The following is a 71,512-nucleotide window of genomic DNA, read 5'->3' as shown; positions in this document are numbered from 1 at the left end:
ACAACAATCAGGGCAATGGTAACAACGGTGGAAACAATAATGGCAATGAAGCTAGGGGTCGAGCTTTTGTGCTAGGTCGGGGTGACGCAAGGAATGATCCTAACGTGGTCATGGGTAAGTTTCTTCTCGATGAATTTTACGTTACTGTTTTGTTTGATTCGGGTGCGGATACAAGTTATATGTCTTTGAAAGTTAGCCAACTGTTAAAACGTGCACCAACACCCCTAAACACCAAACACGTCGTAGAGTTAGCTAATGGTAAGAGTCTAGAGGCCACGCACATAGTTCAGGGTTGTAATCTTATCCTCGCGGGTCAGACTTTCTCGATCGACCTCATTCCCATAGCTTTGGGTAGTTTCGACATCGTCATCGGGATGGATTGGTTGTCCCAACATCATGCAGAGATCCTATGCAAAGAGAAGATCGTTCGCATTCCTCGTTCTGGTAAGGAACCTCTCGAAGTTCATGGCGACAAGAGTGGTGCTGGGTTGGCATTATCTCCTTCCTAAAGGCTCAGAAGTGTTTGCGTAAAGGCCACACTGCCATTCTAGCACTTGTTACCGATGCATCAGCAAAGGAAAAGAAATTGGAAGACATTCCAGTTGTACGCGACTTTCCTCAGGTGTTTCCTGAAGATTTACCTGGTCTACCGCCTCATCGCCAGGTCGAATTTCAAATCGAGCTCGCTCCAGGAGCAGCACCTGTAACGACTCTCACTAAAATTAATACTTATTATGTTAATTTTATAAAAAGGAAACCCTAATTGAGACACCCAAGTGATTCTGCATAAACCCTAAAATTTCCAGAACAATCGGAATCAGGATCAGGGCCCCTAAAACTCAAAGGGGGTAAAACCTAGCTAACGATTATCAACATAAAACGTTGTTTAATTCTTATTTGTCAAAATCATCAAGTCAGCAAGGCTAGTCCCGAACCTAGGCAGCCTATTGCTTCCCTTACGGACCGTAAGGGATATGGCTTACGGTCCGTAAGCCTGCCAAATTTTGTGTATAAATAGCAGACATTGGCACTTGCTTTCTGTCTTTGAAACGACGAAGAAATTTGTTGAAATCGCTGAGTTATAATAGAATCAGTCCACAACACACACTAATTCACGAAGTGCTGCTACGATGCCGGGTATTAACTCGATCGCTGTTCAATTCTTTTCTTTCGGTCAGCTTTTATTTTTGTAAATAATAGCTCGGGATTTTACCCTCTAAATCCCTAAACTCTGCTCGTTATCAGGGTAATAACTCTAATCGCTGCTACGATTCAATCTCCGATCGACTGAAACTATCCGACGGGATGTTTACGTGCTATCCTTTGTCATTAGTCGTGATTCCGACAGGATGTTTAAGTACCACCCGAACTCGGGGAATACTCTGTCATTCGTTGTGAGGGTTTTATCTCGTGATTATCGTTAAAGTTGAATTGAGTTTTGAGTTAATACACTAATACGAGTTCTTGTGTCTAGAAATTAGAACTCATAATCAGGAAGCTGTTAAACTAGTATATCAAACTTAGCTATTAAGATAATTTAGTGAGTTAGAAAACTTAATAGCCACGACAACTTAACAGGAAAGGAAACTTAGTAAGCTACGTAAGTTAATTAATCAGCTAGTCACGTTATTTAATCGGCTAAATAAATTACTTGATTAAACCATTAGAATTAATTAATCGGTTAAGTAAGATTAACCAGTTAATCAAGATTAATTAAGCTAATCAAGATTACTTAAGCTAATTTAATTTAAGCAAGATTTATTAAGCTAAGTAAGTTATTTAGTTAAATGGTTAAGTAAACTTAATGGTTAAGTAAAACTTAATAATTAAGGAAACTTAATAGTTAAGAAAAACTAAATAAATAAAAGGAAACTTAATAATTAAGAAATCTTCCTAGCTAAGAAAGGCATACTCCTTACCTATAAATAGGAACCTAGGATTTCATTTTTCTTTGCTCATTTCTTTTCTTCTTCTCTCTATACGTTGGTGTTCTAACCAATAATCACCGATGCGATGTTCTGTCCGATCGATTCAGGAACCAACTAACGGATCCCAAAGTTCTATACTTTGAGAGTTCGTTAAACGGATGCCAAAGTACTATACTTTGTGATTTCGGTAAACGGAATCCAAAGTGTTACACTATGTGAAATTCGTTAAGGTTCGAATCTCGTGACTACCGTTAAGGTTTGATTTGTGTTTTACACAAATACGTATTCCATTCTGTTAAACTATATGTTTAACTACAAAAAATACTCCCAACTACACACTCACAATCAAACAAACTATTAAATCATCAGAAGATCCAGAATAATAAAGTGCATGCTTAATTATCGGAAGAAGTAGAATCAAGAAGCTTGTTAACTCAATCTTGCATGCTTATAAAGTGAGTCATTCTCTTTTTATCTACTGTTTTACAAAACTCCAAGTTATTTTTAAAGTTATAATTACAGGGATTAAGTATTTGTAATCACCAAGTTACAGCCGGTATGTGGGGTTTTGTATACATTACTTGATAATCTTCACCATTGGGGCAGCCAATGGGTGATATGACCATAATCACAGACACCATTGGACAGGTGGGCCAATGGGTCGAGTGGTAAAGTACCGTGGGTAGTTGGTTTGATATTAGAAACATTGTAATCGCTCTTAATACTGTGAATTATAACAAATCTGTTTTGTATAAAACCTGAATGAACTCACTCAGTATTTCCCGCTGACAAAACCTTTTAAAAACGCGTTTCAGGTAATTACAGTAGATTGGAGTAAGGATTGGATCCAGCACTGAAGGACTTCAAGAAGTGGCTTATTTTATTAATTAAATCAACTTAAGAAATATTGTTTTTGGGTTTATCCCGTATTAAAAGCTACCTTTGTAAAACATGGAATTTATTCCATCTATTTAAATAAAATCCGGTGTTTTTAAACTCTGATATTTTTCCTAACTCACGGTCCTGATGAAATTTCCGCTGCAATGTTTTTCAAAATAATCACCGGTACCACTTGACTGCTCGCGGCTTCCGATTCCGGCTAGGATGGGGTCGGGGGACGTGACAGAAGGTGGTATCAGAGCCACTGCTTTAAGCCTATAAGTGTTGTGATAATAATACTTAAGCTTAAATAAAAAGAGTTAGGATATTACTGTTAAATGGTAGCACAGCCGATAGCAGTTAGACTTGAACATAAGAAAAGATGCCTTAGTATAAGCTAAGCCACTTGTTTACGCAATTAGGTGTTATAATAATACCTAAGTTTAAACGGAGAATTATAAACTTAATATTATCTGATAGCACTCTGAATGATATTTAGACTTGAACTTAAGAATTTTGCCTTAATATAAGCTTCAAGATAAAATTACTTATATAAGTATAATGTAATGGATAGTGGTATGCTATAAGAATGACGGTTAGCAGGTAATAGCACTTAATTGCTATTAATTCTTGCTTATTGATATTACTTGGTTTAGAATAAAGATATGTTATGGAAATATAAATTTCCTTGATTCTGGATAAAAGCCCTAATAAAAGAGGCACTTTTAAAATCTTGAAAAGATACTATTTATGGGAAATAGAAAATTTTCTCCGGCAAAACTGGGTATAGAGTAGCAGACTCTCCAGCTTGTCCGGATATACTGAGATTACCTCTCCGGCGCGAACCGGATAAGACGGGGTACATAGTATGTCAAACAAGTGACAAGATTTCCCTAAATAATATCATGAGCTGATATCTGACTTATTTTGGAAATATGAATCTATTATATACAGTTAACCTTATGAAAGGTATGTATATTACATCATGTGAAATATATAAATATATAGATATGTATATCTATAAGGAATTCCAAAAGTCAGTTAAGAATAAAGCACAAGCATATGTGTCAATAATAAATATAGATTTCTTTATCAGGAATCTCTCGCATATATCTTTAATTTCGATGTCAAACATTCTTTCATTTGATCATCTATCTCGTAACTCGTGCAACAAAATAATACTGGAAACCCATTAAGTTGGGACACCATCCAAAAATATAAGAATTACCAATGCGTTATCATAAACTATTAACGCAAGTAAGAAACATCTAAAGTTGTGCTAATGCACCAGAAAACACATGAAACCTAAAATTTCACATCCACAAGACATCAAAGTGTATCACATACAATTTCCAAGGCAAGACCTTTGAAAAATATAAATTTGGGCACGATGATACCAATACTAATTCCGTCAGTAAAAGAACTCCTAAATCAAAAGGCGGCACTTTGCCACATGATCTTACAAACGATCAAAATCTCGCTAAGGTACGTTGGAACAATATTTCACAAACATCGGTGCATAGTCTAACCTGACTCATAATTATTAGCACTACAAAAGAAGTCATATATTTTTTTTGCAAATCCCCTATTTCATTTCACTTCATTCGACATTCTCTGATAATGTCATTTAACAAATAGTTATCACACGAAATTCCAAATAAGAAGTTCTTATATTTCTTTCGTTGCAATTCTGACTTCTGCCTATAAAGAGTTGACTTTCGTGTTTCTACTTCCTCTAATAGTCATCATACCATGAGGATTTCTTTCATAGTAGCAAATATTGATCTATTTCATTTCTTGGTAAATCCACACTTTACACATGCACTGTTTGTTGCGCATGTGGTTCGTTTGATTTATGAAGACCACTGGAGGGCTTCATTCCAATTTGTTATTTTTATCAAAAGTTCAAATATCGTGTCACTATACTTGATCTTTGCATTTATAAACCACGTTTATTGCAAAACGTTGACTCTTTGATATCGAGTCAATAAGTTTCTTGAAAAACTCAATTTCCTTTAGCATACATGGTTTTTGTTGTAACCATATCCAAAATTTCTTATTGATACATGAACTCGTTTTGTTTACACCAAGTTCAATTGTTTGAACTTGCTCGCATTACGTATTCAATTCAAAGTCCCATATGATGGATTGAAGCCATCATATTCAAAATAGTCCCAACAAGCACTTCAATTCTCTTGAACCATAACATGCTTGTTTAGTCTTCGAATTCATCAAATCATTTCTTTGATTACGATCACCTTGTGGTGACATTTTTCACAAAATTTGAAAATTTCGCTAATCTCGTTTAAATTTATGACTAGTTATTATTATTTATTTTTGGTAATAAAATATTAATAATAGTAGGTATTTTTAGGTATTAAGGTTATTATCAAGACAGGTATTGGATAGCGTAGCCTTAGTTAGGCATGGACTGATCACCTATGCTTAAACAAGGCAGCACTAACCAATATCCAACCATGATAATAACTATTTAATATATATAAATTAAGTCATCATACTTATTTAGTAAATTTCAATTATATATATAAAAATATTTTTATATTATATATATAGAAATATATATACTTTGTACTATAAAGAGAAGACATATTTTCATAAAACAATCAAAGGAACGAATAAAAGTATCTAAATAATTGTCTAAGTATTCATGAACAAGACATATTATAAATAAATGTTCATCTTGATTAATATTTCACAACTATTAAATACTTATAGAAATATTCTTTTATAATATATATATATATATATATATATTAGAATATCAAATATTATTTACGCAAACCAATATTTAAGTATGCTTGATATTAAAATAAACATTTATGATTTAAAATACCTTATTATAAAATCTTATAGTTAAACACACTTGATTTTAAAAATGATAATCGTAAGTTCTAGAATATTGGGTAAACCTATTTATAAAACATATATCATTATTTTGTCAAAATTTACCACGGGTTTGATATTTTAAACCTATCTATATTTATTTATTATTCTACTTTATGATAACATAAAAGGAAAAGGTATTTAGTAAATCAAAATATCACCTATCTTTAAATCAAACATTTTGATTAAAATCATCTGAATACAATTATGTATTAAGACAAAAATACTCTAACTTTATTGTCTTTTCATGTATTCTTACAAATCACCCATCACAGCACATTGAATTTCTCATATTTGACAAAACCTTTTCATGTTTTCATTTCATTTTGAACCGGTCAATCTTAAGTCTTCCTTAGGTACCAATCAAGGTAAGTTTTCTTCTGACAAAGAATTTTACTAAATCCAAAAGTTCTTCACATTCATTTTAAAAAATCTATAGATCATATATCTTTTGGCTTAAACATTATCACTTTGGAAACTATATCAATTCATCGGAATGTCTCATCATTTGAAATACCTAGATTCGCTTCCTTGAAACTCTTAGTTAATTTCGAAAATGGTAAATTTATTATTATTAAGTTCTTCCAATCATAACAATACCATACAGTATCCTTATACATTTGTAGCCTGTGCTAATAATAAACCCTTTTCATACGCCATTCGTTTGATTTGTTATATTCTTGGTACAATTATGTACTCAGATACACTAAATTCTATTGTCCAGTATCATTTTAATAAATGATATTAATTTTCGGATAATCATTAAACAAATCATTTTCCATACTTCCATTCACAAATAGATATTTATCAATTCAGAATCTCCCTCAAATTGATCAAAGTAAGTTCATTTCGGATATTGAATCCAATTGTTTCTATAAATCATTTTTTTTACTTTCCAAATTCATACCCCTCAAAATATCTTTTGATTCCATTCCACGATACATAGTTTCTCTTAATTAGAAGAAGAAACATAACCCAAGAAAATATCATAGTCCAAATCTCGAGGACGAGATTTTATTAAGGTGGGGAGGATGTAACGACTATCACTAAAATTAATACTTATTATGTTAATTTTATAAAAAGGAAACCCTAATTGAGACACCCAAGTGATTCTGCATAAACCCTAAAATTTCCAGAACAATCGGAATCAGGATCAGGGCCCCTAAAACTCAAAGGGGGTAAAACCTAGCTAACGATTATCAACATAAAACGTTGTTTAATTCTTATTTGTCAAAATCATCAAGTCAGCAAGGCTAGTCCCGAACCTAGGCAGCCTATTGCTTCCCTTACGGACCGTAAGGGATATGGCTTACGGTCCGTAAGCCTGCCAAATTTTGTGTATAAATAGCAGACATTGGCACTTGCTTTCTGTCTTTGAAACGACGAAGAAATTCGTTGAAATCGCTGAGTTATAATAGAATCAGTCCACAACACACACTAATTCACGAAGTGCTGCTACGATGCCGGGTATTAACTCGATCGCTGTTCAATTCTTTTCTTTCCGTCAGCTTTTATTTTTGTAAATAATAGCTCGGGATTTTACCCTCTAAATCCCTAAACTCTGCTCGTTATCAGGGTAATAACTCTAATCGCTGCTACGATTCAATCTCCGATCGACTGAAACTATCCGACGGGATGTTTAAGTGCTATCCTTTGTCATTAGTCGTGATTCCGACAGGATGTTTAAGTACCACCCGAACTCGGGGAATACTCTGTCATTCGTTGTGAATCCGATGGATGTTTAAGTGATTACACTTTGTCATTCGTTGTGAGGGTTTTATCTCGTGATTATCGTTAAAGTTGAATTGAGTTTTGAGTTAATACACTAATACGAGTTCTTGTGTCTAGAAATTAGAACTCATAATCAGGAAGCTGTTAAACTAGTATATCAAACTTAGCTATTAAGATAATTTAGTGAGTTAGAAAACTTAATAGCCACGACAACTTAACAGGAAAGGAAACTTAGTAAGCTACGTAAGTTAATTAATCAGCTAGTCACGTTATTTAATCGGCTAAATAAATTACTTGATTAAACCATTAGGATTAATTAATCGGTTAAGTAAGATTAACCAGTTAATCAAGATTAATTAAGCTAATCAGGATTACTTAAGCTAATTTAATTTAAGCAAGATTTATTAAGCTAAGTAAGTTATTTAGTTAAATGGTTAAGTAAACTTAATGGTTAAGTAAAACTTAATAATTAAGGAAACTTAATAGTTAAGAAAAACTAAATAAATAAAAGGAAACTTAATAATTAAGAAATCTTCCTAGCTAAGAAAGGCATACTCCTTACCTATAAATAGGAACCTAGGATTTCATTTTTCTTTGCTCATTTCTTTTCTTCTTCTCTCTATACGTTGGTGTTCTAACCAATAATCACCGATGCGATGTTCTGTCCGATCGATTCAGGAACCAACTAACGGATGCCAAAATTCTATACTTTGAGAGTTCGTTAAACGGATGCCAAAGTACTATACTTTGTGATTTCGGTAAACGGAATCCAAAGTGTTACACTATGTGAAATTCGTTAAGGTTCGAATCTCGTGACTACCGTTAAGGTTTGATTTGGGTTTTACACAAATATGTATTCCATTCTGTTAAACTATATGTTTAACTACAAAAAATACTCCCAACTACACACTCACAATCAAACAAACTATTAAATCATCAGAAGATCCAGAATAATAAAGTGCATGCTTAATTATCGGAAGAAGTAGAATCAAGAAGCTTGTTAACTCAATCTTGCATGCTTATAAAGTGAGTCATTCTCTTTTTATCTACTGTTTTACAAAACTCCAAGTTATTTTTAAAGTTATAATTACAGGGATTAAGTATTTGTAATCACCAAGTTACAGCCGGTATGTGGGGTTTTGTATACATTACTTGATAATCTTCACCATTGGGGCAGCCAATGGGTGATATGACCATAATCACAGACACCATTGGACAGGTGGGCCAATGGGTCGAGTGGTAAAGTATCGTGGGTAGTTGGTTTGATATTAGAAACGTTGTAATCGCTCTTAATACTGTGAATTATAACAAATCTGTTTTGTATAAAACCTGAATGAACTCACTCAGTATTTCCCGCTGACAAAACCTTTTAAAAACGCGTTTCAGGTAATTACAGTAGATTGGAGTAAGGATTGGATCCAGCACTGAAGGACTTCAAAAAGTGGCTTATTTTATTAATTAAATCAACTTAAGAAATATTGTTTTTGGGTTTATCCCGTATTAAAAGCTACCTTTGTAAAACATGGAATTTATTCCATCTATTTAAATAAAATCCGGTGTTTTTAAACTCTGATATTTTTCCTAACTCACGGTCCTGATGAAATTTCCGCTGCAATGTTTTTCAAAATAATCACCGGTACCACTTGACTGCTCGCGGCTTCCGATTCCGGCTAGGATGGGGTCGGGGAACGTGACAGCACCCATAGCTCGAGCACCGTATCGTTTAGCTCCAACTGAACTGGAAGAACTGTCAAAGCAGCTACAAGAGCTCTTGGAAAAGGGCTTTATTCGTCCTAGCTCTTCGCCTTGGGGAGCTCTAGTGTTATTCGTGAAGAAGAAAGACGGTACATTCAGGATGTGCATAGACTACCGGGAACTCAACAAGGTGACGGTGAAGAACCGTTATTGTCACACCCCGATTTCCACGTGTATCACCGGTGGGCCCGGTGGGGGATTACCGTGATGATGTTGGCAACAATATAGTCAAACCACACAATTATATAAATGCACAGCGGAAGCTTTAAAGATAAATATATACTTCAACCTCTGGTGATAATATCAAATGTATTACAGAAGTCGAAGGTATCCACAGCGGATCAAAATAATAATAAAATATTGTTCATTCAGATACGGCATCGAGTTTGCGAGACTATTCGTGATGCCTAGGAAGCTATTACCAGCCCATTTCGTATAGTACCTGCACTTAATCTTTTGGGGAAAATACGTCAGTTTACACTGGTAAATACGTTCAACTGACACATTTGAAAATGTTAATTAAAAATTGATTTGAATGCACAAGGCACAAACTCTTTTATAACTTGGGAAAATCATAATAATCTTGTGAACGTTTTACATGTTCTTTTATGCGTTCAGTAGCCCGGGTCGTGCCGGGTTAAAGATTTATAGACACATCACATTGCGTAAAACCATAGTATAAAAACCAACGGCTACGTCTTTTAATTTAATGTCGACAATGTATACCGGGTGTACGCCTACACCGGGATGTCGATGGTCGTGGCCATTTCGTAAAATGATGCCAAGGATATCCGGGACAACGGTCATTAAACCCCCCAAAGGCTTTTAAGAAACAAAACTGTTTAAATGAGCCGATCATATTATTTAATTAACCACCTAAGCGATGGAAAAATATAATGCTCAATCAAGCGGTATTAACATACCGTAACCCAAGCCCGTATAGGGGAAATAAGTTAAAGTATTTACCTTTGCAAGTATATTTCCTTAATTTGATTAAATCACCGATAGCTTTTACTGAGCTCCTAATCTGGAACGAAGGTTTTAATTAACCTCTTAGAATCCTAACGAGTCTTTATAATGGTCGTAGCCTAGACCGGTTGGTTCCGATACGTGAATACGGTTTACTCGCGCGAAAAGGCGAAAACCGAGAATGGAGTGTGATTCTGACCCAACAAGTTCAGAGACTTGTTTTATATGGGTTTATGGTTCACACTCTGGATTTTGGGGTTCAAATAATATAATTTGACCCGTATCGGCTAAATTATGAAAACTAGTTTCATAAGCCGAACCGTGCGCGCAATAGGCGAAACGGTTAACCATGAGAGTCTTACGCCTATTTCCTAAGTCAATATGCCTTAAAGAGGTTGTGGTATCAGTAGGATACCTTCCGTGATGCCCGTAACGCGTTTAAGTTAATATTATGCCCCGTAGGGGGTTTCCGGTCATTTTAAAGACTTTTAAAGAGCGTTTCGAGTTCTACAGGAAATCTGAGTTTCCCGAACAGTTTATAAAGTCTAAAATACTTTATTTATTATTTAAAATCGGTAGCAACTGGAATCGGGTCAAAAGACCTTGTAGAACTCAAGTTTTGGCCGAAAAGGGCATATTCAGTATTTACCGAACCGTAGCCATAACCGCAGGTTATGAGCGAGGTAAAAATTATTAAAAATCTTTAAAATTCCCAAAATATTATCTTAATACAGTGGGTAAAAGTTTTGGTGACGAAATCTTGGTTTAGATAGGCGTTATGCTAATCGCGCCGTTTATTACAAAAGTTTACTTTAATTGCGCTATTTAGCATAACTCTCATTCTAGACCTCGGATTGACGTGAAACTTTAAGGACATGCTTATAATTTAATAAGCAAGGTTCTGGTCCGTTCACGTGTCCGAAATACTCGTTTTATTTTCAAAATGGCGTTACGGTCAACTTTTAGGCGATTAACGGAAATGTGCAAAAGACTCGGATAACTCATGAACCGATCACAGAGATTTATACCATCATGTAACCTGGTCCTAAGAGAGTCCTAAGGCATATCTATACCTCACTAAAACGGGTCAGAACTGAAGTCAAAGCAAAAGTCAAACTTTGCGACATTCGGCCCCGAACCGGGTCCATATAGCAAACGGTCGATTCAAACGAGCGCAAACAAGTTTATATGCTTAATATCATGTTTTATGAACATCAAATCAGGTTTCATAACATGTACATTACAGATTATGTATAAAACGGCAAAATGACTTCCTGTTGACTTTTTAAGTGCACGTTTGACTCGACATTTGACATAGTTAGAGTGGTGATCAGAGGGAACCCTTTTTGGGGTTTATTACCCACATAAATACCAACTCAAAACTACTTTTGATCCGACAATTCACTGGACCATTTGTGAATTATCGTTATGACAACCGTTAGTTACGACGGTTGAGTTTATAAGCTAAATCTATGGAAATATAAGACCAAAATGGATTTGAACGACTTACAGAAGTTGTAACTTGCTTAGAGAGCAGAGAAGAAAGCTTGAGAGCTTCTTAGAATGATCAGTTGAGTGTTTTTGAGTTGTGTGAATGTTATGAACCAAATGTGCTTATTTATAGTGTTCAAATTGCCATGAGATCATTACAACTCACACTACAGAGGAGTATGGATGATGGGCAGGTGTCCCATAGAGCTATGGGTTGAGTAGGGGGTGCCCATGCTTCATTAATTGGTGTTTTGATCGTTCACAAGCTCAAAAGGCATAAGAATACAAGGTTTCTGCATCTGGGAGTCCCACGCGACCCGCATGGAGAATCCATGCTGCTTTTACGCGGGCCGCCTGATATGTAAAGATCAGACGCGGTTAAGAGGTGGCTCGCGGCCCGCCTCAACTTAACCCAATCCTTTACGCGGGTCGCGAGAGGTTAAAATTCCAGGATTTTTAAATCTTTTGTAATGATTATCAGAATCTGGTAATTAATAACGAAATCTTTCGTAATGATTTACCTGACCTTTCGGGTTTGAAGGGGTAACTTTGCGGTTTGGCCCTCGGTTAACTACAACTAAGGACCTCGTGTTATTTACCCGCATTATTAAGTCCCCGGTTAAGTTATTAATTATTCGGAAAGCCTTAACTTTCACTGTTGACGCTTTTAACCCTTCTCACATGAATTCGATCATAATTTTCTCGTTTTAAAACGGAACTTCGCGGAATTTATACAAATGTTCTAGTGAGCGTATAATACTGTTACAAATCTTGGGAATGTTAAAGGGTCACTCAGAGGTATAATTAAACATGTTGACACAGTTAACCCCTGTGGTTTGTAATCCCTCACTTTCTTCCGCGTTTCACTTCCGTACGATCTATGATTTATTCGTTTGAAGGCATGAGCATCATTTAGGGTGACTATACAGTATTTTACCCTTTGTTGACATTTATGACCCTCGAATTTACATACTTTCAAGTTCGTCAAATTTAGTCCTTTATTTATTATAGATGCCACGTGTAATCAAACGACACGTGTTAACACATCATTGGACACAGAAATTCGAGGTGTTACATCCTCACCCCCTTAAAATAAATCTCGACCCGAGATTTACTCAAATAAATAGGGGTATTTTTCTTTCATTGTGTCTTCGACTTCCCACGTATATTCGGGACCTCTACGAGCATCCCATTTGACTTTTACAATCGATACGTGCTTTCTTCGAAGCTTCTTCACCTGTCGATCTTCAATCGACAAAGGTTTTTCTACAAACTTTAAGCTCTCATCTATAAGCACATCTGTGTGTGGAATCACCAATGATTCATCGGCGAAGCACTTTTTGAGATTGCAGATGTGGAACACGTTGTGAATTCCATTGAGCTCTTCAGGCAAGTTCAACTTATAGGCAACTGACCCGACCCGTTCAATGACCTCAAAAGGTCCTATGTACCTCGGACTCAGCTTGCCCTTCTTGCCGAAACGCATCACCCCCTTCCAGGGCGATACTTTAAGAAACACCTTCTCACCTACTTCGAAGTGAAGATCCTTACGTTTTGGATCGGCGTAGCTTTTCTGCCTGTCACGGGCAGCCTTGAGACGTTCCCGAATCTGGACAATCTTGTCCGTCGTCTGGAAAACTATCTCTGGTCCCGATAATTGGACCTCTCCAACTTCCGCCCAACAAACAGGCGATCTACATTTCCTACCGTATAATGCCTCGAAAGGCGCAGCCTTTATGCTGGTATGGTAGCTATTATTGTAGGAGAATTCGATTAGGGGTAGATTCTTATCCCAGTTACCACCTAAATCGATCGCACATGCACGAAGCATGTCTTCTAACGTCTGTATAGTACGCTCACTTTGACCGTCTGTCTGTGGATGGTAAGCCGTACTGAAGTTCAAACGCGTGCCCAAAGATTGCTGGAAACTCTTCCAGAAGTGAGACGTGTATCTAGTATCCCGGTCGGAGATAATAGACACAGGTATGCCGTGTAAGGCTACAATCTTATCAACATAAAGTTGGGCTAACATATCGGAGTTATACGTCTCCTTGATGGGTAGAAAATGAGCTGATTTAGTCAGCCTATCGACTATGACCCATATTGTATCGTTTCCTTTCCTGGTTTTGGGTAACTTGGTTATGAAGTCCATAGTTACGCATTCCCACTTCCACTCGGGAAGTTCAGGCTGTTGTAGCAAGCCAGACGGCTTTTGGTGCTCGGCTTTGACTTGAGCACAAGTCAAGCACTTTGCTACGTGGGCGGCCACAGACTTTTTCAAGCCTATCCACCAATAGTTTGCCTTTAAATCTTGATACATCTTGTCTGCACCAGGATGGACAGAATATTTGGAACTATGGGCCTCCTGGAGGATAATATCTCGTAGTCCTCCATAAGTCGGAACCCATATTCGTCCGTTTAATCTAAGGATTCCATCCTTGCTAAGAGTCAACTGCTCCTCAGTTACTCCTAACTTTTCATTAGGATAATTAGCTTCCAACACAGCCTCTCGCTGTGCAGCTAAAATCCTTTCAATTAAATTGTTCTTGACCTCAATGCTCTTGGCATTGATTCGAATAGGTTTTACCCTTTCTTTCCTGCTTAAGGCATCAGCGACCACATTCGCTTTGCCGGGATGGTACCTGATCTCGCAATCATAGTCATTCAAGGTTTCCATCCAACGGCGCTGCCTCATGTTCAACTCCTTCTGGTTGAACAGGTGCTGGAGGCTTTTGTGATCAGAATAAATCACAAATTTAATACCATAAAGGTAATGCCTCCACAATTTTAGTGCAAATACAACGGCACCCAACTCCAAGTCGTGGGTGGTGTAATTCTTTTCGTGCACCTTTAATTGCCTTGAAGCATAGGCAATCACCTTGCCCTTCTGCATAAGCACACACCCCATGCCCGTGTGTGATGCATCGCAGTAAACTACGAATTCATCTGTACCTTCCGGTAACGTCAGCACAGGTGCGTTGCTTAGCTTTTGCTTCAGTATTTCGAATGACTCTTGCTGCTTTGGTCCCCAAATAAACTTTTCCTTCTTCTTGGTCAGGGAGGTCAAGGGTGCAGCAATCCTTGAAAAATTCTCAATAAACCTCCTGTAGTATCCTGCTAACCCCAGGAAACTACGAATTTCGGTAGGCGTCTTTGGCTCTTGCCAGTTCATGACCGCCTCTACCTTAGCGGAATCCACTTGGATACCACGCTCACTCACAACGTGACCTAAAAACTGAACCTCTCGTAGCCAGAATTCACATTTCGAGAATTTGGCGTAAAGTTTCTCACGCTGTAGTAATTCGAGAATGCAACGGAGGTGCTTCTCGTGGTCAGCTTGGTTCTTGGAATATATAAGGATATCGTCGATGAAGACTATGACAAATTTGTCCAAATACGGCTTGCAGACGCGATTCATGAGATCCATGAACGCAGCCGGTGCATTTGTGAGCCCAAAAGGCATCACTAGGAACTCGTAGTGACCATAGCGAGTCCTAAATGCTGTCTTATGTACATCCTCATCTCTGACCCTTAGCTGATGATAGCCCGACCTCAAGTCGATCTTCGAGAAATAGCTTGCTCCTTGCAGCTGATCGAATAGATCATCGATCCTCGGCAAAGGATATCTATTCTTTATGGTAACTTTATTTAGCTCTCGATAGTCGATGCACAACCGCATCGATCCGTCCTTCTTCTTTACAAATAGGACTGGTGCTCCCCAGGGAGATGAACTAGGTCTGATAAAACCTTTCGCCAGCAGTTCATCTAACTGGGTCCTCGGTTCTTTCATTTCCGTTGGAGCTAGCCTGTAAGGTGCTCTTGCTATCGGAGCCGCTCCAGGAATGATGTCTATTCTGAACTCCACTTGTCTATCTGGTGGCAAACCAGGTAGTTCTTCAGGAAAAACCTCGGGGTATTCAGAAATGACAGGAAGATCCTCGATCTTCGGCTTAGGTTCTTCTATTATCACCTGAGCCATGTAAATTACGCAGCCTCTGTTTAAACACCTTGAAGCCTTGAGCATAGATACGTCCTCGGGTAACCCGTACTGCGTATCTCCTCGAATGGTAAGCGATTCACCACTCGGAGTCTTTAGCACTATATGCCTCTTGCCGCAAATGATTTGGGCCTGATTACGGGATAACCAGTCCATGCCTAGGACTATGTCGAAACCCGCTAGTTTGAAGGGAAGTAGAGGTAGAGGAAAAGAATGGTTCTTAATGGACATTTCACATCCCTCTAGAACAGTGTAGACGGTTTCTATCGTGCCGTCTGCTAACTCTACCTCGTATTTCATATCTAGGGTTTTGATTGGCATGTTCAATAGTTTACAAAACTTTTGGTCTACAAAGGACTTATCAGCGCCAGAATCGAAAAGTACTCTTGCAAATATATTATTTACGAGAAAAGTACCTGTAAGCACATTGTCGTTCTGTACTGCCTCCTTTGCATCCATGCGGAAGACTCTAGCATTAGTCTTCTTTGTCTCCTCCGCCTTCTTGGCGTTCTTAGGGCAGTTACTCTTGATATGCCCCTTTTCGTTGCAACCATAGCAGGTTGCATCCTTGATCTTCTTGCATTCCACAGTCTTATGATCCTTGGACTTGCACAGTCCACAGGAAGGAGTCTTTGGTTGTGACTGTGAATTCGATGCAAACCTGCACTTCCCAGAGTGGGGTTTCTTGCAGATTTTGCAGTTGGGCCTTTCACCAGCTTGCCCATCTTTCTTCGCCTCCGACCCTCTTTTGCCTTCACCATTTCCACGATGCTTCTTCCCTGACCTTCGTGAGGTATCATCCTCACGTTTCCTCTTCTCAGCCTCCTTGCTCTTTAGTGTCCTCAAACGGACAGCATCTAAAGTTAGAGACAAGGAGAGGTCAGTAACTGACCTGAAGGTCGTCGGCCGGGAGGCCTTTACACTCGCCTTTATCGCAGGCTCCAAGCCCCCAATGAAACGGGCGATTCTTCTAGACTCTGGTGTCACAAGGTACGGAACCAGGCGAGACATCGTATTGAAGCTCGTCAAATAAGCCTGGCAGTCCAGGTTCGTCATCACCAGTGACACAAAGTCAGCCTCGATCTTCTCAACCTCATGCTGAGGGCAGTAGTTTTCCTTAATGAGAGCAATAAATTCCTCCCATGTCATCTTGTATAAAGCAGACTTACCTGATGCCTGCACCAACGCTCTCCACCATGCCAGGGCCTCGCCCTTAAATGACTGGGACACATACTTCACCACATCCTTCTCTGCACACCCGCTGATGTCCACAATAGTGTCCATCTCATCTAGCCAGGTGATACAATCAACAGCACCTTTCTCCCCTGTAAATTCCCGGGGCTTACAAGATACAAAGTATTTGTAGGTGCAACCCTTAGCATTGGATGCATCAGTATATTCCCTATCGCGATGAACGCTGTTCTCAGTGGACGAGTGGTTGTCGTCATCTTTCTTGGGTTGAGAGGGTGGTTTGGAGTGTGTCTTTGGTTTAGAGGGTGGTTTTGATACGGTTCTGCCTTGGGACTCAGTATATTGACGATCAAGAGCTGCCTGAACAGCATTGTCAATCAGAGCCTTTAGCTGTGCGCCTGTCAGATGCACTGGCGCATTGTCGTAGTCATCTTCATTTGTATGGCTATTCTCTCCATTGGGATCCGCCATTGTAACTTGAATCTGCTACAGAAGATAACAAAATTTCATTCAGGAGATTATTATATAATTGTCTTTTATGACAATTTGTCAACCATGGTAACAGAGACCATATTTGGTTAACTTATTACTCATTAAATCTTAGGATTTGAATACATCCTATTCTAGCTATAACAATAATATTGGCGGCGTAAAGCCTAATCACGAGGATGTTTTAATACATTAGCCGAGATTTCAGAGAATCAAAGGCATAGAGATTTGAACCGTAGTTCTTTTATCTCTTTCTGACAGAGAGTCATAGACCACCACTGCCTTTTGTCTTTATAAGACAATTATTATGGCCCATAGGCACTACACCTCTAATGGATGTTTCGATATGGTTGGCCCGTAGGCACTACATCACTAATGGATGTTTTAATAAGATTGGCCCGTAGGCACTACATCACTAATGGATGTTCTAATACGATTGATTACCTGCATAGGTGATTTAACCCACGATTTATAATCATTTAGTTGGGCTTTGAAATCCTTAAAGGATTATTGTATAAGAATGACGCGCGTGATTTTAACAAATCACATCTGCCATGATCGTTAACATGCTTGCAGCGGTTAACAGGGAATCTGAATCTTTTAATTAAGTCCTACCATCTTGGCCGGATCTTTAAAAGACACCAGGCTAGGTTTCACTTGTAAGATTCCTTATTTAGGCAGATCAATACAAAAGGAATGGTTTTGATTTATTCCATACATATTAAAACAAAACTCATAACATACATTCCATAACCTCAAATACAATTACATATTGCCCTAAACGGGTCTTTCAAATAGTACATACCTCCATAGAGGTATAAAATAAGTGACAAGTCCACGCAGGGACTAACATAAGATAAGTGTCCATGCAAGGACTAAAAGATAAGTCCACGTAGGGACTGTAATACGATAAATGTCCACGTAGGGACTTCTTTTAAAGTAGAAATTACATTAGTACAACTATTAAGGGCTAGTGGTCACGTTTCTTCTTTTTGCCCTTTAGTAGGTTCGCCAAGCCTTTGAGAAATCCTCGGTGGCTCTTTTTCTCTTCTTCGAACTCTCTCTCCACACGATCTAGTCGATGGAGTATCTCTTCCTGTTCAGGAGGAGAGAATCGTGGTTGTGGCGCTTGTTGCGGAACTGGAGGTCTGGGAGGTATTGGATACCCATGAGCTGAGTAGTCCGGTGGTCCCATGTTCCCATGAGCTCCGTCGGGGTAGCGCGCATTGTATCTAGCCGACACCACATATGGGTCGCGCTCATAATTATAGTTGTAATGTGCCTGAGACGGTTCGAACGGGTTGTAAGCCGTTGGACCCGTGTAAGCAGGTATGGGTTGGTCATACCCAAACGGTGGCGAATTTGGTGCAGCTGGTGCGGAGTTCGCCTCCTGTATAGGACTTGAAGGTCCTTCTTCTTGTAGTGGCGGATAGTGGCTACTACTAGAGTGTCGAGGGGTGCTGAAGTGGATACCCCCTCCTCCTCGAGTGGACATACGAGCATTTGTCCTCCTACGCCTTGGCAGATCAGGCATTACTGGTTGCGCCGGTGGCGGAGGTGGTGGCGTAACTGCCACAAAGCGTGAATCCTCAGAGGGATCCTGTGGATGTCGCGGTTGTTGTGATGTCTGTTGAGGTGGTGTGTAGTACCACTCATGTCGGTCGAACAACGCTTGGAAACTATCTGGTCCCTGATAGGGTGTGCCATGGAAGGATGACCCGTCAGAGACTTCTATCGGATGCGTGGGCGTACCACGAGCAGGTTCTGTTGGATCAGTATCTTCATCCATATGGTATTCGGAGAAGTGGTCCTGTGGCCCCAATGGAACAAAGCCTGAAGGTTCCTGTATGTAGTCAGCTGGATTAAACTGACCTATGAAGTATGGAGTAGGGTCGTCATAATTCCGGTGCGATACCGAACGTTGTAGAGGTATGAAGGAAGGTTGTGGGTTGTTGGGATCATTTTCTGAGTTTGGCCCAAAGGAGTGCCGGTAGGATGGCGTCGAGCTGTGCGAGGTGGAATGCCTTGCGGGTTCGTAAAGATCTCTTCGTCGTTGTGGTTCTTAGCTCCTTGTCATTGAAGGAGGTCTTGTACCAGAAGGTCCGGCTTCGTGATCGTGATGAGTCACGATATCTCCTCTGCCTCTTCTTCCCCTTCCTCTTCCTCGGAATATTACGGGCGGCATTTTTCCTGCTTTATAAAACTTTAAATACCAATAATAAAAGAAAAGACAAAATTGGAATAACAATTCGAATTTGTCCAAAGTTCTTGTCTAGACTCAAGTATGTGCAATTGTGTTATTGAGATTAAACACATTAGGATAGTGTTTAGTTCGCTCAACGTTGGCTCTGATACCAACCAGTCACACCCCGATTTCCGCGTGTATCACCGGTGGGCCCGGTGGGGGATTACCGTGACGATGTTGGCAACAATATAGTCAAACCACACAATTATATAAATGCACAGCGGAAGCTTTAAAGATAAATATATACTTCAACCTCTGGTGATAATATCAAATGTATTACAGAAGTCGAAGGTATCCACAGCGGATCAAAATAATAATAAAATATTGTTCATTCAGATACGGCATCGAGTTTGCGAGACTATTCGTGATGCCTAGGAAGCTATTACCAGCCCATTTCGTATAGTACCTGCACTTAATCTTTTGGGGAAAATACGTCAGTTTACACTGGTAAATACGTTCAACTGACACATTTGAAAATGTTAATTAAAAATTGATTTGAATGCACAAGGCACAAACTCTTTTATAACTTGGGAAAATCATAATAATCTTGTGAACGTTTTACATGTTCTTTTATGCGTTCAGTAGCCCGGGTCGTGCCGGGTTAAAGATTTATAGACACACCACATTGCGTAAAACCGTAGTATAAAAACCAACGGCTACGTCTTTTAATTTAATGTCGACAATGTATACCGGGTGTACGCCTACACCGGGATGTCGATGGTCGTGGCCATTTCGTAAAATGATGCCAAGGATATCCGGGACAACGGTCATTAAACCCCCCAAAGGTTTTTAAGAAACAAAACTGTTTAAATGAGCCGATCATATTATTTAATTAACCACCTAAGCGATGGAAAAATATAATGCTCAATCAAGCGGTATTAACATACCGTAACCCAAGCCCGTATAGGGGAAATAAGTTAAAGTATTTACCTTTGCAAGTATATTTCCTTAATTTGATTAAATCACCGATAGCTTTTACTGGGCTCCTAATCTGGAACGAAGGTTTTAATTAACCTCTTAGAATCCTAACGAGTCTTTATAATGGCCGTAGCCTAGACCGGTTGGTTCCGATACGTGAATACGGTTTACTCGCGCGAAAAGGCGAAAACCGAGAATGGAGTGTGATTCTGACCCAACAAGTTCAGAGACTTGTTTTATATGGGTTTATGGTTCACACTCTGGATTTTGGGGTTCAAATAATATAATTTGACCCGTATCGGCTAAATTATGAAAACTAGTTTCATAAGCCGAACCGTGCGCGCAATAGGCGAAACGGTTAACCATGAGAGTCTTACGCCTATTTCCTAAGTCAATATGCCTTAAAGAGGTTGTGGTATCAGTAGGATACCTTCCGTGATGCCCGTAACGAGTTTAAGTTAATATTATGCCCCGTAGGGGGTTTCCGGTCATTTTAAAGACTTTTAAAGAGCGTTTCGAGTTCTACAGGAAATCTGAGTTTCCCGAACAGTTTATAAAGTCTAAAATACTTTATTTATTATTTAAAATCGGTAGCAACTGGAATCGGGTCAAAAGACCTTGTAGAACTCAAGTTTTGGCCGAAAAGGGCATATTCAGTATTTACCGAACCGTAGCCATAACCGTAGGTTATGAGCGAGGTAAAAATTATTAAAAATCTTTAAAATTCCCAAAATATTATCTTAATACAGTGGGTAAAAGTTTTGGTGACGAAATCTTGGTTTAGATAGGCGTTATGCTAATCGCGTCGTTTATTACAAAAGTTTACTTTAATTGCGCTATTTAGCATAACTCTCATTCTAGACCTCGGATTGACGTGAAACTTTAAGGACATGCTTATAATTTAATAAGCAAGGTTCTGGTCCGTTCACGTGTCCGAAATACTCGTTTTATTTTCAAAATGGCGTTACGGTCAACTTTTAGGCGATTAACGGAAATGTGCAAAAGACTCGGATAACTCATGAACCGATCACAGAGATTTATACCATCATGTAACCTGGTCCTAAGAGAGTCCTAAGGCATATCTATACCTCACTAAAACGGGTCAGAACTGAAGTCAAAGCAAAAGTCAAACTTTGCGACATTCGGCCCCGAACCGGGTCCATATAGCAAACGGTCGATTCAAACGAGCGCAAACAAGTTTATATGCTTAATATCATGTTTTATGAACATCAAATCAGGTTTCATAACATGTACATTACAGATTATGTATAAAACGGCAAAATGACTTCCTGTTGACTTTTTAAGTGCACGTTTGACTCGACATTTGACATAGTTAGAGTGGTGATCAGAGGGAACCCTTTTTGGGGTTTATTACCCACATAAATACCAACTCAAAACTACTTTTGATCCGACAATTCACTGGACCATTTGTGAATTATCGTTATGACAACCGTTAGTTACGACGGTTGAGTTTATAAGCTAAATCTATGGAAATATAAGACCAAAATGGATTTGAACAACTTACAGAAGTTGTAACTTGCTTAGAGAGCAGAGAAGAAAGCTTGAGAGCTTCTTAGAATGATCAGTTGAGTGTTTTTGAGTTGTGTGAATGTTATGAACCAAATGTGCTTATTTATAGTGTTCAAATTGCCATGAGATCATTACAACTCACACTACAGAGGAGTATGGATGATGGGCAGGTGTCCCATAGAGCTATGGGTCGAGTAGGGGGTGCCCATGCTTCATTAATTGGTGTTTTGATCGTTCACAAGCTCAAAAGGCATAAGAATACAAGGTTTCTGCATCTGGGAGTCCCACGCGACCCGCATGGAGAATCCATGCTGCTTTTACGCGGGCCGCCTGATATGTAAAGATCAGACGCGGTTAAGAGGTGGCTCGCGGCCCGCCTCAACTTAACCCAATCCTTTACGCGGGTCGCGAGAGGTTAAAATTCCAGGATTTTTAAATCTTTTGTAATGATTATCAGAATCTGGTAATTAATAACGAAATCTTTCGTAATGATTTACCTGACCTTTCGGGTTTGAAGGGGTAACTTTGCGGTTTATTGCCAGAGGGCACGGACGACTTCGTGGTTTATTGTGATGCATCCATCCAGGGTCTTGGATGTGTGTTAATGCAGCGCGACAAGGTCATTGCTTACGCTTCGCGCCAACTCAAGGTTCACGAACGGAACTACACGACGCACGATTTAGAGCTGGGAGCTGTTGTTTTCGCGCTCAAGATATGGCGACACTACCTGTACGGTACCAGGTGCACTATCTACACCGATCACAGGAGTCTCGAGCATATCTTCAAGCAGAAGGAATTGAACATGCGTCAACGTCGATGGGTCGAACTGCTGAACGATTACGAATGTGCCATCAAGTACCATCCAGGCAAAGCCAACGTTGTGGCTGACGCTCTCAGTCGAAAGGACACTCTACCTAGACGTGTGCGAGCTTTACAGCTCACTATTCAATCCAGTCTTCCTGCACAGATACGAGATGCTCAGGTAGAAGCATTGAAACCAGAAAACGTCAGGGTTGAAGCCTTACGTGGCTCAAGGCAACGATTAGAACAGAAGGAAGACGACGCCTACTATGTAACGGGGCGTATTTGGGTCCCACTATATGGCGGATTACGAGAACTTGTGATGGATGAAGCACACAAGTCTCGCTACTCGGTACATCCTGGTTCGGATAAGATGTACCATGATATCAGGACAACGTATTGGTGGCCTAGCATGAAGGCCCACATTGCAACTTATGTCGGCAAATATTTGACTTGTGCAAGAGTCAAAGCGGAATATCAGAAACCGTCAGGCCTACTTCAGCAACCCAAGATACCACAGTGGAAATGGGAAGAAATTTCCATGGATTTTGTTACTGGCCTGCCTAGATCCCAGCGTGGGAATGATACTATTTGGGTGATCGTGGATCGACTCACAAAGTCTGCACACTTCCTGGCAATAAAGGAAACGGACAAGTTCTCCACCTTAGCAAACATCTACTTGAAAGAAGTTGTTTCGAGGCACGGAGTGCCAACTTCTATTATTTCGGATCGGGATGCACGATTCACTTCAGAACTATGGCAAGCAATGCACAAAGCTTTTGGCTCTCAGTTAGACATGAGCACAGCTTATCACCCTCAGACGGATGGGCAGTCTGAGCGCACGATTCAAACCCTAGAAGATATGCTTCGGGCATGTGTTATTGATTTCGGCAACAGCTGGGAAAAGCATCTCCCTTTGGTGGAGTTTTTGTATAATAACAGTTACCACACCAGTATTCAAGCCGCTCCATTCGAGGCATTGTATGGGCGTAAATGCCGGTCACCTCTCTGTTGGGCAGAGGTGGGGGATAGTCAAATCACAGGACCAGAAATGGTAGTTGATGCTACCGAACGGATTGCACAGATACGACAACGCATGGCGGCGGCGCGTGACCGTCTGAATAGTTACGCCGATAAGCGTAGAAAACCTTTGGAATTTTAGGTCGGGGACCGGGTTTTACTTAAAGTCTCACCCTGGAAGGGTGTGGTACGTTTTGGCAAACGGGGCAAACTCAATCCGCGATATGTCAGACCGTTCGAAATTGCAGAAAGAATAGGCAAAGTAGCCTACAGACTGAACCTACCAGCTGAACTCGGGGCAGTTCACAACGTCTTTCACGTGTCGAATCTGAAGAAGTGTCTGTCAGATGAGACCCTCATAATTCCCTTGAAGGAACTCACTATCGACGAACAGTTGCACTTCGTCGAGGAACCAGTTGAAATCACGGACCGGGATGTTAAGGTCCTCAAAAACAAGAGAATTCCTCTTGTTCGAGTTCGTTGGAACTCCCTTCATGGTCCAGAGTTCACCTGGGAACGCGAAGATCAGATAAAAGAAAGGTACCCCCAATTGTTCGCGAACAGTACACCACTACTGAGGCTGAAGCTACCACGGAATTTCGGGACGAAATTCCAGATCAACGGGGGGAGGATGTGACACCCCAGGAGAACCATGCAACTTAACTAGCTTCCTCAGTGAGTACGTACCAAATTTCGGGACGAAATTTCTTTTAAGTTGGGGATAATGTGACAACTCGTATTTCGAACCTATCTTTGTGTAACGTTATGTGATTACGTGGACTTTATTTGAATAATATGTTATGACTATGTGTTTATGAGAATGTATGTATGATGTAATCGCACAACACACACACCCGATCGCACAACTCATTCGGGCCTTACTCTTTGTATACGGATCAATGGGCAGCCCAAGTTTGGGTTCGGCCCATCCCCATTGTTCGATTAACACTTAGAGTGTTAGTAATCTTTTCATAATTTGCAAAACACACTCACACTCTCAAAACCATACTTGCTCTCTCTTCTCTCCCTCGAAGCCGACGGCACCAAGACTCTCTATTTGGATCGTTCTTACATTACCTACAATCGGTTAGTGTTTTGTTTGTGATTTCTTGTTGAATGATGTTATGATTCCATGCTTAGATTAAACCAATTAGGGTTGTATATGTGATAATAAGCTAGAACCGATTTGATGTTACTAGGTTGCTATGCCTTGTTTTCGGACTGATTTGGTGTGATGATTTAAGTTTTGAATGAATGTAATCGGATATGTTATTGTTGTTGTTCGGCTATCATGAATTGATGTTTAAGATTAAACATATGTAACGGGGTGAATGTTCATGAAATCGGACCGAATCATAAGAGTTGATTTGATATTGTTCGTGCTATGATTTGATTAGGGTTTATGTGAATTGGTTGTAACAACCTTGTTTGATCGAAATCTAGCATGTTTTGAAATTGATTAGTTGTTGATTGATAATCACATGTTTGGAAACTATTGAATGTGTAACCGAATAAGCATGAAATCCGGATATTTAAAACCGATCGCACAAGCCTCTTGATCGTACAAGAGGCTCTGGTCGCACAAGATCATACGCACAAGAGATCGCACAAGTTATGTACAAATGGATAAGCACAGCGTACAACCCCACATTACGTGATCGCACAAGATCTTGTGGATCGCACAAGACGGTGCCGATCGCACAAGGTCTTGAGCCACACACACTTATGTATTGAATCTTGATACGCTGTTGGGCCGAACAAGCCCAAACCACCATCGCACAAGCTGTCCGGATCGTACAAGGCTAGCCGGACCGCACAAGCCACTTATACGTTATTTAATTGGGCCGATATGTTATTGGACTACTTATGTTATTGGGCCGGGCATAGGGTTAATCGCACAACCCATTGTGGATCGCACAAGTGGTGCTGATCGCACAATCGGTTGGGCCGCCTGTTTATTGGGCTTTATCTTTGGGTTTGTACAAGTGTTAGTTTGAGATGAACTTGACTACTAATGTGGGATACATGATTTCTATGATCAATACGTGTTTGCCATGATCATTACGTGTACATAACTTGTTAGATTATGTGTAAACCTATGTGCTATGTTTGAGTCAAAACCTGACTTGTATGGTAACCCTGTTAGGACGTGGTTGACCACCCTTAGTTCAAGAAACCTTTTGTGTATCTGCCGAGCAAACCAAGGTGAGTTCACACAGCCAAGGCATGGGATTCCCGGGTTGGGAATTGGGTTGGAAGATTTGAATTGGATAATTACTCGTACTTACGCTATTGCTAGACTATATACCATCGTCCTCAGGTTAGTCAGGACACTTACGTAAAACCTACGTAAACTAGTATCTACTACTGTCTCCCGGGTCGGGAGGACACTTACATAAAACCTACGTAAACTCATACCTACTACTGTCTTCCGGGTCGGAAGGACACTTACGTAAAACCTACGTAAACCCCACGCGTACCACTGTCCTTGGGGAAGGGCACTCACGTAAAACCTACGTGACCTTGTACGTATTCCTGTTCTCGGATTAAGAAGAACACACATGGTTACAATAGTCTAGTAAGGATAAACACGGGAAACCCCCGCTAGTAATAAATATAATCATGGGAAACCCCCACTAGTAGTATATACATACATGGGAAGCCCCCACTAAATGAACATACGAATTGCTGCTACGAACTTACTTTCTGTGAACTCGCTCAACTAGTTGTTGACTCTCTGCTGCATGCCTTGCAGGACCTTAGGTACATATGGAGCTTGCACAGGGAGGAGCAGGTCGTTGTGGAGCATGGATCGTGGATGCCATGTTAAACTTTATAACACTTGAACTTATTAGATACATTGGGTTTTCATATTATGCTTCCGCTACTAAAATTACGTTTGGTTTGAACATCAATTGTATTGAGTTGGGTTTTTATGAACTACTTTAACTATTATATGCTATGCTCAATATGATTGGTGGCTTGATCCTGGTCATGTCACGCCTCCAAGCGGTGGTACTCCGCGTGTGGATTTTGGGGGTGTGACATGATATCTCACAGATTCAAAATTACAAAATTTAACCAAGTTTTACTCGTTATCCCCGTGTAATGTAATACACCGGTTCAAAAATAAAACATTGTTTTATCTTTTAAAAAATAGTTTTAAACTAAATCCTACCAATATCAAGAACTAAAAAAGTTCTAAATATAAAAACCCATCCTTAATGTAAGAATCTATAACTACATAACACCAAAGACATACTAACTAACATACAAAGATGATGTATATTAGTGTTATAAAATATAAAATTCATCAATTATGATGAGTCCACAAAGGTTTGGTGAAACAATAAAAAGGGTAAGCACCGTAAGCCAACATACTTTCTTATTTACATGAAAACTCACCTGTTAAGCAATAAATCCCACCATTTGCACATTCACAGATACCATTTTTGAGGCATTTCCCATTTTCACTGCAATTGATCGGGCAGGACCCTGTAAATATATTATATAAAAACGACCCAAATGCAAATCAATTCACTAAATGATATATATTTGAAAAGGGATACTAAATGATATATATTTGAAAAGGGATACTTAAGTTTTCTACAACTGTGGCCATTAAAACCGATAAAACAGTGATATATACCACCAACACAGTCACCATTGGAGTTGCTTGAGTTGGGCACTACTCGAATGTTAAAATATGGTCTACACTACTATAAAGTTCATGATAGGGCATGCAAATCAACTCACCTAAAAAATAAAATAAAAAAAGTAATAATAATTGATTGGTAAATTAATAACAACTCAGACAAATAGGCAACAACTTTTGATTTAGAAAATTACCGTTAAAGGCAGGAAACTGGATTGGTCCAGAAGCTACAGAGCATACTTTCCAGATACCATCAACAGCAACTTCCAACATATTGTTTACATATTTCTGTTGATAACATTAACAGCCGTCATAGAACCTCGAACAAAGCCTTTTCGTACTAATGATGAGTCCATACACCTGCAAATACAAAATAAAAACTTAAGAACTATAAATAAATAATAATATTATATTTTAACGGTTTTAAAAGAATACCACACCTCGAGTCACTTCGACATACCAACCGCTATCTTCAAGTAAAGCCAGTGTCGTTTATGAAAGCCTTAATTGCGTGTCGACATAACAGGTCATGACTTCATTCATCAAACGTCTATTTTCCCAGTGAGATCTTCAAACGTTTTTAACGATCAAGAAAATGTCTTATTACGATCGAAATAAGTTAAATGGGTGTCTTGAAGTTACCAACCCCCACCGCCTTCCAATTCTAGCCAGTTGAAATTCTCAAAGTATGTCTGCTAAGAGAAACTTATCAATGATTCACTTTTTGAATATTTTTATAGGTGGAACGTGGGCGTGTTGGCTCATGGATCAAAAGTTAAAGCGGGTAATTTATATCAATGGTCCAAAAGGGTTGGGACGAGTTGATTTGAAACACTTTTGGTACAATTCTTTTATCTTTACTTATAATCAGTACACTGAATATAATTGCAGTAAAAAGGAATCAATAAATGCATTAACCAAAATTTCATATGCAAGCTAAGCATATATAACTTACCCACTAACACTGTATGATATAAGTTAATCCATATAAACGTACCTCAGGGCTGCTATACCACTTGTTGTAGGGTTACGATGGGGCTGAGAATCTGTACTAATTAAACCGTAAGGCAATCCGTGATTCACGTTGACTCGTTTTAAAGAGGCCAAAACCTCATCTACGCGAATTAATGCATCCTAGTCTGTTTTCATGACATATTTTGTCAAGATAACTTATGCCTTGCATAAACAAATATCTATTCAGCGCTACACAATATGAAACTGTTTATGTGATAATAAAGGTATACAAAAAGAAATTACCCCAAACACACAATCGTCAATTGTCTTCCATGAGAACTCAACAGTTCTATCAAGCAATGTGTTAGAACTTAGATCATATCATCGCCAAATAGAATAATGCACATTTAACTAACAGATACGTACATCTCTTTTTAGCTCACAAATTTCCGTAAAATGTTTAGCTTCTGTTCCAAAAGCATGAGGGGAAACTTCATTAAAGGCTGGTGAGGCTGTAATTCTCTAAGTTGCTGTTAAAGGCCCACGAGATTCAACATTACTATCCTAATTCAGTTCATCAAGTGTATATCAAATGCTATTGTAGATTCTTGTATTGTTTTTCTTCCAATTGATGTTGCTTGATAAAAAAATATTATAATAAGGTTACATACTAATATTAACAACAAAGCACCAATAAAGAAGCTCTTAGAAAGACTATATAAAAATGTATATGGTAATGAACTTCCTACCTGGATTTCTGCAACAAATACTTGAACAAACTGAAATTCTGGAAGCATAAAAACACGAAGCAAGTTCCCATCACGAACTTGTTCTACAATAACTTCTAGTGGTTTGCCTTTATTTGCAGCCAAAAGGCCCATTTCATCTAAATTGATGGGATCACAAATAGCATATGGCAGGAGGTTTCTAATAGCAACATCAACAGAACCTGGGGACTAAACTGACAACACAAACATTCAGCATATTCTGATTTACAGTATGGTTTGGAACCGAAAGTAGTAACCATGGTTAAGTAACAGTAACTAACCTTGCCCCATAAATCTATGCCCTGTTGTCTGGAACAGTTCAGTATGCTCAGGAGTCACCTCTCCTTTAACCTCCTTAATCTAAATTCAATAATTGCAGACATACTGAATACAAAGGTGAATCTCAAAGTTATGTATGCTAGTAAAGGAATTAAACTTACCTTCGCCCAACCATGAGTGACGACCTCATTTCTAACATTTGTGGTACCAATGAAAACACTGTAGAATTCCCAAGATAAATTTGGGATGGTGTATTCCGTTCTAAAAACAACATCCTAGTACAAAAATAAACAGTTTATTAGTTAATGAAAGGATGCAATATGATATTATAGAAAAGTAGCAGAAGGTTCTATGTATCAGAACCTTTCCAATGCACAACTTCTGTAGATATTCTCTAATGTCCCACGCAAATGGGTCATCTTAGCCAGCTCGATGTGCCTACATATAGTAAAAAAATGAAGCGTTATTTAGTAATGTCGATTAACAACAATTAAGAACTTTGGCAACATAAATTAGTTAGAATGTTAGATTTCGATAATAACTCGTAACGTAAGGCATTTAAGGAAGCCATTGCCTCATTCCAAAGTTCCTCATTCACCAGACAGTTCTTACGCTGCACTATATATTAATTATTAATCGTGTCAATCTAAGATCAATTATCAACATACGAAAAAATAAATTAAATAATTACCAGGCTGACAAAAAAAGGACTGCTACCTCTCCAGATTGAACTTGAGGATATTGCATCCATGTTCTTCGAATGGCCATTCGGCGTTTAAATTGTTTGCATTAGAGAAAACTCCAGTTAATTTATTAATCACATGAAAAAAGGAGTTATTGTACCGCAACTCTTTTGTAATAATGACGACAATCTGGGGAGATTAGCTTCAACTTCATTATACATCTAAAATACAAACATTATTCATCATTATATACAGGAACACACTGTAACGATACACCAAGGTTTCTCGAGACTACTTTATCATTATGGATATAGAGAGGTAATAGGCCGAATATGTAATTCAAACGGTAGCATATCCAAATTTATTGGTACATATTTTGACATAATCATAAAATCAATTCAACTTAAACTGCTACCATTCGTACAGACTACGACATTATTAGGTTTTCGAAGACTTGAAGCTCAAAGGTCCGTTATACGACTCATAAATTCAAGAAGCTTATCCAGTTCTCTAGTCTGATAAGCTTCACCCAGTATCTATAGAGACAGACCAATAAATCAAAAGGTTTATTAAGCTAACCTGCTATTGTAGAAACAAAAATGTGATTAAAGTTGTTTGAAGTTGGACTTACCATCTGAATCTCCAAGAGATTTCCCATTGATAAACACTTGTGGAACAATATGCCTCCTGACTATCTCACTTTGCACATCCTGGATTTCCAACCCATCCTCTCCAAAACGAAATCCATCGCAATTTTTAAATTAATGAACATCCCATATTGTATATTAATATAATATAATTATAATAAACCTTGTCGACATAATAAACCTAACTAATATACCCTGTATAAACCAATCTATTTGTTCTTGATTTGCACAACAAACATTTATACTCCAAAAATGTAACTAATTTTCATTCAATTAAAGCATCTTTCTCAACTGCCGATGAATCAATCAAATGAAAGACAATAAAATAGGTATTTCATTTATAAATTCTAACAAAAACTACCAGATTTGTACAAAGAAACCAATAAGATATAAATTAAAAGATGATTGTTACCGTAGAATCAAAGAAATCGACCAGAGAAATAGTCTGCCGACTCCCCGACACTGTTACAGAATCAAATTCAGATTATTAGCATGAACCCTAACTGTGTACATAATCGCTCAGATTCAAAACTACAATCAACAAAATGTCACATGAACCCTAACTGTCAGAAAACCGCAATACAATTGAAGCATTTGCATACCTGGAAAAGATTGGAGATCGTCGGAGGAGCAGCAAGGCATCGAAGAATCATCATAGAATCATTAGCTATTGTTTGAAATTGAAAACATAATATACATCAACAGAGAGATGGAACGATGGAACAGGCAAGATATATGAAATTTAAATGAGGTTTTAAGGATTGATTGAAGAGTATTGGAGAAGATTTCAATTGATTGAGAATTGATTGGAGTTTCCATATTGAAGAACATAATACCGCTTTAACAAATGGCTAAGGAATGAGGAAAAGGATTTGCCGCTCAAATGTAGAATTCTCTGCATAAGTAGCATTGCCACCCACATCAGCTAGCAGATGATGTGACAAAGTTATTTTGCTTTAGCATAAGAGATAGATTTGGTAAAAAGTAAAACTAAATTAACTATATAAAAGTATTAAACTAGGGCTGTTCAAAAAGCTCGCGGCTCGGAGTTCGCTCGAAGCTCGCTCGGATTTAGCTCGGAAAAAGCTCGCTCGATTTGGCTCGGTTTAAAAGTGAGCCGAACCAGCTCGGCTCGGTTAGAAAGTGAGCCTAGCTCGGCTCGGCTCGTAACGAGCCGAGCTGGCTCGGTTCGGCTCGCTTTGTAGCTCGGCTCGGTTTAGCTCGAATTATTTTACTTATAATAAGTTTTAATTTTATATACATTATAATATATTACAAAAAAACTGATTATTATTTACATGTATATAGGTTTGTAATTTGATATTTATGGTATATTTGAAGATTGATTACCATACTAATGAACTAATATTGTATTTTATTGAAATTAAAACTTATTTTGGGTTGTTAAACTTGATTTTGGTTTGAATTGTATTAGGTTGAACTCAGTGGCGGAGCTTGACCAAAAGTTTCGAAAGGGCGGAAAGTCATGGGACCCAATTAATATATAGTATAAATATTTATGCAAAATAATTGGAGGGACAATCCTATATAATTTTAAAATTTTCGGACGAAAAATATAAAATTTTACACTTTTAACCGAAACATTCTGGGGGCGGGTGCACCCCCCACTTTACACTAACCTGCGCCAGTGGTTGAACTTATTTTGAATATATTCTTTTAAATTATTGAATAATATTTTAGGCTATTAAATTTTAAAAGGTATATATTAGTTTTTTTTTTTTTTTTTTTTTATAAAATCGAGCCAAACCAAGCCGAGCCGAGCTAGCTCGGTTTAAAACCAAGCCGATCCCGAGCTTAGATTTTCAGCTCGGTTTCAAATCCGAGCCGAGCCGAGCTAGCTCGGTTTATAATCGAGCCGAGCCCGAGCTTGGCCTGGCTCGGCTCGGCTCGGCTCATGAACAACCCTATATTAAATTAAACTGTTCTATATAACCGACATTGCAAGTAACCCCCACAAAACCCTAGCCACAAGAAGAAGGAGAACAGACCCCTAAAATCGGGGCATAATTAATCCCTCTCGACTTCTAGGTTTCATCAATCGAGAGCTTTGAGGTAGAATCTTAAACCCTTTAATCCATGGGTTTACCAAGCAAACCCATCTTCGTTTCGTATGTCTAATGTGCGGTTTGCTTGATACACTTTTCTTTATAATTGCTTTGTTCCATTGTTAAATAAGAGTAACCTGTATTGTTAACAAATTATTCGTTCTGGAAGGATGCTAGGTTAGTCATCATTAATCATTTTACATACCATGTGAATATTTGGATATACAGTAGCATTTTTAGGGGGTGTTTGGATATGCTATTCGATCGTTGGATTAATTCTTGGATCCCAGACTCAATAACTTTTGTGGTTCGTATTGTTTGGTCTCGTATGGGGGTGTGATAATGTCATTTGAGTTGTAGTGTTGTTAGTTTATTGGGTTCGGACGGATGCTCAATCTCTGTTTGGCTTGTGGTCGAATGACAGTGGCTCGTTGCTTACGTAGTTGAGCTTTCGCTTTATTATAAAATTAATGGGTCCAATTGGGTCAATTTTAAAAGAGGGAAGTATTTACGGGTCAATTTGGGTTTAGAAGTAAAAAGGAATGGGTGGAACGGGTTACTCAGTTTAGGTTTAGAAGAAATACGACACGGGTTAGGAAAGTTTACTGTGTTCTAGGGTTTTTTCTTAGAGCTCTTTGAAACCTTCTCCACAGCACCATGGGATAAATCATCTTCTTCTTCGTTTCTCGTTTCCTCCATTGCTCGATTTCGATCATCTTCTTTTGCTTCCTTACAGGTGAGGTAGGTAGTAGACCAGCCTCTCAAGATATGTGCATTTGAGATTTACATGTTTGAATTCTCTCTTTTCTTTTTGTTCTTTTAATTAAATTTATGATTTTTTGAATTTTGAGATGTAGTGAACTTTTTGTTGCTTAAAAACAATTTGTCAATGCTTTTGCGTGTGGAATTCTAATTGATTTCTTTGTCTTTACATGGTTTTCAGGCAAGTTTACAGTTATATGCATTTTTAAGTCCATTGAGGCGAGATTACAGTATTACATCATCAAATCTTTTCTGTTCTTCCATTTTTAATTTTCCTATGTGAATCAATACAATTTTTATGTTTTTGTTGTGTATTCGTGTCGTCAATTAACCATCATTTTCTTGTATAGTGTTCTGTGTAAGCAATTATAACCATCTTTTACTGACACACATGGTTGTTATAGCGATTTATTTTAGAATTTGGATTGGATCCTGATCAAACGCGTATATCCGATATGGATCAAGGCTTTTATTCACGGATATCTGAAATTAGACAACTTGTAGAAGCTGAGGGCATTCCTCACACTATCTCCTCCCAATAAAACGCGGATAACTGATTCGACCCGTGCTCGACCCGAAACATCAAGATTCTACCCAACAGAACCTGTAGATTGCCCCTTTGCTGTATAATATCTCTTTAAAAAAACATTTTTTTAAACCGACCCAACCCATATCACATATGTACAAGAGGTGGCTGGTATGTATGCTACTATGCTTGTTGTTTTAGTATCAAAGATACCCGTACAAGAGGTGGCTGGTATGCAATCAGATTAACATGAAAGTAATAGCTTTCATTCATAGTGATGAGTCCCTTATCTAGTCCCTTTGCATTATAGTAATTTGCATATTCTTTCACTGCTGTGCCTCTGTATTTGGCGGGATTATCCTTTGAAAGCAACTCGGTGATCAGTTCGTACACTTTTGACCCGTACTCAACCCTAATCAACCCGGACCCGTTTCAACCCGACAAAGTTGCCCCTTGATGTCAATCGCTTTAAAAAAAAACATTTTTTTAACAAACCCTACCCGAAACCCGTTCTGACCCACAACCCGTTCCGATCCGAACCCGTTTTGACCCGAACCAAAACAACCATTTTTTTAATTGACCCGAACCCTTTTTGACCCATGACCGACCCAACCCGACCTGTTTGCCAGGCCTAGCTTTATATGTTTTTTTTGTCATTTGATTTTGTTAGGTTGTCTACATAGTTTGTCAACGTATACTTGGCCGAGGCACAAAGCGTCACCCTTGGGCTTCAGCGCAAGGTGCTTAAAGATGAGTGTTTTTATAAGCGAGACACATAGTATAAAAATACTAGACATGTTTTAAGCTTGTTTAGGCTATTTTAGGTTTGTTTAAAGCTGGTATAATTGTTTCAGGCCTGTTCAGACGATTTTTGGCCGAAACTGGGCCTGAAAATTGTGCTCAAGGGCCTGAAAGCGGTGCTTTAGCGAGAAGGCTGCGATGGGCCTGAAAATTGCGCTGAAGGGCCTGAAAATTGCGCTGAAGGGCCTGAAAGCGGTGCTTTAGCGAGAAGGCTGCGCTGGGCCTGAAAAGTGCACCTAGGCGCATGCCTGGGTGAGCTTTGACAACAGAGCCGATAATCATTATTCTGTGTGTGTATATTAACTTCTCATTAGTTGTCAAATGGACGGTGAGCATTACACTTGATCAAAGTGTTTCAGGGGTCTAGCTTATAAGGATCCATGTGTATTGCAATGTTTGTTGATAATATATCGACTTTGATTATGCAAATCCACATCTATGCCTGGTTATCAAAATATTATGAAAAGTTTAACAAAATTTATTTGAACTTAAACTGACTTTAAATGTTAACATTTCATACCTTTTCTGGGGTAATTTAACAAGTATTATTATAATAGTATGAGGGTAATTGACTTAAGTATTAATTTCATGAACTTGGTCAAAATTTGCCAATTTGGAAGTCAACTGGTAAGTGGAGTATGTTGATTAGAGAAAACGTTCAGTGGTAAAATAATTTGAATTTTATTCTAGTAAACAAGCGGTATCTATCTTTTGTTATGTTTATGTAAACATGTTTGGTTATCTTATAAGAAAAATTATACACAATTGAGTTAAAGATATAGTCACTACAATTATAATTTTAGTCATTTGATGGTGTTGCCCGTTTCAACGCAAACTTATACCATTTAGGACCCATATTGACCCAAATCAAATTTATACTTTTTTTTATAAGTACCTGTTTTGACCCGAACCAGTCCTCACCTCACAGAAACCCTCTATCGGCCCTGCCACTCGTTTTGGCATGCTGCCTGATCATGCATGATATGTTTGTTAGGTATCTGTTCTTAACACCAAATTTATTCCCGCAGCAGTTTGTATTAATCTAATCTATAAATTATAATCTCCAGGTAGCTATATAGATTAGCTTTAATAGTAATGCAAGTGTTTTCTTGAAGACATTGATGTTCCATATACCATGCACTAGCTTTATTTCATCAGTCGTTTGTGCATAGATTTTAATTTTTCTAAAAACATTATACAAAACCATACCCCCACACTTGTTTTTTAATAGCTAAATCTACGCTGACATCATCTTTTTTTTCCGTGAAGTTTTAGAGTTTTCCAAAAGGTCTGCTGGTGATTTATCATTACACAGCTTGTTTGAGAAATTTATTGACGAATTCCTGAAACTTTAGCAATGGGAAAGACAAGCTCACGGTTAGTTTTTTGCATCCTACAAACTCAATATGTTATTGAATACTTTATACATGTTGTAATGTCCTTAAATTTGGAATTTGTTTTATTTTATCATTATTACAGGAAGGACAAACCTAAGCATGCTGATCAAAAATTTGAGAAGAAACTGGAGTTCTACTCGAGTGAGTTTTCTTTCTAATTCGTTCTTCCAATAGGAGAGTTTTTTATTTTAATTTTATATTTTTTTACGTATTTGCAATGTGGCATCTGTGCTTTGTGGTGTAAATTGCCTAGTTGGCACTCAAATCTGAATTGTTCGTTTTGTTCAAATTTGATTGCAGAGGTTAGAGAAACAGTAGCTTTAGGTGCTCAAAAGGCAATCAAGAAGGTTAGTTAACATTTTCGTTAATTCAATTGTTTAATATAAACTAGAATTGAGACCCGCCGCAATGCGGCGGGAATTCTTTAGTTATAACTAAGTCGACCTAGGACTCGCACGTTATGTTAAACCTGTCAAACGGGAAAAAAATAGACGATGTAAAAACGTTCACCCATACACGCACGTTGCGTCGTGTTAACTCGCAAAATTTAGAACGAAACGTAAAAAACGTTAAACTAAAGACGTACGTTGTGATGTGTTAAGTCACAAAATTTAGAACCAAGCATAAAGCGGAAAATTTGCGGAAAATGAAAACTATAAAGATCAAAGTTGAAAGTAAAAAAAGTTGTGAGGATAGATTGCACAAAGATAAAAAGTTTTGGTTAAAAGTAAAAAAAAAAAAGTTTTGGGCTAAAAGTAATTTATGAAATAATTTTGGGTGAAAAGTAAAAAAAAAATCAATTTTTTGTTGAAAACCCCTAAAGCCAAGGTTACGACAACCATATACATAACTATTTTTTGTTTGAAAAACCCCCAAAGCACACCCCGCGTTACGGCGGGGAGTAAAACCGTGTCAATTAATACTAATGTCACACAACCGTGATCGACCACCAACACTGACTCGACCTAGGATCTGCATGTTGCGATGAACCTGTCAAACATGAAAAAATAGAGGTAAAAACGTTGAACCACACATGCAAGTTGCGCCGTGTTAACTTGCAAAATTTGAAACAAAACATAAAAAAGTTTTGCGTCATATTAACTCGAAAAATTTAGAACTATACGTAACGAAACGTAAAAACGTTAAACCAAAGACGTAAAATATAATTGGCAAAAGTTGTGAATTTAAATTGCAAATAATGAAAAGTTTTGAGTTAAAGTTAAAAAAACAAATTTTGTAGGGTTAAAATTGCAAAAGACAAAAACATTTGGGTTAAAACAAAAAAATCAAGTTTTTTTTTTTTTTTTTTTTTTTTAAGAAATCCCCAAAGCACAAGTTACAAGTCTTTATGCATGAGAAAGTTACTTATTTATATATGGAATAATTATCTATAATACAATTAGCAAAGTTGGTGAACAGTGCTTTGCTTTTTCTTTTCTTTTTTTTTTTTTGTCTTTTTGTGTTTTTTTTGTACTTTTACCCCTCAACTTTCAGCGCTGACACTTACAACCCCTTAACTTTCTATAGACTTTGTAATCGAGTTTTACATGTTTATATTTATGTACTTGTCGGTATAAATTCAAGTTGATTTACGTTTCGACATAAATTTTTCCCGGAAATGAGTTGGGTCAAATATATTATGTTCTTATGCTTATCAATATTGTGTAAGTTTTCAATTGGTCTACGTTTTGACGTAAATTTCTTTTTTTTTTTCCGGAACTGAGTCGGGTCAAATATAATACGTTTCCGTGCTTATTTTTATGTATGTTTTTAATTGGGTTGCGTTTTGACGTAAATTTTGTTTGGAAACGACTCGGATCAAATATAATACGTTTTCATTAGATGGTATAAATTTGAGTCACTTTACGTTTCAACACCGGCGCAACGCGCCGTATCATTCTTTAACTTAGAAAAACAATATTGTCTTATGTGCTTATTTTTATGCACGTGTCGGTATAAATTCAAGTTGGTTTACGTTTAGACGTCAATTTTCATTAAAGTTACATTTAAGATAGCGTTTACGTTTCCATTTACGATTAATCTAAAATCAGCCCATACCGCTGTCCAGTTTAAATTTATTTTTATGGTTTTCGGTGGATGTAAAACATGTGTAGATATTATTTTGAGCATATTTCTTAACTGAACCAAAATAGATATCGAGCGGAACCCTGTAGCGTAGCGCGGGTAATCTTACTAGTTTGTAACATTTATGCAAGTCATCCACTTGCTTATGATTATCTTAAAACACTAAAACCCCATTACCGTTAAACTCATGGGGCCCCATCAATATCCTTGAAGATAAAAAAGGCTTGATTTTTGTTGCTTACAGTCCGCCTCTTTCTTTATTTTTGTGTACCAGAAGAAAAGGATTAGAACCAGACAAAAGAAATTGAAAGCATACAATCTGTCTTCCCTGGCCGAATGCCTACCCGACTTAGAGTCTTCCAAGCGAGAAACGCCTGCTGATTTCAAAGTCACCACTAAATCAAAACAAAAACTTGTGTAAGTGCTTCATTAGTTCATTTTTTTTTCAAGAACTTCAGTCTTTTTTCATAAGTTTCATGCGTATTTTCCTTGAGTATATCGTTCAATGTTCAATAATCAGAATGAAAGAGACAAACCAATTGAAAACGGTTCTTAACAATCCCACTTTCCAAGCCGATCCATTGGCAGCCTTACACCAACATTTACAAAACACGCAGCCTGTTTGTGAAAAACCAGCACGGAAGAGTGTAACTGGGAAGAAGAAGAAGAACAAGAAGAAGAAAGGGTCTAAAGCGTCAACTGGATCTCAATCTATGGAAGAGTGATCCAGAAAACCGGTGACGCTGTTCCCAAATTTTGTCAGTTGTTTACTTTCTTGTGGCTTTATGATCATCGGTTTTAATATTACGCAAATAGGCATTAGATTATACCAGCATTATCTGTTTTGATGTCTAGTAAATACTGGGAACCTGTTGAACAAGCAATGTTTAGATTTTTACATCTAATCGTTGAGATCAAGTTTTTGTGTGTTCATCCACATTAGAAATTGAAATTAACAATTCTAACAATGGGAGTGGGAATAAATTACGTCGATGACAAACCGCGGTATCGTCTGATGCAAATGCAAGGTGGGACTTCGAATTAAGATCTGGAAATGGACGATTTTGATTTTTGTGGTTATCTACAAATTACTCTTGAAAATACCCGTTATTTAACGTTGTTAATGAAATTGATGGATCTGACAACTTTTGTGAAACCTAAGTGGTATAGTTGAGAAAAAAAAAAATGGACGGATCTGGCATTAATGGCCAAACCTCAACGATTTTGACAGTTTACTCTTGAATAAATAAGATTAATGAGTTAAAAGCGAAGGTTACACATGTGACATGTTACATGACATAGAAATAGATTTTTAGGTATATTACAATGTCCCCATGATTTTTAGGTATTGTTTGTTAGTTAGAACACACAAGAGACTGTAAAGTCAATAATTACAATGACAGGATACATGAACTATGTTTTTAGGTTGCACATAAACCACGTTAAAGCTGTCGTAGCTTCAAATTGTTCGAGCCGCAAGTGAAGTCTGACCGGTCAACTGAATTCACCACCAACTTAGGTTCGGGTCTCTCTAACTCAAGTATCACCTACACAGAAAAGGTCAAATTGGTCAACAGAGAAGTCAATAAAACAGTTCAGGATTCAAGTGTATTGATGGTTCATACAAATACAATGATATCAATTCCTCCTCACATGACATGATAATAATACGATTTTGGGTTGTGCTTTCATGTTGTACCCGTTTAAAATTAGAATTAAAAAACATACAACTTATAAGTTCAACCCGCCAACACGTTTGTGACCTGCTTAGATAAATGCGTCAAATGGTCATGCTCAGGTCACATGCGTGGCCGGGCTAAGGTTGATGTCTATGACATGAATAAACCTTATGGGTCAAAGAGGTTGAAAGACGCCTAATGAATACAACCTCTTGAATCTTATTCCAAATATTTAGATTGTTAGTGTAATTACATTAGTTTTGTAACGTGATTATTAATAAAAGGGTAAATTACTTTTTGAGTCCCTGTGTTTTATGGGTTTTAACTAGTTGAGTCCAAAATCAAAAAGTTTAACGACCTGAGTCCCCATAAGCATTTTCTTTAACCATTCGAGTCCAATTTTGTAACACCATCCACCTAATCTGTTAACTACAACGGCAATTTAGTCATTTAGATACAAAGTACAAGTCTCTATGCACAAGGTATTTTTTCATCTTTTTGTATATATTTATACTTATAAAAATAAAAATCTGCAGTCTCTCTCCTAACTCTCTCTCTCTCTCATCCACCCTCTCTCTCTCATCCCTCTTCCATCCATTTTCTTCACAGACGTGATTTTCATCTCTTCCTTCCTCATCCTTTTCATTCCTCCAAACCTTCATCAATTCCATTTCATTCCCAAATCATATTGAATCCGTTCTCTACCATCAATACCAACACACATAATCAAATCAAATCGATCTATTTCCCCCAATTTGTTAGGGTTTTTCGAACCAACTGATACATCCGTGTCACATCCTCATTGTCTACGATAAACATCATCCAATTAACCGTTTTTGCTTCCTGTTTGTGTAATCGATGGTGATTTGAACAGGTATGGGAGGTGAGGCTGTGGAAGAATTGAGCAGGTTGGTGTCGGAGGTGGTTGTGGCTATGTTGGTGACGGTGGTGATGTGGTGGTGGTATTGAAATTCCATCAAGATCATCACACATATAATAAAAAAAACTAAGAAAATAAAAAATTGATATCTCACCTGTGAAATAAAAATTGGATCTGGATGAATTTAATGTGGAATCAAGCCACCAAATGTGGATCTGGATGAATTTAATGTGGCCGGCTGTTTACTTGAAGGGGAAGGACTGTGAGGTGGGGGTGAGAGTGGGGATGGTGGCTGTGCAGAGGTGGTGGTTGGAGACGGAGATGGTTGTGGCTGTGGTGTTGATGGTGGTCTAGAAAGAGAGAGGAAGAAAGATGAGAGATGAGAGGGAGAGATGAATGTGATAATTTACAGTGACAGAGAGATATAATAGAGACACAATTTTTTTTATTTTTTAATTATAATATTTTAGTCATTTAACAATATTTAACTAAAAAATTCTAACAGTGTTAGAAATTTGGACTCAAATGGTTAAAGAAAAGGCTTATAGGGACTCAGGTCGTTAAACTTTTTGGTTTTGGACTCAAGTGGTTAAAACCCATAAAACACAGGGACTCAAAAAGTAATTTACCCTTAATAAAATATAAAAAGACAAAAAAGTGTCATACCAAGACGTTATTTCCGGGTCGGAGAACTGGAGCAGGGACATAGAGGTTACACTGGGGTCCAAAAGACTGTAAAAAAGACCGAAAAAAACACAGAATTTGTTAGACATAACATTACAGTATCCGATAAAGAAATAATAAAATTAAATTTACCGGCCAGTATCTCCCGATATTGAAGTTATTAACAAATGCCACCCCTTTACCCCAACCATTGAAGGACATGTAGGTGTCTGTCACTTTGTCAACAATAAAATTTCCACTATAGAAAGCTGGTTCTTTTATACTCAACCCTGCAAAAGAAAATAACTAACTAGAGGAAAAGGTTTATTCATATTATTTCTCTGTACCCTATAAATATAGATAGATGTCAACAGCACATGTTTCCTTATGTGTTGGAAATTGGAATGTACCAGGGCGGGTTTTACGGGCAGAAACCGAATTGTTGAAAGAAAGATTGTTTTTTGGGGCTTCATTTAAATTGCTGAGAGGAATTGGAAGCATTTTCCAGTTGAGCAGAGGTTTCCCATCTAAGTAAACAGCAGACAATATGCCCTGTATAATTTATACCATAAAAACCCAACATCCTTTCTCGATTTGCACTAAAAAGTCCCTTAACACTTGAAAGTAATGGTAAATACCGGTTACTTGTACAGTCAGCACAATGTATTCACAGGTTTATATAAGTTTAACACGTCAAAATTGGTTGAGAATATGAAAGTGTGTTGTTGACACTAAAACACAGGGTCAAGCTATTCTACAAAGGCTCCTAATTGTAAGAAGTATAAGAAGGATTTATAGAGTGCCAAGTGTCCGATAACCTAAAATTAAACCCACTACATCACCACCCAAAACCTAAACACCCACCCCCACCCCACCACCACCCAAAAACTTAACCCCCCCCCCCCCTCCCCCCTCAAAAACCTAAATTTTTTTTTTTTTTTTTTTTGGGGGGGGGGGGGGGGTTGATGGGGGAGGGGGTGGGTGGGGGTTTAGGTTTTTGGGTGGTGGTGGATGTTTAAGGTTTTTTTTTTTTTTTTTCTTTTTTTTTGTGTAGTGGGTTTTTTTAAGAGCCTTTGTACCCTTCTTACAATTAAGATCCTTTGTATTTGATCCTAATCCCTAAAACACATGGTGTTAAGTCGGGATTTTTACCTTGCTATCAAACAAATACTGTCCATAATTAATACGACCCATGTTTTCAACCTACAAAGAAGATAAGGATTATACAGTATTATGAAAAAATCAATAGCATATTGCAATTATAAAAACTGACAGTGAAGAGTGCACGAACAAATACAAAACAGACGCATGGCAAGTGGCAGATATGAATTAGAATAAGTAATTAACCAGAATTAACAATCTGGTAGTGGAAGAGCATTCAGCATTAGGGAGGTTGACAGGCTTATTTGACCATCTATTAATTGTACCAACATAGTGTGGTTTTCCTCTCTTATCTTCAGAAAGGCAGGTAACATAAACTTGGGCTCTATCATGCACCTGAAATGTAAATGTAAAGTGTAATATAATACTAATATATTAATATAGAATATTCTAAGGGTGGCAAATAGGCGGGTTGGGTTTGAGCGTCTTACTTGCATCATTTTGGTGTTTAAAAAGCATATAATTAGAATATACTAACACCCCATTTATTTCAACTGCACCACACTTTAACACTAGTTTTTTACATCAGTTTTATACACTATATAATGTATATTTACATACTGGTTTATTTCAATTAAGTTATTCGTTTGTAACAAACTTATTGATAATGCTTATGGTACTCATTTTAAAGGCCTCGGTGATCGAGATTGTTTTACTTATATAGTTTTCATATATATTATGTAAAAAATTTAATAAATGTGAATTATAATAATTCGGTGTCATGAACAACGTTACACCGAACTTGATATTTTGGTGCATATATTGACAATGGTCCAACAGGTAAATTTATACAGGTCAGGTCGACCCAAAACGATTTTAAACATTTTGAAAACAGTAAAAATCTAATAAATATAATATGCATCCTTCTAGTTAAAGTTAGCCAAATACATACTGATACACCCTTACCTTTGGTATAGACAACGTGCTCCCTTTGCCCTTAGCAGTGTATTCCGAAGCATATAATAAAAATCCAAACATCTGAAAAACGAAGTGCAAAGCGTTGAGAAACATAGACATGATGAATAAAAATATTGGGTTTTGCGATACCTGGCCCGCAGCCTCCATTGAAATTGGGTTCTCAGATTCAATAGCTTTTGTTGACAAGTCAACGTCAAATAATGCTGAGGTTTTTTCTAATTGAATACGACCATATCCCGTTTTCTTATTATTTAAAGGAACCGGAGGGAGAGAAGTTGCACTATACTTAGCTATAACCCCCCGCAATGCTGGAGAAAGTACAATTATCATTATATCATTCATCTTATAAGGAAGTAAAGCATCTAACTATAACATTACCTTTGAATTTAGCCCCATCGACATCACCAGACTCGCTAATAGGAGCATCCTGTGAGAAAAAAGATTCCCATTTAGGAACATGTTATGTTTTTAGAGGGGATAAATGGGCCGACGGGTTGGGTAACAAGTCAAAAAGCATTACTTTTTTGTAAGATTTGGTCCGAAACAAAATTCGTTGAAATCCTTTACAAATAATTAGTTTGTTAAATATGATGACGAAACTATGTTATTTTAATAATAATCCAACTTTTTGCATACAACAATTTAGGAGTCACAGGCACTCGATATTTAAAGTTTAAACTTTACGTACAAAACAATGAATGTGTTGCATTTGATTACAAAAACAATGTTATCTTAACAAATCTTATATGCATGAAAAAGTACTAATCTTGTTGAAAAATTATTGTTTTCCTGGGGCATCCTCCTCATCATCATCATCATACTCAGTAAATCCCACCAATAGCAAAGCTAAGGTAGGGCCTGAGGAGGGTAGATGTAGACAGCCTTACCTCTACCCCGTAGGAATAGAGAGGCTGCTTCCAGTGAGACCCCCGGCTCAATTGTAGTTTTGTATCAAGCCTTGGACCTAAGACACATAACACTCAAACAATCGGGACAGAGCCTGATTGGTGCATGTACCCCCGTGTCTTTCAGCTATCAACGTCACCACATGATGCATGATTAACCATCCGCCGCTTTTAACGTTATTTTAACGAAATTAGTAAAATAACGTTAAAGTTAGTACCATTTCACTTTTGCCCCCCAAGCGCCCACACATATATACATTATATGTGCACACCGCAAACGGGGCGTCTCCTGGCCATCCTACATGTTTTAAATTATCAGAGGTGGCAAGCTATGTTGGTTGAACGGGTTGGGTAATAGGCAACCTTTGTCCTGAGCGGTTTGGTCGATCCAAAATGTTTTTTGTCCAAACTTTTTTATATCTTTTAACAAAATTAAGCGTGTAAAATAATATTACCAGTTTATTTCAACAAATAATCTCATTTTTTTAATAAAACGATTTCGCCAATTTGAAGCCTTGTGCCTTTAACTATTTTTTTTATACACATACGTTTTTCACCCATAAGAGATAAAAATAACCAAAATAAACCCATTAACAAGTAGATGGATCGAAAATGAGAAGCGAAGAATGAGATTCCTGACATAATCATAGGATGTAAGATCAGCATCGTACTGAGATTCCTCGGCAGCATTTGCACCACTATAAAATCCAAAATTGGTTCCGCCATGAGCCATCTACATGTAAGAGATCACCATTCACCACATCATGAATTGATATCTTGTAAATAATTCTAAAAAAAATTATTTTCCGTTTAGTAGCAGCATACATAAAGCACAGCAGAGCCATTTTTTGACAAGATGTTTTCCAGTGCAGATGCTGTAGAAGTTGCGTCCGTTTTAGCAATACTCTCCCCCCAATGGGTAAGCCAACCAGTGTAAAATTCTCTAAAATAGTGCGTCTTATGAGCATCATAAATTACAAAAATAAATCATAAAAGTTAAAGTGAGATACCTACGCAGAAAGGGGTGGTGATTTTCCTGGTGCATTAAATAACTTTTGAATTTTAAATATAGGCCAAGGATCCTCTCCCGTTGAAAAGTCGACAGCTACAGTTAAACTTTGAAATATTAAAACCATACGTTGTATTTTTTTAGAGTAAAATGCATGAATAGTCCCTGTGGTTTGGTGAAATTTCACTTTTAGTCCCCAACTTTTCAAAATTACACTCTTAGTCCCTGTGGTTTGACAAGTTGTTACTCGTATAGTCCCCAAAGCGGATGGAGGTTAGTTTTTCTGGTTAAGTGGGTGTGAAATGACAAGGTCTATCCGAGTAACAGCTTGTCAAACCACAGGGACTATCCGAGTAACAACTTGTCAAACCACAGGGACTATCCGAGTAACCTTCATCCGCTTTAGGGACTATCCGAGTAATAACTTATCATACCACAGGGACTAAGAGTGTAATTCTGAAAAGTTGGGGACTAAAGGTGAAATTTCACCAAACCACAGGGACTATCCGTGCATTTTACTCGATTTTTTTACTAATAGATGAAATGTCAACATATTCTTACCTGAAAATACAGCATCTCCTTGTATCGTTCCTCTAGCGAGAGTATACGTAGTGCCTCCATCTGTGGTATATCTGTTATTAAAGTTGAAAACATACACTGAATTTCAATTCTAAAAAATAAAAATAAATATTTGTTCATTGTTACCAAACAAGATCAACTTACAAAATTATATCATCCCCGAGATGTGACCGAGCTAAGTTGATCAGATGATGCAAATAATCCTTGTCGTCTCCGTATGAACCAAATTCATTCTCAATCTGTAATCACGTGTTAAAATGTTTGTGAACTGTGAATAAGAAGATGAAATGTGGTGATACCTGAACCATAATTATAGGTCCTCCTTTGTGGTAAAGAAGATGAGCTATTTTAGGAAGTAGTACTCCCCACCAGCTATCAACCTGCAAGCACTCAATTCAAAGTCATACACCGTATCATACTACAGTAAAACATTTTTACATTAACTCAATGAACATGCTACTACATAAGTTTACAATTCAATAAGTGTTGAAAAGGAAGAAGATTTACCAAAGCAAGGTATCTTGGGTCAGATGATCTTAGTGTTATGGCCGGTTCTTTAGTAAGTAACCAAGCAGGGAAACCGCCAAAATCCCATTCTGCAACAAGTGAATTTCAATCAAATGAAATGACCGATACAAATGGTTTAGATCATAGTTGTTAATGGCAAATAGCGACAAATAGCGATAAGGTACCTATATGCTACATAGCGAATAACGATAAATAGCTGGCGGCTATTTTATAAATAGCGATACACTAGACAAAAAAATAAATTTTCTTTATATGTATATTATATCAAAATACCCTGGTAGGTAGAGGATCCTGTAAAAAGTGCTCAAAGTGTGAGAAGTGTATTATAACACTATATAACACCATATAAACACCGTATAACAATATGTAACACCATATAATACCATATAACACTATGTAACACTATATATCATTATATAACAAATATAACACTATAGGTTGTCTGATAGCATGTCTATGATAGATGTATAGTGTTATATTTGTTATATAATGATATATAGTGTTACATAGTGTTATATGGTATATATGGTGTTACATATTGTTATATGGTGTTTATATGGTGTTATATAGTATTATATATAGTGTTATAATACACTTCTCACACTTAGGCCCTTTTTACACTATCCTTACCCTACCCTGGTATATATATGCTAATTTACATGTATATTTAACAAAAACCTAAAATCCAGCTATTTCATAGCTATATTTAATTGCTATTTAAATTAAAAAAATTGTCGCTATTATCGCTACAACTCTAATAGCGAGCCTAGACCTATACACTAGGTTCGCTATTGACAACTATGGTTTAGATCATGTAAAGTTAAATAAAAAGTATGAAAGAAAGAAATAAAATTTAAGGATTGGGTAAGTGTTATAACCTGCACAAATGTAAGGCCCGGGGCGTAGCATGACCAACAAATCTAACTTGTGACATAGGTCAAGAAATGAAAGTATATCAGCAATACCATCAAAATCCAGTTGACCCTCTTTCGGTTCATGCAGATTCCATGGAACATAAGTTTGAATGGCATTCAAACCCAAAGCTTTAGCTCTTAACAGCCTATCTTCCCAATACTGTAGTAAACCAAAACAATGATATGAAGATAGCTAGCATCAATGATTCTTATATATAGAGATTGTACTACCTGAGGAAGGGTACGGAAATAATGCAAGTCCCCACCGATGATTCGAAAAGGCTCACTGTCTTTCCAGAACATGTCATTCGCAATTTCAAATTTACGAGCAGTAACAAGCTGTGGCGACAGCAGGTAGAAATTAAATTACAAGGATGAGTAGATAGATAGATATGAAAAGGGTTTAGAAACTCACTTGATGGTGATGATGGTGGTGGTGATGTTTGTAGGGTTTGAGGGAATTGGGGAGAGTGGAAGGAAGAGGGGCGAAAACGGTAGTGAAAGCAAGAAGACATAGGAGAAATATCACGATGGTTGACGTCTTCTTCAAGTTTCGCCGTTTCGCCATTGCTGTTGACTGAATGAAGTCGCCGTTGTCTTTCTCCGGCTTCACCAACGCTGTGTTCCAGAGATCTACTTAACAGGGGGAGGGGAGGGGAGGGGAGGGAAAATGGTGTTCCAGAGATCCACTTAACAGGGGGAGGGGAGGGAAAATGGGGTTTTTTTTTGCCTGAAAATAGTCTTTCCAATTTGGAAAGACATGGAGGGGAGGGGAGGGGAGGGGAGGGAAGGGGAGGGATTTTTAACTCGGGAACACACCGCAAGCGTTTCTGATTTTCCGACAACCTTTACTCTCTTTATCAGCCGAATAAAATACTTTCAAACCATCTACACACCTTGGTGACTATTTGCAGACTACACCCCTGTCAGTGTATAAAAGTACACTGATACACTGATTTCGGTGTCTCCAATCAAGCACAATGGGTGGTGTTAAACGCGTCGTATATAACCCGCAGAATTTAATTTATGACTGTGGTGTTTTGGTGTGATAAATTCTCATTCGAACGTTAAATCGTTTAAATTATTATACCGTTAAAATCTTTTGAAAAATTACGATGGTTCGAATATATTATACCGTTAAAATCTTTTGAAAAACTTCGGTATGGGTCGAATATATTATACCGTTAATTATTTTGAAAAACTCGGGTACAGTTCATATATATTATTCTGTTTCTATACTATATCGTTTAAATATTACACTATTAACGGAGTTTGATAAACTCGGGTGCGGTTCGAATATTGTACCGTTTAAAATATTATGTAACGCCCTGCGTCCCTAAACTTTTAAGTTTTGGCAAGTTTAGTCCCTATACCATTCGAGACTTAACTATGTTAGACTATTTGTGAAACTTGATGATACTTGAATCTAGATACTTTGATACTTTGAAGCTTGACTATTGATGCTTGATACTTATGAATCTTGATTCTTGGGGAAACTTGATACTCGATACTTGATACTTAATACTAGATACTTGATATTTGACTCTTGATACTTGATTCTTGACCCTTGATACTTATTGAACGAGACTCTTGACACTTATGGAACAAGAAACTTTAAGACTTTGTTAAACTAGAAACTTGAAACTTGACACTTATTAGCTGGCTTATGTAGACTTGAAACATGGAAACTTTTGTGTTAGTTATACAATCTTGTCATGTAATAATATCGTACAATACGCAACGCAACGCTTAATCTAGCTCGCGAAACGAACCAAAGTCGGAAAACTAGCAAAACTGGCGTCAACTATCCGGATGGACATCCGATCGGATGATCCGATTGAGAGCCATCCGATCGCCACACCCATCGCCTTACTCTCCCTCTTGCACTATAAATACCCAGTGTCACATCATTCCTCACTGATGTGACAGCCTCCTCCGATCAGACGCACGCTCTCTCATTCTAAGGCCCTTTTTTCCAATTTCACGCGATTCTTGTAAGTTTTCTCCGTGATTCTTGTACAACTTTCATCTTTACACACTTTCTCACTAGATTCTTCATCAAAATCATACTTTTCACCATGAAATCACTGAGATTTGGGCTCTTGAGGATGACGTCATCATGGCTGTTTATCGGCTATGTGATGTCATTCCTTCAAAATCTAGTCCAGATCTAAGAGATTCCTACACGTTTTACTACGAATCTTTACACAATCTAAACATTTTCGGTTAAATTCATGATTTTCTTAACTTATCTACTCAAACACGATGAAATCTGGATACAAACAGGCTGTAGACTTGTTCTTTAGTCTGGAGTCGGCTTGAAAACAGATTATCACCGGGGAGATGACCAACTTACGGGTCAGACATGAAACTCCGTCGAGAACAGTCATCCGATCGAACGGGGTGATTCCATCTGATCAAATGAGCTGAACCTTAATGGGTTTTCCGTTGTCTTGATACGTTACCCGTCGTCTCCTTTGAACTCAGACTTAGAAATTTTACGAAGGTTGCAAAGGAACAAGATCACAACAGTCGAATGACCATCCGATCGGACCATCATCCGATCGAACGGTCATCCGACCGAACGATCTGTTCCCCATGGCCTTCAATACTTAAACTATTTGAATCAGGATTTTGAACTATGAAACTTTCACTCGAACAATCATCCGATCGAACGGTCATCCGACCGGATGGCCATCTGATCGAATGACTTGGAGCTATACTTCAACGAAAACTTCAAAAGTTGAAACATTTTGAAACACACTACTGATCGAACGACCGTCCGGTCGGATGGATCCCATCAAGGGTCGAATGGTCATCCGGCCGGATGACCATCCGTCCGGATGACCATCCGATCAGGAGGTTGGTCAGACATTTTTACTCTATCTCGCACGATTCGACTTTTTGTTCAACGCTCATACTGTTAAACTATAATCAAGCTAACTTAGGCGCTCCATTCGATCCAAATAGTTGGTGTAGATACTTAGCACCCACTGTGAGTATACTCGATCCCCTTTTTGTTTTAAACAATTTTGGGATGCAACATGTATTCTATAAACTTGACACTTGAAACTTGTTTGAAACATACTCTATCCGTTGTAAACATGAAATTTGATACTTGGAAACTTGAGACTTTTTATGCTATGTGAACGTTTAGTCCTTATGTGTAGTTCCGCCTTAACAATGGTAGCGCTATAGGGGTAATGCACCTCCCCGTTAGTCTTTGGGGTATTGTTAGGAGGAGACATTTTTAGCTTCCCTTGAGTCTTGGGGAAGCAGTTAACGCATTGGAAACTTGGGCTATCACTTGGATTGCGTTTAATAGCATGGTGAAACTTGTTATATGTGTTTATGCTGGATATGAGTTTTTGGAATGTTTTAAACTATTATACTATTATCTACTCAAACTTGTATACTCACTAACATTTGTTGATAGTATTTTAATACATGTTGCAGGTTGATAGTAGCTGAGGAATCAAAAAAACATGCTAGGATGCTGCTTAGAAACACATATTAGTAAATTTAGAAACTTTTGAACAATGTTTGATGATTTGTACTTGATACTTCGTGATCTTGATTGGTGATTGAAGCTTAGACAATTTCTGCATGAAATGAATTAATTTATGTTGAAACTATAGTGTTATGGAAACTCATGAGCAACCTGAACGCTTAGTGCCGCACCCCAATGTTTCCGCCATCGGTTGGGGTGTGACATATTATACCTTTAATTGTTTTGAAAGACTCGTGTACAGTTCGAATATAGTATACGTTTCAATACGACTAAATATGATATATACAACATAGGTTTGATATATATATAATTATATATATATATATATATATATATATATATATATCATAAGTTTGTACATACATAACAAAAGATAATATACAACTGAATACTAAATACAAAAACAAGAATAACAACCTCGTCTATAGCTGCGGGTCCTGCTACTACTGATGATGTCGTCCTGGAGGCGGACGGTACGATCGGGGAGGTAACCCCTCACGTTGTTGTCGCTACTGCGCCTCCTTAACCAACCACTGCAGCGCATACAACATCGTACCGACCGTATCAGTAAGGATGTCAACATTGTGCCATAACTACTGATACAACGCTGCTCCTAGGTCAGGACTGGGAACAATGTGTTGTGGAACCTGAGGCGCCCCGGGCGATGGTCGCGGTTGTGGCAAGTCTGGAATGTCCATATCGAGCGCATACTCCTGCACGTCCCCGGCCAGGGCTGGCGGATATACCGGGTCGAACTGTGGCGGCAACTGAACCGACACGAAGCGGTTTTCGTCCTTACCGCGCAACCACTTTCTGAAGGGTGGGAACTTCCTAACGATTTTCATCCTGGATATCGAGTTCATCCCTAGCCTCTTCGGCTGTATCGCCGGTAGTAACTGCGGGTCACCTTACGGGTGATAGCCAAACGAAAGGACTATCACAGTGATGTAGGCGTCACCGTACAATTTTATGCGCTCCTGCCGATGATATGCGAAGGCGAAGTATTGCACCAAACCGTCTGCGAGAGCGCATAACCTCTTATACAAGAGGCAATAAAAGAAAAATACATATCCGCTCGTACACCATTCTCGACTCTTCCCATAAGCAGTGATGGAAGAGGAGATTAACCTGTGTGAGATACCTGTACATAGGAGATCAGTCAGTAATAATAATTTAATTATAAGTAATATTAACAATAATAACTAACGTACCTGTAGAACGGATCAACAATACACGAAACCCTCCCCCTGGAGTGCACGTGGTCCCAAGTGTCCTTTTCGCAACCACATCCCAAACCCTAGAAGCGTGGGTTTATCAACCACTACCATCCCCTATTTACACATATGTTTCTTAGTTAAATGTTATATATTAAAATAACTAGAATTGATTCCCTACATTGTGTGTGTGTGTGTGTGGGGGGGGGGGTTAATGTGAGAAGAACGTAGGGATTTTTTATTTTTATTTTTTTGCAATCATCTTTGAAGAGAAAATAATGAGTGACACTTCCAACGTTGTTTTAGAAATTACCTGTAGTCGGATCTCATGGTGTGTTAATGTGGTTGAACCCACATCTTACCGTAACTTTGTGTATATTGATCATAGTTAGATCTCATGGATTGTTTCAAATCGAACTTTTCAATTAATTATAGACTTTTTGTTGATATACACATGACACAATTACTAAACTCATATAACTTCATAAAAATTAATTCTATTTATTATCTATTTTAATTTAATTTTAATTATATAATAAGGGTGTTACCTCAAAAAATAAAGTTAATTAAATAAGTACAAAAGTGATGAAAATTATAATAATAATAATAATAATTTAGATTTTTCATGTAAGATATGCATGAATTTATTAAAGAGTAAATTACAAGTTTTGTCATTTATGTTTACATCAAATTTCAGGCGCTGTCCTTTAGGCCAAAACTTGACAGGCGGTGTCCTTTACGTTTCAAAATCTTGCACGTTTTGTCCTTTAGGCCAAACCCAGTTAGATTTTTTGGTTAAATCTGGTCATGGTCATGTGCATTGCACATGAGGGCATTTTTGTTGTTTCACATTTCAATGGGCTATTTTGTAAAAAAAATTCATTCAGGGACTAAATTGTACAAAACTTAAAAATAAAAAAATATATAAACTTCCTTTTTTCTCATTCAGATCTCAAACTTCTCTCTCCTCTCACTCCCTTCTCTCTCTCTAACAACAGTGGTGGAGGTGCTTGATGGTTGTTGTGGTGCTATTGCAGGTGGTGGTGGGTTAGGGGTAGTTGTGATGGCGGGTTAGGTGCGGTGGGTGAAGGGGTGGTTTTGTTGGTGGGTTAGGTGCGACGGTGGGTGAAGGGGTGGTTTGTGGTGGTGGGGTTGGTTCGGCGGTGGAGGTGATGTTATAGGCGATTGCAAGTGGTGGTTGGAGACTCGATGCCGGAATTGTTTTTTAGGGTTTTTGATATTTTTGTTTTTGGGGATTTTTGGGGGTTTTTGATTTGGTATTTGGGTTTGTTGAGAATGGTCAGGGGGATGAATATGATGCAAGTAGCAGTGAATGTTTGGTGATGGTGGTGGCGCCGTGGTTAGTTAAGGCAGAGGTGGCGCCGGAAATGTATAGGCGCGGTTGTGGCGTTGGGTAAGGTGCGACGATGGGTGAAGGTGTGGTTGATGGTGGTGGCTCGGGTTAGCCTGCTTATTTCTGTTTGATGGTGGTGGAGGGTGGTGGTGATGGTGATGAAGGGTGGTGGTGATGGTGGTTAGTAATTTACTCTATATATAAATAATAATAATAATAATAATAATAATAATAATAATAATAATAATAATAATAATATTATTATTATTATTATTTTAAATTTTTTTGTTTTATTTTTAAATAATATTAAATAAATGGGGTAGAAAGACTAAAATGCCCTTGGGTGACTAGATTTAACTAAAAAATCTAACTGGGTTTGGCCTAAAGGACAAAACGTGCAAGATTTTGAAACGTAAAGGACACCGCCTGTCAAGTTTTGGCCTAAAGGACAACGCCTGAAATTTGATGTAAACATAAAGGACAAAACTTGTAATTTACTCTTTATTAAATGACATTATATTCCAAATGGTTGATTGAATATGATATACTGCTACTGCTCCTGCTCATGCTGCTCCTGCTCCTGCTGGTGCTACTAAAGAATAAGAATAAGAATAATAAGAATACAAATATTAATAATAAGCGTACCTATGTATAGAGATATGTAGCGATCTCAGTTTCCTGGTATCAACCGCAGCAGACCGCAAACTTTGCAAGGGGTCATAGCACGCGCCACGTTGGCTAGACGGAAAGAAACCTCGGGGGGAGGGGGTGCACCGAGTCCACGGGTTGGTCGGCCCGACAAGGATGAAACTCGAACGACGACAAAACCACGACGAGAATCTATTTGTAGCTCGGCATACGCGATAACTCAAAAAGGTGATCCCACGGTGAATCAATCGGAATAAACTCTCACGCTCTAGCCGTCTCACCGAGGGTCTCAAGAGACGGCCAACAAACCGCACCTAAGCTTGACGCAACGGCCAGCAGCCTCGAACTCCGGGGGAAACTCCAAGTACGAGTGACCCGGAAGTGGATCCGCTTGCTGTTGTTGCTCCACCTGATCTTGCAACTCGAGCTGGTCATCCATCCCCTCGTCCATCATCCTGAAAACTAAAAAAATGGATTAATAATAATTATTATATATTTTTTAGTCCAATACACGCTTGGTACACTGACGACATCGAAGTCGATATAATAACGATAATAAACTTTTTAGTCCGATATACGCTTGATACACCGACTTCGACGTCGAAATCGATATAATAATTATAATATATTTTTTAGACCGATATACGCTCGGTACAGCTATACGAAACCTATACCAGAGACATGTAGAAAGAAGACAAAGATAGTGAATGGTGTGAGTCAATTACAATGTACTAAAACCTATACGAGAGACATGTAGAAAGTATCCATACTTTGGTTGCGTTATAGTGTGCTTCATCCCATCCCATTTTGACCGATTCGTGCCGGGTCATTCCCATCATATAAAGGAATGGTAAGTGGGTAACCCTCTCTTCCTAAGGTCCCCTCCTCCTCGTAAAACCTATCTCTCTATCCAACCTATCCCATCTCATGCTTTTGATCGATATACATACTTGTGTATGATATCTATGATTATAGATATGGTGACTTTTACCTTCTTGAGATCTGTAGCTTATTTGTAAACAGAAGCATTTGGGATTTCATTTGTAACTGTTTATTATGTTGATATTAGTTTTTAAATTTTTAGATAAATAAGATACGTTATTAAAAAATGAAAGAAGCACCACCTATCACTATAATAACCATTCATCATGAAATGATTGTAATCAAAACCATATTACAAAGAAAGAAAATTAGGAATACCGGAAACATCTTAGTTACAAACAACAAATGTCCTCCCTCTGGGTAAACAGAGGCAGCCGGAGGGGTTGCTCATCCGAAATGAGCGAGATATGCATCGGCTAACATGTGTCCAAGCTGAACTTGAGCCGTTGTCGTTAAGTGGAGGTGATCTTCCTTCAGTTCCAACCCCTTTGCATCGACACATACCACATTAGGTAGATCAATGGCTTTTTGCGCTTCTCTTACTACCTCAATGTATTTCCCTTCGCCAGATGCAATCGCAACCTAATTATCCCCAAAACCCCAATCAACTTTCTGAACGAATTGAGGAGTTTACATATAACGGTATAAGTAGGGATGTAAACGAGCTAAGTTGTTAGTGAGTGAGCGACTCAAGATTAACTCACTAAAAACTCGAATCAAGTGAAGCTTATAAGAGCTTGAGGATGAGCCGGGCATAAAAATAAACTTGTTTAATAAACGAACCCAAGCCCGAGCTGAACTATCAAGGTCAAGTAGGCTTGCGAACATAAACAAGCCGATGATTTTGTATGATTTTTATTTGACATATTAATAATTATTAGTATTTATATATAAAACTACGATAAAAATAATTAGCAACACGAACTTAAGCATAGACGAGCACAGGCTCGGTCCGGCTAGTTTACTCCCCTGGATGTAATTAGGGGTGTAAACAAGCCTAAAGGCTCGAGAGCTACTCGTGATCGGCTCGGTTAAAAGCTCGAACGAGCCGAGCATTAACGAGCTTGAGCCTAAAATAAAGCTCGTTTAGTTATTGAGCCCGAGCTCGAGCCTGATATACAAAGCTTCTTTAGGCTCACAAGCCCAAAGAATAATTTTAGTTTTTTATATATAGTATAATAATAATGAGGATAACATTGGTGAGCCAAGCTCGAGCCGAGCTTTGGCTCACTTAAGCGATGTTGAAGTGAGCTCGAGCCAAGCTTTTAGCTCGTTTGAGGTTGTTCTTGAAATAGCTTGAGCCGAGATCGAGCTTTGGGTTTTACTTACGAGCGGAACTCGAGCTCAAAGAAGTAGGCTCGAACCGAGTCGAGCCTGAGCTTCATAAAAACATAACAAGCCGAGCTCGAGCCAAGTCAGGCTCGGACTCGGCCCGACCTGTTTACACCCCTAGATATGATATGATATAAGATGAGTGAAAACTAATATAATAATTGACCTGAATAACTGGCAGTGCTGGTAATCCTAGATCTGCACGAACATTCCGGATCAAATTCTCCATGTTAGATTTATAGGATTGAGCAGAGGTTTTTGATGACGTGTCACTCTCCCCTTGGTACCAAAGCAATGCTTTAATCTCTCCACCATTACTTACAGCTGATCTCGCTCTCCTCACCATATCCTCGTACAACTTCTCACCTTTCGCCCACTTCTTAATGGCGGTGCCACCAATGGCGCATGGCACCAGACCAATTACTCCGGCAATGTAATCCTTCACGGCGTTGGCGAACGACATCCCCGGGCCCACACCGCATGTTTTGTTTTTGTCAATGTCGGCGTGGAGTGGTTCCTGGGCGGTCTCCCACGTTAGGTTGGCGGTGAGGCGGTGGATGGTGGTGGGGTCAGGTTTGCAGTCATCTGGTACTATGTGGTCCCACCGGTGGTTTTTAACGCCGCCGCGCCCGGCCATGTTGCTTTGGCCGGACAAGATGAAGATTTGCCTTTTGTTTTGGGTTGAACTAGAAAGTCCCATTGTTTGGAGAGACCAGAACTATGGATTTGGTTAAATGAGAGATTTGTTGTAATGGACCCATTCAATTGAACGAGTAAGATATCTGAACAAATGCCAGAACTAAGAACTATTGAGACATCTGCTCGCAAAACAAATAGTTTAAACCATTAAGTGTTGAAGTAGTAAGAGGTTTGAAACACTAATAAGAGCTGAAACAAACAGCCCTGATCTTAACCAATCTTGTCATTGACAAACCTTAACAATGCCTAATCCACCTTTAGCATTGTCCATACGTAATCATTTAATTATGAGTGTCGAGTTAAATATATAAAAGCTTTAAAATATATCGATTACAATACCAATACTTGAAATGAAAACTAGCCCCTTTAAAGAAAATTGTGAAGCAAAGAAGTTGGCCTTCTAAGGCTTTAACAACCAAAGTTGATTTTTCTTAAAGCAAAACTGAGTTTGATTGAATATGTATTTTCTTTAGAATATAATAACATTGATCTTGATATAATATTTTCTTCGGGGATGTATTACGAAGAGTTGCTATGTCGGGGTTTTATTTTTATTTTATTTATTTACAAATGTTAAATAGAAGCTTAAATTAATAGCCGATTAGTGGGTTCAAAAAGTTTCCATCCTTAATGTTCGGAAATAGCTATGTCATCATGGTTGTAAGAATCGCTTGACACTAGTCGGTCAGTGAGAGTACCGATTAGCGCTTATTCGAATTGAGATTTTTATTTGTAGTTTTCAGTTATATATATACACACACATTAATAGCCGGAAATTACAAGTTTTGGCAGGAATCGCCTATTTCTGGCCGACTAGTGACTGATTACCTAAAAATTAATTAGTGGCTTGCCGACTAGCAACTAGTCGCCAATTAATTCCGACTTTTCCAACACTATATGTCGGTAATAAAGATTTAGTAACTAGCTATTTCTTTTTCTTTTATGTGCTATAGGCTTCCACTCCACCCGATCGTAAGCATCCAACCACCCAACCCAATACAAGGCTCTAATCGAGTCGAATGATACAAATATGGTTTTGTTTGCTTCATGGCTGAGATGAGATTTTCTTATTTCAAACAAAAGATCATATGAATTCACTACAAATATCATACCCATGAGAAGAAAACACTAGAACCCTAGCTCAACTTTGAAATGTGAAAAAAAAAAATTATAATTACCATCAACTGGCATCAAGCAACAAACACGGCTTGTTCAGCCAAACGTGAACCTAATCAAACCTTATTTCATCTGCAAATGGAGATGCTTATGCTGCCTTAGGAACCGCGATCACATCTGAAGGTGGTACTGTCACCGAGCGTAGCAGCTCCAATGAGAAAATAAGTCCCAAGAAATGTGACAAGATCGTGTTTGCACTTGCCTGCGATAATCAAATGAAAAGAGTTAACAGAATGTTTTGTTAATGATGGACCCAAAGATGTTACGAAATAACAATTACAGATCTCAAACACGCAACTTTTTAGAGTTAAGACCCCAAAAATGTCACTTTTGACCATGGTTGTAAAAATCCCGACTAGCATCCGATTAATCGCTAGTCGGAGGTTCACCGAGTAATTTTCCTCTAATCGGCCGGACGGTCAACGACAGCCTTAGGCAAAGTCCTAATCAGCCAAAAATCGGCAGTTCCGGACAAATTCCGGTCAAACCTTGTGAATTTCGGTGATTAATCTTGTCTACTTAAAAAAATGAGCCGATGAGGGGTTAAAACTTGTCTTGCTAAAAAAATTACACATAAAAATATGTGCGTATACATATAAAACTGAAGATTACATATAATAATACCAATCCAATTAATTGCTAGTCCATACCCCACAAGCCGACTAGTGTTTAGCAATTCTTACAACACTGCTTTTGACAAGCCACAAAGGTAATAATTGATGGTAAGGTTTAGATATGCAAAAGGTTGAATTAAATGTCAAGGAATACCTGGACCAAGAAGACGTCCAATGCAAGGACAGGGCTAGTCCCGGGAGAGACACCCTGGTAATACGGGTTAGACGAAGTGGTGAGGGCCTTAGCCACCAGCAGTCCTACGGTAGCTTGCATCCCAAGGATGGCAGCACCCATACCCAAAAGGTTCACGGCTATCCCGTTTCTTAAGCTCTTTACAACATCAGCACGTGGAGGAGCCTGAAAAAGATACGCATGTTCTATAATGTTTCATATCAGTGTTCTTACCTAAGCGAAAATGCACTATCGTATCGTCGGAACCCAAATCTACCATACATATTAGTCTCACCGAGTGCATGTTAGTTTTACCTATGCTATTTAAGTTTTGTACGTGCTAAATACTATTAACAATCTCCTCTTGCAACAAATATTCAAACTCCAAATATTCATAAATCATTACACCTGGTACTTATTTTATAGATAATGCATACACAGACGACCGAAGTTTATATAACATGTTACATTACAGCCACCCAAGTATCATCACATTATTACAGAGCACCCAAGTATCAATTAAACTTCGTTTATGCCAACTCCGGCCAAAAACTTGGGCCCAACTTGAAAACGTTTCCCACATTTAGAGTTGTAAAATATATATTATGCCTTTACACGTACTAAATTATTACTTTTATAGGGGAAAGTTACTGTACAAATAAACTTAATGTACTAAACATACGAATTGCATGAAAAGGACAAAAGCACGCGGTGGCATTTTATCAAAATTACTCTACAAATGATACCGTAGAGTAATTTTGATCTTTTGTAGAGTAACTTAGTAAAATGTTCTTGTAGAGTAATTTTGATAATTACCCTACAAACAAAATTACTCTACAAGAACATTTTACAAATTACTCTACAGGATCATCTGTAAAGTAATTTTGATAGTTACTGATAATTACAAAAATGCCACCGTGCTTTTTTGTCTTTTCCTTCAGTTTATATGTTTTGTACGTTAACTTTATTTGTATTTGATCTTTTACCTACTTTTATAATCCATATTATGGGTAGTTTTGACATTTTACACCTCTACATGTGGCAAAAGCTTTAAAGTTATTTATCTGGCAATTTATTTGCTGAAACCAAACCAAACCAAACTAACGAGTTAAATGCCATTGTTGTCCCTGTAGTTTGTCCAATTATGCCAGTTCAGACCAAATTTCAAATTTGTACCATTTCCGTCTCTGACATTCTTGAAACATGTCAGTTCCGTCCAAAAAAACATGAGTTAACTGCCATTTTCGTCCCTGTGGTTTGTCCAATTATTTGATTCAACCTTAGTTTTTTGGATGGAACTGGCATGTTTTAAGAATGTCAGGGACGAAAATGGTACAAATTTGATATTTGGTCTGAATTGGCATAATTGGACAAACCACAGGGACGAAAATGGCAGTTAACTCCAAACTAATACTTGGGTGATGACCAAACTGAAATACTTGGGTGGCCTTATGCACACCATTGATCCATATATGTAGTCACTACAAAATCTCTGCAGGCACAAATTCTGTCAAAAAATGACATACAGCACAATGGAGAAAATAAAATTTTGATGCCCTCTTTATTTGATTGGATAACATGCATACACAAGTGTATGCTTACACAAACATATCAGCATTTCAATATCGAAAAATCAAGAGTTTCTTGCTTTGCTTGTTCGATCTCTATGAGGTTTTCTAGCCTTCTAGGATATATATTACTTTAGCAAAGAAGGTTACCTTTGAAGGGTCATTGGCGGTTTTCTTAAGCCGGTCAGAAAGACGAATATAACCAAACGACCAGAACACCGAGAGAAAACCCGCTACGATACCACCAGCGGTAGCATAGAAGGTAGCGGGTGATGTGATTTTTCCAGTGATGACAACAGAAAAGGAAAGGATGACTGCAGCTACAATTGTACAAACAAGTTGTCCCCAAAATCCTAAGCTACCCAATCTCTTGAAATACCTTGAAGTAGCCTCTAATCTCTTTGCAACCTACACAACATAAAGTATTAATAGTTTTCTTATCAGTGAGCATAATCATCCTAATGTTTCTAGTCATTCATAAATTCAGGAATACATGCTTTTAAGAGTTTGCCATTGCTTCAATGAAAGATCACCCAAATATTATATTAGGGTAAAGGAGAATTATTATTATTATTATTATTCACCAATGACCAAATACCTGGGCGAGTTTTGCTTTTTCAGAATCGTCAGTGGGTGAATTAGCAATGGGAGCTGCGGCTGCGGAGAGTTTGATTGGAATTCGATAATTGTGTAGCGAAAAGGGGGATGATGATGGTGTGCAGGGAAGAGTAGATGATGAGAGTGAATTGGGGGTGGAGAGAGGGCGGTGGGGTAGGGGTTTGATTGCTGCCAGCAACGGCGGAGCAGTGCCGGAACGAGCTGCCGGCAGAAGAAAGCTTAGCATTTTGGAATATACAGATTGGTAGTTCAGTAGACCGGAGGAGGATGAGGAGGAGATAGAGTGGTCGCTCTTCTTGCTTTCCAAACAGGGTTTTCTTTTTCTTTTCTTTTCTTTTTAAGACTCTGTTTTTTTTTAAACGGTAACTTTCTTTTTTAGTGACCCAATGTCATTTGGTGGCCCTAGCCAAGTCTGCCTAGACTTACGTTGTTTTAACCGGACCCATGCTAGGTTGGCCAGACTTGGTTACGGTGTTCCTCCGAAAATCGTACTGCCTCCACACGAGAAGCCTCGCTGAAGTAACAGCCGGATGAAAACCGAGGTGCGGCTCATGATCGAACCCCCCTTGATGGATTTGTCACCATCATTGTCCAATATCCACCCCAATATGACACAAGTGGGAAACTTGAGTCTCCATTGGAAAACCCAAGTTTCCTACCACTAGGCCGCAAGTGGAGGGATTTTAAGAAGTTATTAACTTATGACTTTTTGAAAATGAATTTCTAAAAAAGTCTTTGAGTTAGATTGTAAGTCAATAACAATGACAATAAGTTAATAAGTAGTTTTTTTCTAAAAAAAATATTTGGTTTAGCTTATTCATGTAAATGATCAATAAGGATATCCCTTTAAAAAGTGTTTGGTTTAACTTATTTAATTTTTTTTCTCTCTAACATATTGAAAAACATTTTACGAAATATGTAACATAAAATTCGTTTACATATTTTATAATTTCTTGATTAGACCATAATAATATTACATTCTGATTCCTAAAAAAAAACATGAAAATGCACACAAATAACACACTAATATCATACTATACTCTTCTCTGTGATTCCATTATACCTTGCGCAATAATATCTCTTATCGCTGTCATATACATAAAATCATCATCCGTACAATTTGTAGACGGAACTTCTTCATGAAGTTCATCACTAGTACCGCGAGGATTGTAAGATTCTTGTTGGGCCACGTTAAACGCTTATCAAACCTACCGGTCTTTCTAATAAAGTTATGGACCGCCATCTATGCCATCACAATACTCATTTGCCCACCTAGCTTTCCACACTCCAAAGGTCCGTTCAATGATATTCCGCAATGACGAGTGGTGATAGTTAAATGTCTCTTTTGGTCCGCGAGGAGCACGCATAGCACTACTCTGTCCACGTCGAAATTCAGGTATATGATAACGAATGGTTTGACCTTTGTATGGAGCAAGATACCCTTTAGTATTTGGGTATCCGGCATCAACAACGTAACATTTGTCTACAAATATAAGAAACAATTGTTAGTCGTTTCAAACAAGTATTAAAAACATAAAAATTGCATTATACTAACCACCCATTGGATGTGGGAAATTAAGCTCCGGCCTCCGTAAGGCTTCATTGAAGATTCTGGTGTCATGTGCACTACTTTCCCATCCAGCCCATACGAATGTAAAGCACATTTTAAAATCACAAACAGTCATTATATTTTGTGCCGCATATCCCTTTCGACCAATGTACTTCGTTTGGTCCTTCAATCGAACTGATGCCCTTACGTGTGCCACATCAATAGCGCCAATGCAGTTCTTTAACAATGGATAATACCGAGGATTATTTAATATATGATCAGATACATCATCATTATAGTTTGCGGATGGCTTAATGATGTTAGCACTCATCTTAAGCACGACTGTCATAACTTTATGAAAATGTCTTTGAATGGTTTCCCCGGAATGATTAAAAGATTTTTGGACAAACCTATACGTACACCCATGAGCCAAAGTCATCAAGAAGATTCCAACTGTCTCCTCAACAGACACATTACGGGTTTGTTTCAATTCGTAATTAGTAACAAGCTCTATGCATAACTGTCTAAAAACTGGCACGTGTAGTCTAAATTAGGGGTGCAAACGAGCTGAGCCCGAGCTCGACCAGGCTTGAGCTCGAGCTAGTTTAACATATGAAAGCTCGAGCTCGGCTCGATTCGAGCTTTATTTCTAAATCTCGAGCTAGCTCGAAGGTAGTTTTTCAAGCTCGAGCTCGGCTCGGGCTCGACTCGTTTAGTATTTATTAATTAATTTGTATTAATTATAATTATTATTATACATATAATTTAGTTATTTTTTAAATTTATATAAATGGTAATTATTATTATATAAATATATGTTTAATATGTTAATAAAAAGGGTTATTGGATTTTAATAATCTGAAGTTTCACCAGTTGGCCGATAATAATCCCAACTTTATAAATTCCCTCTAATAATCCCAACTTGTAAAAGTTTGGCTGCCATTGATCCTTTTCAAACATATAAGAATTTGGTCTCTTCAATAGATTCAATTACACCTAGAGACTCCTTAATTGATTTACGTGCACCTATGTTAGAAAAGGATCAATGGCGGCCAAACTTTTACAAGTTGGGATTATTGGAGGGAATTTTTAAAGTTGGGATTATTATCGGCCAACTGGTGATACATGGGATTATTAAAATCCAATAACCAAAAATATATAAACAGAAAGCTCGTTTAGGCTCGCGAGCCGGCTCGAGCTCGATAAGCGAAGCTCGGGCTCGGGCTCGTTTACTAAATGAGCTTGTTTTTAAGCTCGAGCTTTTTTTCGAGTCGAGCTCGAGTAGCTCGTGAGTAGCTAGGCTTGTTTGCACCCCTAGTCTAAATATTTCATAACATCGTCTAGGATGGCCAGTTAATATTTCATTAATAAACATGTGTCCTGTTCGACCCGACGTGTGACATGGCCTTCTTCTATTATGAAAGTCACGAACTATTATTATCCCTTGGACAACTATTCCACATAACCTTTTGAATTCTATATCCTCATCCACCAAATTTTCTTCATCACCGGCATACGAATCAGAGTCGTCACTATCCATCCTATTAATACAAAGACGCAAACAATAATACATTATATAAAAAGTAGAAATAAAACACAATGTCAAATGATAACACAAATATTAAGCTTCTCGTCCCACTAATCCCAGTTTCAAGCCTCATCAACCGGTCATAAAGCTTCCATTCTTTTTTCATCCTATCCCATTTGTTTGTTATTTGTTTTTTATCAAGGGTTTTGCCTGTCTTTTCGTTCATAGTTTTTAATATATTCTCCCACCCAACCTTATTAAAGGACGTACCGGGTCTATTCCCTCTTTTAAGTTCAAGCAATAACGCATCGATAAACTCCTTGAACGTAATGTCATCCCACAGAAAACTTGATTTAACCTTGTCAGATAATGTGTCACAACAAACAACATTTGGACGGTTTTCATCCATTTTCTGAATGCGAAAAACTGTAAATAGAAACTAATAACAAAACCAAGTTCATTTTCTGAATGCGCAAAAGCTCACAGTCATGCTTACAGGGTACTAAGAACCCATTTACGACAGTAAAAATATTAAACAATGAAGTGTATTATATACTTATATGTGCAGTTGGAAGGTGAGCATATAATGTGTATGCATAGCACCGATTTGGGGAGAGGCAACCTCTGAGCGGGAAGGGGTTGGTGTTTGAAAAGAGGAGAACTCTGGGAACACAATCCCCATTGGAGTGCCTCTAGGAGTAGAGAATGGTGTGGATATGGCTGATGATGTTTGGCCAGCGTTTGGTGTCGAATCAGTGTCACGAGGCACCTGATGCACCTCGCCGGGAGATTCATCGTCAGACATGGGAGATTTTTAGAAAGTTGGGGCTACACTACTGGTATTCGAGATGGATTTAGCAACGTAGCTCCACGGTGGGCGCCAACTTGTTGCTACAACAAATATGAGACCAAGGATAGTAACGAGACCTACGAGGTAAAATGGGTCAAGGGTTTAGATTAGCCTAACACAGGTCGTGGGTTCCCCCCACGTTTGCAGTACGTGGAGTTGGATCGAGTTGTTATTATTGTTTTGAATCCTAGATTGAAGGATCTTCAACCAAAAATGTTTATGTTTTACTGTTATTTAAAGGTTGAAGTGAAGAATAGATCAGGCAAGGTGCAAGATCTAGAGAGAGAGAGGAGAATATAGTGTATGTGTTTGAGTTAAGGGGGTCTGCTATTTATAGAAGAAAGAATCTTCTATAATGAGAAGCATTTGACTCTTGATCCAAGACCGCAGTGGAGGACTTGCCCATTTTGGTTAGTGAAAGACTTTTGACCTGCGGATAATAGAGTCCACTCTCCCATATGCGCATGTTGCTGCTGGATGGGAGAGTCCACACGTAAAGCATGATGTGACTGGACACTGTCTCGTTCCTTTTTTTGATAGCTGCTTACTTCATACTTTTTTACTTTTAACCTTTTAAGTTATTTTGCGTTCTGATCAGTTTATTAAGCTTTGAGCTACCACGTCATTAGTTGTCAAAGAACTTTTGTGTGTTAATGGAAAGTTTTGATGAGCTAGATGGCAGTCTAATAAAGTACATGTGTCAGATATGCTCAATTCGAGCAGTGGGTCCACTTATTAAGAACCCACTGCTCGATACCAGCTTGATACCAGTAGGCGGAATGTTACTAGCAATTTTTAAATTTACTACACCAATGGTCGTAGTAATTTTTTGGTTACTAGCAAATAGTTGTAGTAATTTCTTGATTACTAACATAGTCATCATATGTTGACTTTTTTGTTCAATCAAACATTGTCGATGAATTGAAGAATGAATATTATATTCATTTTTTGTAGTCTCTTATTGACTAATAGTTTCATTAGTAAATTTTTGTTTGAACGACAAAAAATAGGTCGTTAAATTTTTGTCAAAAGATGCCATGACAAATGCTTTTGATGTAGTAGGTATGTCTACATGATAATTGTCGACATAATTCGTCGATGAATTGAATTGGAAAATGAAATTCATTTTAGTAGTCATTTGTTGACTAGATTTTTTGATTACAAGAATCATTTGTTTGAGATAGTATAAATCATTTAATTTCGATATTGGTTAATCGATTATGTTTGTGTTTGTTTTGTAAAAACAGTTGTTTATGAAAATGCTTAAGGAGATATTAAGATTGAGCATAGGTAATGAATGGAAGGTTGGGGTTAGGATGGGTAGGGGAGGCTGAGCATAGGGTGATTGGGAGGGAGGAGGTGGTTGAGTGCTTAAGGGAGGCTACAAGTGGTGTAAAGGTGGTGGAAATGAAGAAGAATACGATGAAATGGGCGGAGGCGGCTGCAACAGCAGTTGTGGCTGAAGGTGGAACATCTGATTGCAATATCCAGGAGTTTTTGGATGAGGTTAGAAAGATTGCAAGAAAATCAAGTTGAAATGGGCACCATGCCATTAATTATGTAATTTTATTTTTAGTGTAAGAAAGTATTCACTACTCACATGAACAACTTATTACTTATGACAAAAGCATTAGTAACTACAACACACAGCTCAAAGTATTATAAACCAGCAAAACAAGACTAGTTTTTTCCCTTTGTTTTTCTTTTCTCTGGGAGGGAGGAGGGTGTTAGAACTAATAAAGGGTTATTGGATTTTAATAATCCAAAGTTTCACTAGTTGGCCGACAATAATCCCAACTTCAAAAATTCCCTCTAACAATCCCAACTTGTAAGATGTTGGCCCACATCGATCCTTTTCTAACTAGGTTATAACCTAGTTAGTTTTTCCTGACTTGGACGCTGACGCGACACACAACTTTATTATTTGCTGACGTGGATGATGATTTGGCACTCTCATTACTACCTCACAACCACCACCATCATCCACCACCACCACCGCCATCTACACCACCCACCACCACCGCCATCTCCACCACCCACCACCACTAAAAATCAATTCGAATCATTCTCATTTGTCCCTCTGCAACTATTTCTAGAGAGAGAAAATGGTTTCTGGAGAGAGAAAGTGTGCAAAGGTCGCCGGAGAAGAAGACCGGACCTTCGCCGGAGTTGTAGAGGTCGTCGGACAAATGAAACCTTATGTTTTATCATCAATCAGCATACGTACAACAATCCAGAACAACAAACAGCTCTATCGACGACAATCGTTACAAAAATGTCCTATTGATCGATACTCCGGCGAACGTCCGATCATCTTCTCCGGCGACTTATGTGTTGAGTAGCAGCCCCTGGTGCTTGCTTGCCAACCTGTGGTAGGTGGTAGTAGACTTCAGCGAATGTTTGGTCATCTTCTACGGTCATCTTTTACATATAAATTGGGATGACGGTAGTAAATGGTGGTGGTGGAGATGGCAATGGTGGTGGGTGGAGATGGCGGCGGTGTTGGACCGTTGGTGGAGATGACGGGCGGTGTTGGTGGAGATGGCAGTGGTGGTGGGTGGTGTAGATGGCGGTGGCGGTGGTGGATGGTGGTGGTGGTGGTGAGGTAGTAATGAGCGTGCCAAATCATCGTCCACGTCAGCAAATAATAAAGTTGTGTGCCACGTGAGCGTCCAAGTCAGCATAAACTAACTGGGTTATAACCCAGTTAGAAAAGGATCGATGTGGGCCAACATCTTACAAGTTGGGATTACTAGAGGGAATTTTTGAAGTTGGGATTATTATCGGCCAACTAGTGAAACTTTGGATTATTAAAATCCAATAACCCATTAATAAACTAAACTTGTATAAGTAATAGAAATATGTCACAACACTGACATTACAAGTATTATGTGTTGATTATTGATTAAGTTAGTTCAACTACCGCATCTGAAAGAGTTGTGATGGTTCACTGGCACAATTTCATTAGGTATATATACAGTATCTGATGTCTCTAATATCCTATTGAATCCTATATATAACTCAAGTTATTAATACAAAATACATATTGTGTTTATACTAGTCAAAGATTGAAGAACAAAACATAAGAAATTGGCACACCGATGTAGATCAGTGTACAAAACTTATACAGACTACAGATATAAGAAATCAACCATAAGTATCACTCGCATCTCATCAGCAAGAACCGATTCTTTGGATATATCAAGATCAGGAATTAGAGATTGTTGAAACACGGAATCACCGCCGGGATGATTAGAACGCTTTCTCTGTGAGGTTGAAGAATCACACCTTGTTCTTCCTCTTGAACCTAGATCTGCAATGGAGAAGACAAGAAAGTGGAGTTGTAGAGATGACCGGTAGGGGAAAGAATCCCCTGTTTCCAGTAACAAAAGTGTGGCGGCTCCATATCTTGTGCCCTAATAATGAGGTGAACACCTCTTTATATAGGAGATACGGGCCTCCCCTAACCTCAATGGGCCAGGCCCAGTTAGGGGTTATCTCTACAAGCCCGCAACCTAGTGTAGTGTGTAAATTACAACGCGCTAGGCTTCGCGGGTTAGTACGCAATAATAATAAATATTATAATAAAAGGCAATAAGTAACGGATATGTCGGGTCATTCGGGTTGGGTCTAATACCATACCCCATCATGTCCCCCAGTCTAGTGATGCTCCACGTGCAAGCGTGGGAGGAGTACTAGACTTGTTAGGAGTGCACGAAAGTAAAGATTGAGTTTTAGGTTTACCTGTCGCCCGGGTGCGGGAAAGTTGCTGGCCATGCTTGTTGCGTCTGTCTTCAGCTGTGAGTAGAGATAAATGGAACAGTGAATATCCCACGATTGTTCATCGTGGAAATTGGTTGGGCAAACCTGGCGCATGCTGATTGGTTGCAGTCAGTTGCCATTTGTACTGGCGCATTACCATGAGCTTGTTAAGGTTGCGCGTACGTGGTTAGGTCTTGTGCACGAGTCTTGGAAATGGTTGAGTTTTGACGGTTGAGTGTGGTTAGGGCCCAACGTGCGTATAACTGATGCGGCATTTGGGACCATACCCCTTCAGATCCCCCTTAGTCCAGTGTTGCTCCCACGCGTGGATGGCTAGGGGGTGGAATTCTGGACTAGATGAGTGTCTTCCCTTCGGATGATTTTCTAGTGTGGCCCAGCTTTAGGGATGCGCACACAGTCATGTGGCTACTGTAAAATATTCACTCTTTGGTGTAACTTGTGACAACTCGAACTTTAGACTTACTTTGTGTAACGACACGTGTTTATGAGAACGTTATTAATTGAATAACTATGTGATTATGTTATTATGTGCATTGTGCTATATGTTATGTGATTGTATGTATGTATGTTATAAACGATCCGACCGCACACCCACACTTGATCGCACAAGGCTTAACCGGTCACACAAGGCCCATTCGGGCCACTTCTTGAAATCGGATACCATTGGGCTCTACACTTTGCATTCGGATTAGTGAGCACCGAGTTGGGCTCGGCCCACTCCCCACTCGCAAACACAAAACCATTTGGTAGGGGTTTGATTCTCATTGTTGTTACAAAACACAAACACGCACAAGAGCACAAGCTCCCTCTCTCGTTCCTTTCCCTCTTGAAGCCGACGGCACCCAAAGGCTCACGAGTTTGGAATTGTTCTTGCATCCTCCACCTTTCGGTTAGTGTTTGGTTATTTAATTGGTTGATGTTATGTGGTTTCACATGTTTTAGAATTGCATGATGATAAACTAGGGCTAATCCGATTAGTGTTTGATGTTAAGTGCTTGCTAAATGATGTTTTGATTATGGGTTATTGAATGGTTGTAAATCGGCTGTTGATTGACGTATGAATGGTTATTCGGGTTGTTGAAATCGGATGAGATGTGATATTGATCTAAACCGAATTGATGTTGTGATGCCTTGCATGCGTCATGATGATGTTTGAATTTAATTGATCGGTTGGTATGATTTGCTATTAGATGATAAGGTTAATCTGATTGAATGTTATATGTTATTCTTGTTGATTTTTAATTAGATTAGGGTTCATACGATTCATGTTGTTACTGCCTGTTGATCGATATTTTGGTTAACTAATTTGTGGAAACTGTTAATTGATTTGATAATCATGGAAACCGAATATGTTAATTGATTTGCATAAATGCTCGTAACCGATCTGCATGAAATCAGGAAAATGGTTACAATTGGATAGCCACACGGTTGCGAGTCGATACCTTCAGTTGCGACTCGAAACCTCACACCAACAGCAGCACGAGCCGAAACCATGGTTGCGAGTCTTGTTGCGACTCGTAACCGGACCATGACGAGCCGAGACCAGCGGTTGCGACTCGTAATCTCCTGTTGCGACTCGTAATCCCCTGTTGCGACTCGAGATCGCCGGTTGCGACTCGAGACCAGTTATGCACGTACACACACAATCGGACTTATGGACTGTTTTGTTATTGGGCTATTATGTGTTAATTGTTGGGCCGTTATGATAATTGGGCTGGGTAATGAAGTTGGATCGCACAAGATGTATCGGATCACGCAAGACTTATGCTTGGGCCGAGTGTTTTATACTTGAACTTCTTTAGATTGGGCTTTGATATTTGGACCGAGTACATTGGGCTTATATCTTGAAACGCACAAGAATGTTAATGCTATGCTCTTATCTGTTTACATGCCTACGTGTTTGCTATGATGTATACGTGTATTACCTTAGTCAAATCCTGACTTGTATAATAACCATGATAGGACGTGGTTGACCATTTACTAGCTTACCCGTACTCTTTGTGTATCTGCCGAGCAAACCAAGGTGAGTTCACACAGCCAAGGCATGGGATTCCCGGGTGGGAATTGGGTTGGAATGATTTGATATGGAATGATTACTCGTACTTACGCAATCACTAGACTATAGACCATCGTCCTCAGGATAGTCAGGACACGTTACGTAAATCCTGCGTAACCCAGTAATTGCCAATTGTCTCCCGGGTCGGGAGGACACGTTACGTAAATCCTGCGTAACCCAATACCTTCTATTGTCTTCCGGGTCGGAAGGACACGCTGCGTAAATCCTGCGCAGCCCCCACACGTACCACTG

The 71,512-nt window shown here is 38.4% G+C and overlaps 5 protein-coding genes and 1 long non-coding RNA gene across 15 annotated transcripts; 1 reads left to right on the top strand and 5 right to left on the bottom strand.

Moving 5' to 3' along the window:
* The first annotated feature begins 32,779 nt into the window (after positions 1-32,779).
* Positions 32,780-39,407, top strand: LOC110917733 (putative ribosome biogenesis protein slx9-like). 2 transcript variants are annotated; one of them, XM_022162191.2, is made up of 6 exons: positions 32,780-32,906; positions 36,258-36,365; positions 36,468-36,526; positions 36,686-36,732; positions 38,745-38,887; positions 38,991-39,407. In XM_022162191.2, the coding sequence occupies exons 2-6, from the start codon at positions 36,346-36,348 to the stop codon at positions 39,193-39,195; spliced, it is 474 nt and encodes a 157-aa protein (XP_022017883.1). In that variant the 5' UTR covers positions 32,780-32,906; positions 36,258-36,345; the 3' UTR covers positions 39,196-39,407. The 2 variants fall into 2 exon arrangements, with proteins under 2 accessions (XP_022017883.1, XP_022017884.1); XM_022162192.2 differs by having other exon boundaries at positions 32,791-32,906; positions 36,264-36,365.
* Positions 39,408-39,708: 301 nt separating this feature from the next.
* LOC110917732 (beta-galactosidase 17) lies at positions 39,709-48,411 on the bottom strand. 7 transcript variants are annotated; one of them, XR_002580822.2, is made up of 19 exons: positions 48,122-48,409; positions 47,938-48,045; positions 47,671-47,866; positions 46,772-46,860; positions 46,564-46,644; positions 46,409-46,503; positions 46,247-46,317; positions 45,691-45,781; positions 45,502-45,619; positions 45,317-45,409; positions 44,150-44,198; positions 43,901-44,079; positions 43,760-43,831; positions 43,040-43,189; positions 42,845-42,895; positions 42,103-42,244; positions 41,846-41,998; positions 41,696-41,761; positions 39,709-40,017 (listed from the first exon to the last, which is right to left on the bottom strand). XR_002580822.2 is itself a non-coding variant. In XM_022162188.2 (19 exons), the coding sequence occupies exons 1-19, from the start codon at positions 48,272-48,274 to the stop codon at positions 39,913-39,915; spliced, it is 2,046 nt and encodes a 681-aa protein (XP_022017880.1). In that variant the 5' UTR covers positions 48,275-48,405; the 3' UTR covers positions 39,709-39,912. The 7 variants fall into 7 exon arrangements, 1 of the variants encoding a protein (XP_022017880.1); XM_022162188.2 differs by having other exon boundaries at positions 41,846-41,982; positions 48,122-48,405; XR_004883538.1 differs by having other exon boundaries at positions 39,744-40,017; positions 41,846-42,002.
* LOC118488061 lies at positions 40,116-41,478 on the bottom strand. Its single transcript, XR_004883542.1, has 2 exons — positions 41,184-41,478; positions 40,116-41,080 (listed from the first exon to the last, which is right to left on the bottom strand). It is a non-coding gene; the product is annotated as an uncharacterized LOC118488061 (long non-coding RNA).
* Positions 48,412-51,602: 3,191 nt separating the features above from the next.
* Positions 51,603-57,440, bottom strand: LOC110917224 (probable carbohydrate esterase At4g34215). 3 transcript variants are annotated; one of them, XR_004883536.1, is made up of 5 exons: positions 56,814-57,440; positions 55,634-55,897; positions 54,431-54,895; positions 52,429-54,365; positions 51,603-52,358 (listed from the first exon to the last, which is right to left on the bottom strand). XR_004883536.1 is itself a non-coding variant. In XM_022161814.2 (2 exons), the coding sequence occupies exons 1-2, from the start codon at positions 57,345-57,347 to the stop codon at positions 55,703-55,705; spliced, it is 729 nt and encodes a 242-aa protein (XP_022017506.1). In that variant the 5' UTR covers positions 57,348-57,440; the 3' UTR covers positions 55,545-55,702. The 3 variants fall into 3 exon arrangements, 1 of the variants encoding a protein (XP_022017506.1); XR_004883537.1 differs by having other exon boundaries at positions 54,431-54,888; XM_022161814.2 differs by lacking the exons at positions 51,603-52,358; positions 52,429-54,365; positions 54,431-54,895 and having other exon boundaries at positions 55,545-55,897.
* A 940-nt stretch (positions 57,441-58,380) lies between these two features.
* Positions 58,381-61,841, bottom strand: LOC110915847 (protein TIC 21, chloroplastic). The gene is made up of 4 exons (XM_022160590.2): positions 61,475-61,841; positions 61,027-61,284; positions 59,291-59,494; positions 58,381-58,724 (listed from the first exon to the last, which is right to left on the bottom strand). Exons 1-4 carry the CDS (start codon positions 61,718-61,720, stop codon positions 58,611-58,613), a joined length of 822 nt encoding a protein of 273 aa, XP_022016282.1. The 5' UTR covers positions 61,721-61,841; the 3' UTR covers positions 58,381-58,610.
* Positions 61,842-62,491: 650 nt separating this feature from the next.
* On the bottom strand, positions 62,492-63,709 carry LOC110917011. Its single transcript, XM_022161635.2, has 2 exons — positions 63,050-63,709; positions 62,492-62,977 (listed from the first exon to the last, which is right to left on the bottom strand). Exons 1-2 carry the CDS (start codon positions 63,480-63,482, stop codon positions 62,724-62,726), a joined length of 687 nt encoding a protein of 228 aa, XP_022017327.1. The 5' UTR covers positions 63,483-63,709; the 3' UTR covers positions 62,492-62,723.
* Positions 63,710-71,512: the final 7,803 nt, after the last annotated feature.

The sequence above is a fragment of the Helianthus annuus genome, chromosome 16 (genome assembly GCF_002127325.2).
Source record: "Helianthus annuus cultivar XRQ/B chromosome 16, HanXRQr2.0-SUNRISE, whole genome shotgun sequence".
NCBI lineage: Eukaryota > Viridiplantae > Streptophyta > Magnoliopsida > Asterales > Asteraceae > Helianthus > Helianthus annuus.
The sequence above is the reverse complement of the archived record's forward strand: the minus strand, read 5'-3'. Positions and strand labels throughout refer to the sequence as shown.

What these genes read in the sequence shown, in the direction of transcription:
- LOC110917733 (XM_022162191.2), top strand. Translation starts at nt 36,346, where the DNA reads ATGGGAAAGACAAGCTCACG. An exon ending in GAAACTGGAGTTCTACTCGA is followed by an intron (nt 36,527 to 36,685) that starts GTGAGTTTTCTT and finishes ATTTGATTGCAG; the next exon opens with AGGTTAGAGAAACAGTAGCT. An exon ending in CTCAAAAGGCAATCAAGAAG is followed by an intron (nt 36,733 to 38,744) that starts GTTAGTTAACAT and finishes TTTGTGTACCAG; the next exon opens with AAGAAAAGGATTAGAACCAG.
- LOC110917732 (XM_022162188.2), bottom strand. Translation starts at nt 48,274, where the DNA reads ATGGCGAAACGGCGAAACTTGAAGAAGACGTCAACCATCGTGATATTT. An exon ending in CGATGGGGCTAAATTCAAAG is followed by an intron (nt 44,080 to 44,149) that starts GTAATGTTATAG and finishes TACTTTCTCCAG; the next exon opens with CATTGCGGGGGGTTATAGCT. An exon ending in ATATCGGGAGATACTGGCCG is followed by an intron (nt 41,762 to 41,845) that starts GTAAATTTAATT and finishes TCTTTTTTACAG; the next exon opens with TCTTTTGGACCCCAGTGTAA.
- LOC110917224 (XM_022161814.2), bottom strand. Translation starts at nt 57,347, where the DNA reads ATGGGACTTTCTAGTTCAACCCAAAACAAAAGGCAAATCTTCATCTTG. An exon ending in CAGCACTGCCAGTTATTCAG is followed by an intron (nt 55,898 to 56,813) that starts GTCAATTATTAT and finishes GGGGATAATTAG; the next exon opens with GTTGCGATTGCATCTGGCGA.
- LOC110915847 (XM_022160590.2), bottom strand. Translation starts at nt 61,720, where the DNA reads ATGCTAAGCTTTCTTCTGCCGGCAGCTCGTTCCGGCACTGCTCCGCCG. An exon ending in AAAAAGCAAAACTCGCCCAG is followed by an intron (nt 61,285 to 61,474) that starts GTATTTGGTCAT and finishes TATGTTGTGTAG; the next exon opens with GTTGCAAAGAGATTAGAGGC. An exon ending in TGGACGTCTTCTTGGTCCAG is followed by an intron (nt 58,725 to 59,290) that starts GTATTCCTTGAC and finishes TGATTATCGCAG; the next exon opens with GCAAGTGCAAACACGATCTT.
- LOC110917011 (XM_022161635.2), bottom strand. Translation starts at nt 63,482, where the DNA reads ATGACTTTGGCTCATGGGTGTACGTATAGGTTTGTCCAAAAATCTTTT. An exon ending in TTTCCCACATCCAATGGGTG is followed by an intron (nt 62,978 to 63,049) that starts GTTAGTATAATG and finishes TTATATTTGTAG; the next exon opens with ACAAATGTTACGTTGTTGAT.